Here is a 60,948-nt window from a genome sequence, read left to right on the forward strand (position 1 = left end):
GCAATTTTCAGAACGATCCCGAACCTTTCTACTGTCATATCCTGTGGGGTTCGAAACAAGTACTTTTCAAATCATTCGACGTGAAGTTGGCTCGGAGATGCTACTTAAACACGTGTTATTGGTACGCTCGTAACGACGGGGCGTATTTTAAACGACAAAAAGTGAAAGATTGGAGAAATGCAAGTGTTGCATGATATCATGTTGGAGCATTGTCCAATTTGATCTCAAAATTTGGATACTTATTTGAACGAATAATTGTATTTTATACACAGATGTATATTTTTAATATATTGTACATACGTCATGTCTACCTTCGTACTCAACAATAATGTATCACTTATCTGTTAGATGCGAATGGATGAGTGATATCTCATTGGTAAACACGGTGGATGAACAACATATCAAACTATATTAAATTTGAAGATCAAAAGCATCTAAAATTCACAAGTTGGTGGAAATTTTTTGGCACATCACAAACCAGAGGGACAGGAAAATGTGACTAATCCAAAAATTTATCTGCCGTTTACAAATTGATCGAAGAAATTATCTTGAGACATAATCTTTTGGGTCGCTTGGGATATAAACTTTTCAGTGCAAAAATATATTTAACATGTTACATGTTTTCAGTGTTAACAAATTTACGAAAATCTCAGAGTAAAAATCATAAAATGAATACGTAAATTTAGAAAATAATAATAAAACATAAAATTTTATGTGAGGCCGTCTCACGGATCAATTTCACCATATGATTCTTCGACCCAATATGACTCGTGAAAAAAGTATTTTTTTTTAATACAAGAATTATTGATTTTCACGGTAAGTATGAATTGGTTGAAATTATCTCTCAGATATAGATATGTGAGACGGTCTCATGAGTTTCATCTACTCTTTTTTCACAAAAACTGTTGAAGCCGACCTGATTCATAAAAATATTCTTTTTTTATCCTAATAGTATTGTTTTTAGATTTAAGTGTGAATCAAGTTAACTTGTTTCACGAAAATAAATATATAAAACTGTCTCACAAGACACATATTTAATATATATTTTTTAATACAAAAATATTAGATTAATAATTATATTAGAATGAAAAAGTAGAGTTTGAATATGTGTTGTAAATGAAACAAAGTTAAAATAATACATGAAATTTCATATATTTTATTGATAAAAAATTCCAAATAATTACTTTTATTTTGCAATTTATTTTGAGAAAGGAGAAAAATAAATTTATGTTGTGTAGCTGGGCAAGCCATCAAATATATATATATTGGTAAAAATTTATGTGAGATGGTCTCACTCGTATTTGTGAGACAGATCTCTTATTTGGGTCATCCATGAAAAGTATTACTTTTTATGTTAAGAGTATTATTTTTTATTGTGAATATGGGTAGGGTTTACCCGTCTCATAGATTAAGATCCGTGTGACGGTCTCACAGATTAAGATTCATGAGACGGTCTCACATGAGTTTCCCTCATATATATTTATACTATATATTAAGTCATGATAATCTGTGAGATGGTCTCACAGATTAAGATCCGTGAGACGGTCTCACATGAGTCTCACTCATATATATTTATACTATATATTAAGTCATGATTTTTCAATTGCACGACCAAATTACATTAAAATAATGTTACCATTATACACCCACCAATTAACTATTACTTAAAAAATATAGCAAAAACTTGTGTGAAACGGCCTCACGGTTCGTATTTTGTGAGACATATTTTTTATTTGGGTCATCCATGAAAAAATATTATTTTTTATTGTGAATATCGATATGGTTGACACGTCTCGATAAAGATTCGTGAGACCGTCTCACAAAAGACTACTCATAAAACATAAAGCAAAGAGTGAGGCAACATCCCAAGATCCAGATTGCTTCAAATTTTACCACCTAATAGAGAATATTGGTATATACGAATAGAAAATAATTTAATTTTAAATTTTTTAATGTATTTTCATTATTTGTTACTGTTAAGATTGGAACTTGGACTTAACTCAACCCCACAATTAACACACCCCTCTCACGCCCAGGAATGAACATCTGGAGCGTGGAGTTTCAAGAGGGGAGGATTGTCCAAGCCAATATATACAACTCCCAGATTATTTATCCTATCGATGTGGGACAATTAACACATACAAAATAAATGTAAAGCATCATATATAGACAAGTATTTTCTGCCTGGAATAGTGTTATTTGACGAGGGTTGTAGGCTGATTGTGTGTAGCTCCATGTTTTGCCCCGCTTTGCGATTGACCCGACCCGAGTATGCTTCCCCCGCCAAGTTCATACATTTCGAGAGCTGAGTTCCCAAGCATTCCTCAGTGGGCGCCTCTTCTTATCATGTGAATTTTTCTTTTCTTTTTTTCCCCTCGTAAAAATTCAATCTTTGGTTGTGGAATTATGAGAAAAGATAGAGTTTTTCTGTATAAATTGTATAGAAGTAGATGCTTTAGCGCTTGCCCTTTACCGTTGGAGTCCCAAGGTGTAACCGTCTCTCTGCCAGCACCCCAGATTACACACAACGATTTGTGCTTTTCAGTAGTAGAGCAGCTTATTAGCCGGGGCTTATTTGCCTCCGCGCAGAAGGTGGTCCGAAGGCTCATTTCCCAGTGTTCTCATGCCACAGAAGCAATCTCGGTGGTTGATTTCGCCGTCGGAAGAGGTTTGGATCTTGATTTGGTTAGTTATGGCTGCCTTGTGAGGAAACTTGTCGTTTTTGGTGAGGCCCTGATGGCTGAGGCATTGTACAGGGACTTCGTAGTGTGTAAAGGTCTTGAACCGGGCCGGGAACTACTGAATTCCATGATTATTTGTTTTTGTAAGCTTGGGAAGTCAGACGAAGCGAAATCTTGCTTTGATAGGCTGATTGAAATGGGATTTGTACCTGGGGTTGGTGAATCTAATGCTATAATTAAAAACTTATGCTTTAGAGAGAGAATTTTGGAGAGTTACGATTGTTTCGTCAAAATCAACGAGGCTTGTGAACTTGTGCTAGATTTTACATGTTATAATAGGCTGGTGAATGGGTTGTGTTCTAGAGGATTCTTGGACGAGGGGCTTCGTGTTTTCAATGTGTTGATAGATCAAGGGGTGCCTCCTACTGTCAATATGTGCAGGTCGTTGGTTATTGGTTTCAGTAAGTGGGGTCATGCTGAGGAGGCCGAGATTCTGAGTACAAAAATTGAGTCCTGCGGTTTTGTTATGGATAAATTAACATACACTTGCTTGATTAATGCCTACTGCAAAGGAAGGAAAATGAAGATGGCTATGAGATTGTTTATGAGGATGCTCAAGATGGGATGTGAGCCAGATTCTTATACTTATAATACACTGATTCATGGGTTCGTGAATTTGGGCATGTTTTCCAAAGGCTGGCTGTTGCATAATAAGATGGTGGATTCTGGGTTAAAGCCCGATTTGGTGACTTACCAAATCATGCTCAACAAATACTGCATAGATCAGAAAGTCGATAGTGCATTAGTGCTCTTTAATGAGATGCTCCAGAGCAATATGCCTCCCAATGTTCATTGCTACACAGTCTTAATTGCTGCACTTTGCAAGGAACAAAGGTTGGAGGAAATATACAGCTTGTATCACAAGATGCTGGACAATGGGGTTGTTCCGGACCCTGTGCTTTTTTTCACGCTTGTGAAGAACCTTCCAGAAGGAGATGAGATGTACTTGGCCCTGATGGTTTTGCATGCTATAGCCAAGAAATCTTGCAATGTTGATAGTTTGGTTATTTCACCTTCTGTGAAACCAACGTCAACAGATGATGCAATGGTTGAAATTGAGTATTTGTTAGATCAGATTGCCAGAAGCAACTCATTCTTTGCGAATATGGCATTTAGTATATACATTATAGCCTTGTGTATGGGAGGAAGACTTGATACTGCTCTAAACTGTATGGAAAAGATGGTTAATCTTGGTTTCTCGCCTTCTCTTACTGCTTTTAATTCCTTGATTAAGTTACTTTTCCAGGAAGGACTAACCCAGGATGCCCAGTCCCTTCTTGAATTTATGCAAGATTTAGGAGTCGTCGCAAACCAAACCACCTTCTCAATTATAGTTGACGAGTATTGTAAGCATGCGGACTCCTCATCAGCCATTGATGTCTTAGATCAGATTGAAGAAAGGGGAATCAAGCCAAGTGTCACCATATATAACTCAATAATCGGTTGTTTAGGAAGACAAAAGATGATTCATGAGGCAGAGAAATTTTTCTACAGAATGCTCGAATTTGGAATAGATCCCGATGAAAAATATTTGTTACTATGATTAATGCGTACTCAAAGAATGGGTGCGCAAAGCTAGCCGACAGACTATTCAAGCAGATGATGGAGTATGAGTTTAGACCAAGTTCCCATGCTTATACAGCACTTATAGCTGGGCTAGTTAAGAAAAATATGATCATTAAAGGTTACATATATCTTGATAGAATGCTGGAAGAAGGCTTGATGCCAAACGCTGTTCTTTATACCTCCCTGATAAAGCAGTTCTTGAGGAAGAGAGAATTTGAATTTGCATTTAGATTGGTTGATTTGATGGAGAAGACTGAGATTGAGCTTGATCTGGTCACCTATATCACATTGGTCAGTGGCGTCTCTAGAAATTTTCGATATTATGAGGGAAAATGGTTTCTTTCAGATAATAAATCAAAGAAGGCTAAAGAAATGTTGTTCCATTTACTAGATCGAAAAGCAATTTTTCCAAGGGCGAAGGGTTTTAAAATGTCGGTTAGTTCTAAAAAAGAAATGGAATTTTTTGCCCTAAGACTGATCCGAAAAATTAGAGAATGTCCACTCATACAAGACTTGTACCTGTATAACAGCAGAATATCAGGTTTGTGTAGGGAACAGAGAATGCAAGAGGCATATGAGCATCTTGATCTGATGCAGAGGGAAGGAGTGCATCCTAATATGGTGACTTTCACTATCCTCATTGACGGGCATATGAAATTCGGGGAAGTTGATCTTGCTGTTGATTTGTTTAATAAAATGAACTCAAATGGTTTTTCTCAGCATGGACTGGATGGAGTTCTGATTAACACTTTAGTAAAAGGCCTTTGTAAGGGTGGTAGGATCATCGATGCATTGTCGCTTACACATAATATGCAGAAAAGAGGCTTTTTTCCATCTAAAAGGTCTTATGAAACGCTTCTAAGTTCTTTTTGTGCTCAGCGCTCAAGCAGTAATGCATTGAAGATATATGAAGATATGTTGGCCCATGAATATTTCCCTTGCCGTTACAATTTTGAGTGGTTGACTAACATCTTGTGTGAGGATAACGAGTTGAAGGATGTTCATGCATGCCTTATACCAAAGAGAAAAGATATTCGAAACAATACATGTCAGATGATCGCTAGAGGAATGAAGACCAAAGTGTGAGAATGCATTCGTTAATTCTCATGGCTTAGCTTATTGAATACATGGAGGTCACCATGCATCGAACAATACATTCATGATAACATTATCTTCCATCGTTCCCTTGGTAAATAAGATCTCGAGCATATGTCTTCACTCATTCACCATGATTCCTAGTTAATTAAAATATAATTTCTAACAATGCCTAATTGTTCCATTGTTGATTTCTCAACAGTAAAAAGTTAAAAATTAAATTCATTCGTTTATTCTGGAATATTTGTTTGTGCCTTACTTGGAAATGTTTCCTTTCATGCTTTTGAGTGAACTACAAGTCTATGTTTGGGATTCATATTTGTCATTTTGATTTCAGCTAAGTTATGCACATTCAGTTGCATCAGTTGACTAGTATTCTCTAGTTTGTATTTTCCAATGTTCATGCAGTCTAATATCAATTTTCGTTGCTTCTGAAATATAAATTTACAACATAAGATTTTACTGGGGATTTTTTTTGCGATATAATCATTGATTGATTAGTGATGTCGAAAAAAATGAGATGATCTTCTGATCATGTGTTATTAATGTTTTTTTAGTGGAATTCACTTCAAGAAGCTGAATCATGTCTCACATGTCCAGTATTTTTCATAACTGTTTAGGGGTCTGATTGTTGCATTTTCACTCACAACCATGCTGTGTGTACTAGCCTTTTGTTTGTTTGTTTGTTTTTTTTTGTGGAACCCTAATCCTGACTCTTGAGTTTTGTTTGTGTTTTTATTGGTTGAACTAATTCAACAACATGCAATTGACTCTGAGTTTTGTTGAATGTCATGTAATCTTGATTTTGCAGAATGCATCTGGAAAAGATTGGGGCGTACCAGGTGGAATTTGTATCAATGTTGATCCTGGTAAAACTCATAGGCAACTTTTGGATATTTGTGGCAGTTCATTAACTTGTCAGGATCTTAAATAATTACTATTCTCATTATTTAATTGTAAATTCTATTTTATGAATTTAGGACTGTAACTTGCTCTAACAAAAATGAAGGGATGTGGGGTAATTCAACATTTTTATCCAGCTTCTCCTTCACGAAGAGTTTATCTACTTTGAGTTTTTTCATCGTATTTTATTGAACTGGGTTATGAGATATATGACTTGCTGTGTTTCTGTTACGACATAGTGGAATTGGTAGTTTTGAAGAATAACCGAATCCTGGAAGGGGAATCTTAGTCACAATGCTTCACAAACTCCAAGTGATATTCCTCTGTATAAAGCTTTTTGCACTCCAAGCGTGAAATGACATTTTGTGTTTTTCCTTCTGCATGTAACCAAATTACCACCCGAAAAGGTAAAGCATCCTGGAGTTGCTCGGCTGCCATCCATCGATCTAGCGCAATCCGCATCAATATATATCTCCATACTTGGTTCAGTGTATTTTAGAGAATAAAATTCGGTTATCTGGAATAGATTTTAAATAGCTCAAAAGCGAAATACTACATTAATATTTTGCTCTTCATTATGCAGTAATTGGTTTTCAAGACTGCAGGCATATATAAGATCTGGTCTTTTGTGTGCCAAACACATTGATCTCCCAACAAGTATTTGATATTTCCTATGTCAACCTAAACATGCGTTTCAAGCTGTAAGTTTCTAAAGGTTGATGGATTAGATTCCTAAAATTGTAGAAATTTACTCGGCAAAGATTTAGATGAAAGCCGAATCAAAATAGCATTTCCATGTTGAATGTCTCGTAAAAGATAATGTATTATCTCTAAAAGGTCGAGCTAGAAGATATTCACTTTAGCTCTCCAACTTCTACATCGAAGGCCAGAGTACAAGTCCCGTTTTACCTGCTGATTATGAGAACAACAAATATAAGAAAAACAAGTGAACTGTGGTTTATATTGAGCTGTTTGTTTATGTTCAGTTAGTATCGAGTTAATTTTAAAATGTGTTTCACTGTGGTGTCTATATTTTTATCTTGCAGATAGCTACTTCGCTGTTCTTTAAAGCAATTCTACATATAAATTAATCAGCTCTGAACAATCTAATATCTATCCATCCTCAAAATATACAACTTCTTGTATTTGGGGTGGAAGCCAATGACTTTTCCGCTCTTGATGCAGTGAAATGAATGAGGAAACTTAGCAGATTTGCTGCCCCATCCTTTGTTCGTAATTTCTTGTTTGAGGTAATAATCTCCAGTCGAGAGATAATGCTTCTTACTGATAATGTCAACCTATTCGGTATTTTCTTAACCAGCTGAATTTTCCAACGGCACCTTGATGTATTTTGTTGTATTATCTTCTTGCAGGATCAATGACATGCAATAATTTGACTCCTGTTTTCTTCCGTTCCTAATGCCAGCTGTTAATCCGGCCAACGGTTCATAAATTTTCTTTTTCTTTAGTCTTTCGTTCCTCCCATCAAACATGACACGCCTAGTTTTTGTTTGTTTCATGTCTAAATAAATATGGCCTATTACACTTGATTACGTGCTAATCATTTCGTCTTTCCTTCAGTACTTGTTTTATAGTGGTCAGTGTATCATCATTTCATCCAAGAAAATTATATTTTTGAATAGTGGAATCCATGTCTTGTTCTGGAGTTTGCTATACATTGTGCGCTAAAATAATCCATGATTCTATGTCCATTGTATCAACTTGCAAATTAGCATTTTTAGTTGATTATGCTAATTCAATAAGTTAATATTCATGTAAATTTATATTAAAACTCTTTTCGTTGGATATTATTATGCAATATTAACTGTGTGAGACACTTGCTAAGCAAAGGTGCTGTTTGTTCAGCTCATCTTGTATGACTGTAGTCTGAACCTTTTAATTTCAGGAAAAAAAAGGCAGTAAAGTCTGAAAACTCAGACTAATGCAATGCACATCTCGTCTTATGTTCTATTTGTTAGCAGATATTGGGACTAATATTATTTATAGAATAGCTTATACACGACGCTGCCGGCTTTTGGCTGATTTCTTCTTATGACTCCTCTGAATTTGTAGAAGAATGATTTTAATCTGATAGCTGTACTTTTCAGGAGGTCCTGGTAGTGGGAAAGTCACTCGATGTACAAAGATCGTTGACACCTTTGGGTTTATCCACTTAGTGCTCATGGTCTCTTGAGAAGGAAATTTCTTCTAATAGTGAAATTGGGTAAGGCTACCAGTGTTTTTTTTTTTTTGGACAGGAATCTTTCCTCCTACAACTGTGGCAATTACTATACTGACATCGTATTGCAGTTTTAGATTCTTAACAAAAACCAGGGAATGAATAATAGTACAATTCGAAACGACATTCGAACTACCATCGAAAGCCATTGAAGCAAGCTACAATGACATATTTCTCATCGATGGTTTTCCTATAACTGAAGGGATCAATATTATAAGGTATGAACATGTTGTGAGTTTCGTGTCTTTTATTGACAGATCTTGCTTCTCTACTCTGAATTTGTTAATAGGTTGTTCTATCCTATCACTTTTAATTGTTACAGCTATTATGTGTTCCTCATTGAAAATATTATCTGCCTGATAAGTCTTTTGATGGATAAGCATTTACTACTGCATTTTGGAACAGTGCTCTCGATCTTTTCCATTATATATTCCAGATTGGTGCTGAAGCAGATTTTGTGCTTTACTTTTGTGGCCCTGAAGAGGAAATGGTGAAACGAGTTTGTGTATTTTTCCCAATCAAGTGGCAGTTGCTTCTCTTGTGGTCCAAAACGGAAACAAAGTGCGAGTTTCTTTGGATCAATTGGACTTCACATGTATTGATAAATGTCCGTTTTTAGGATATAGTTTGGTACATGGAATAAGAGAGGGATTGATAAATAATCATCTCTTATCTCATGTTTGGTACATTTTTAGAAAGCTCATGATATTGTCATGAGCCCGTGATAAATAATTTTATATAGGGATAAAGTATCTCTTTTATGAGATGTGATAATTTTAATCTAATGATAAAAACACCACAAATGACTTAATTGTCGTCAATATATAAAAATCATAAACCCTATTGTTCTCTCATTTTACTTGTAGGTAGATTAAAATTAAATAAATATTTTTATTTATTTTTATATATTATATAATATGATAAATATATAAATGAACTCGAGATAATTATATAAGTATGAATCTCAATAAAATTATTAGTATCACTCGATTAACCTTAAAAATTTATATTTGACTTGGCTCACAAAATTAAGGGCTCAATTATCATATTATATAATATATAAAATTAGGTAAAAATAAATAAAACATGCAAGTACTGTCGACGCATGAACAGATAAGAAATATGAACTCAAGCAACAACTTTGAAATTATAAAATTTATTATGATAAGGTTAATTTTGTCATTACATCTAATATATAAATTTAATCATTCTTATTAAAATCATACCAAACATTAAATACAATATCCTACATCTTATTTATCCTTAACTTATCATTATATTATATATCACATGTTTATCCTATCATGTATATCAAACTATGCCTAGATGTACTCTTTAGAGCAATATCGTAAGGATAACATCTCATTAATCAGAAAAGGCCGAAGGTCTTTTTGGCACCAAGTCTTCTGGTGACCATTATTCTGAGAAAGGAAAATGGTACCGAGTATTAAATTGGTGATTAATAACTTGTGCACACTGATTATAGAAGCCATTTGTTCTATAGACATTTATGTATTTACCTGTTATTGCAATCCACAAATTTTTTTATTTTTTTTTGCACTGCTTATAATGAAATGAACAAGATTTCCTTATTTACAGTACATGTCCCTACACCATTTGATTTTATAAATTATTAAATGTCAATTCACTGTTAAAATTTTTTGACCTTTATTCACATTTCTGTAACAATAATAATTAATACAAGATATACGGTTAACAGATTATAAAAATGATATATAATAAAGAATACATAAACATGTCTAATAAATTTTATCTACAAAATTGAAATTGAGTTGCAATCAAATAAATAACTTCAGAATATTTTAGAATCATTACCATAATCTGAAACGGTCAATAAGATTTTTGTAGATTTTCAATTAATAGTATAATAAGTAATACCTGATAGAAAACAGATTATAAAATGACAGGTAATAAATAATAAACAAAAATGTCTGTAGTAAATTTTATCTTTAATATCCTTTCCAAAAAAAAATGATCTTTAATGTAATATTGAAATTGAATTACAGCTCAAATAAATAGCTTTAGAATCATTACAATATAATATGAAAATGTTGCTAAGACTTTTTAAGGCCATTTTATATTTCTTCAGTATGCATGCAATTATTACATTAATTCTTCATATTTTACGAGTCAAAATTCCTTTAACATAAATGTATATCTATAATTGATGGTCAACTATATATATATATATATATATATATATATATATATATATATATATATATATATATATATATATATATATATGCATCAACATAAGATCTTTTACAAGCAATGGATTCTACTATGACCAAAATACTCCTTACGCTCTTCCTAATATCGAACATTTTTCTAGGATTTCCATTACAAACAAAAGGTTGTTTTTTGTCCCCAAGATTTTATGTGTATGTGTTCAGTAACCTTCCTCTAGGTACTCCACTCTTGCGAGTGCATTGCGGTTCGAAGAACGATGACCTTGGAAATCATACACTTGCTAGTAATGAAAATTTTACTTGGAATTTTTGTGAAGGGTTTTTTAAAAATACATTATATTTCTGTCATCTCTGGTGGGGTGATAAGCAGAAACAATTCGATTCATTTAAATCGAATTGGCATTTCTTCCGCCACGATACGTTCTCTTGGTTTGCCCGAACAGATGGAATTTACTCCAACAGTGAAAGCTCCGATGATGTGATAAAGAGATATGATTGGGATAATTGATTTTGCAGATTTTGAAGTGGTCGATAGGTGAAAAAATATCGTTAGAAATAAGTTATCTTTCCAATAATTTCTTTAATTTCATTATTTAAGATATGATTGCTAAGATACTCGCGATATTGTAGTCTTGTAATGAATCATTGGAAACATTTGAAATATATATAATTTTGATATGTTGTATATCCAATGTACGTATTTATGTGAGTATCGATGAGATGATACTCACTTATTTGATGTAATGAAATATATCAAAGTTGTACATATATTAGGTGAATGTGACATCATCGATGTTCACATAAATATATACAGTAGGTGTGCAGCATATCAAAAATTTCTCTATATATAAACAAAGTTTTTGAAATATTTAGGAAGTTCCCGCAAAAAATTATTTATCAGTATTAATGTGTTCACTTACTGCATTAAATATTTGAAAACAATTATGAAATAAATATGTAATTAAATGTGAAGTATTTTCAATATTTTTTTTAAAAAAATCAAATTTGAATTTCATGACCCTTGAAAATATAATTTATACTAGTTACTATGCACACGCGATGCGTGTGTACAATCTTTTTTATCATTATCGATGGACTAAAGTGAAATTGGATAAACTATGGAGGGACTAAATTGATATTTGAATTGTTGAAATAAAAATAAATAAAAATAAAAGTGTGTGTTGAAATTTAAAAAAAATAAAAAAAGGACTAAAGTGAAATTTGACAAATTATGGAGGGATTAAATTGATATTTGAATTATTGAAATAAAAATAAATAAAAATAAAAATGTGTGTTGAAATTTTAAAAAAAAAACAAACAAAAGTGTAATATTAGTAACATATAAGGGTAAAATTGGAAGAAAAACTTGGTGTCCTCTCTAGGTAGTTATTATAATGTGCTCATTCTTAATATAATAGTATAGATGTCTACATTGATTATATCATTTTATTTGGTTTTGATTATAATTTTGAGTTTTGTATTACTTTTATACATTTAATTATCACTATCATCTATCATATTAAATAAAATATAAATTATTTTACATAATATTATATTTTTCTAACGTTTTAAAATAGCTTTATCGTGATTTTTGATACATTGACAGTCATTATTATTATTATTATTATTATTATTATTATTATTATTATTATTATGTATCTTAATTAAAATTTCAATTTTAATATTTTTTAATATATTCTGAGAAATAAATAAAATTTTTAATCAATATACATTCATATGATAAATGGAAAAAAAATTTGAATTTTTGAAAATTATTTATTTATTGTTTAAAATTTGATTATAAAATAATAAATAATTAAATCAACTTTGCAAAAATATAGAACATTCACAAAAACTCATATGAGACCATTTTACGGGTTAATTTTGTGAAACGAATCTCCGACACGACCCGACCTATAAAAAATATTATTTTTTATATTGAATTTTTTCACTGCATATATAAACCGAGTCCACCCGAATTAACCTGTGAGATAATTTCATGAGAGTTTTTATAAAAACTGTATATATAAAGTAACAATAACTATAGAAGCAGCAATGGAGCAAGACTTTTTTCTTCGAGGACCAAAAATATTTTTTTTCCAAAGTAATTATATATTAAACTTTGAAATAATAGTAATAGCAATATCTAATATATTTTGACATTAGTTGGGGTAAAAAATGTCTTTCTTTGGAGAGTAATCAATATAGTGTTTGAGTTGTTACACTTTTTAAAAGTCATCACACGGGTGTGTCACTTCCAGTTGCCGAACTCACCCTAACCGGAAAATTTTCCACCTGCATTAGAGTTCGACCAAGTACAATGAGGGTGGGTTACGGCGTTGAAATTTGATGTGGACTGAGTTGAAAAAATTATACTACTCAGAAAAATCATACAAAAATGTTACTCAATTTATCGTAACATATTAAACGTCATTCTCTATCTCTATCGTTTAGATATCAATCAAATTACTAATCGTTCAATAATCTCATTCTCTACAAACCAAAAAATCCCCAAAATATGTGTAGCATGCATAATCCCACCCGACCTATTAGATTGTATAGACTTATGTTAGTAATCTATGCATTATCCAAAAAAAGTCAAAACATTATTGATCATTACATTGACATAATCCTGACATTTTATTTCCTTCGCATTAATTACATAACATTTTTTAATTTACAAAATTGTTACAATTTCACAATATGAAAGACTTTTGTGGTCAAACAAGTATCGGTCAAATATAAATTATGCATATTACTTATATAAGTAAGATATAATATGGTCAAATATGAATTACAAGATATAAGTAAGATACAATGTATTTTTGTGAATTCCACATATATTTTTGTAATATTTACCTTTCCAAAATTTGAATGTAACAATTCTTAAATAACAATTTCTCTCTATAAAAAAAAAAAAAGGACCTCGGATATGAACATTAAATATCTCAAACCATGATGAAATTTGTGTTTCTCTTCCTCTTTTTAGTTACAAACTCTTCTCTAGCATTTCCTCTAGAGAAAAAACGATGTTTTTGGACTCCTAGATACACCGTCGAACTCCTTAACAAACTACCTCTCGGTTCTCCACCATTGTACGCTCGATGCCAATCCAAAAACGACGATCTAGGGAATCAGTCGATCGCCATAAACCAAGTTTTGAGATGGAGTTTCTGCGAGAATTTTTATCCAAATACTAAATTCTTCTGTCATCTGTGGTGGGGACCGAAATATCTCATGTTCGATATATTCAACTTACCGATTAAAGCCCTTTGCGGGGACCGTGTATGCCATTGGGAAGCACAGAGCGAGGCTGTGTATTTCGAAGGACAAAGAGCACGCCTTTGGAGTACTTATGCTTAGTGTATCATATTTATTTTGACAAAAATGAATAACAATTATTATAATCTTAGACGATTTAAATTTTAATTTTAATTTTAGCTTCCTTTTCTTGTTCTTTCAAATTGGTATAATTTAGTTTTGATTAATAATAATTTAGTTTTGATTAATAATAATTAAGTACGAAAAATTTGAAGTATTGATGTCTGTTTTCTTGTTTTTAACATAGAATTAAACTGTTTAGCAAAAATTATTTCTGAAAATGAATAATTTGAAGCCCTTGATATTTTTCTAATTAAATAAGAAAAATCACTATGAGAATTTACAAGTTTTCTTTGATGGTCACTCTAATTTAATATACACAAGGTATAATTGAATTATGTAAACTATGAGTAGGTCTCTTGTGAGACGGTTACGGTCTCACGAATTTCTATCTATGAGACGGGTCAACCTTACCAATATTTAAAATAAAAAATAATATTATTAGCATAAAAAGTAATATTTTTTCATGGATGACTCAAATAAGATATTCGACCCACGAAATTAATCTGTGAGACTGTCTCACAAGAGTTTTTGTGAGAGGCAAAAACTTGTGTGAGACGGTCTCACGGATCATATTTGTGAGACGGATCTCTTATTTGGGTCATCCATGAAAAAGTATTATTTTTTATGCTAAGTGTATTACTTTTTATTGTGAATATGGGTAGGGTTGACCCGTCTCACAGATTATGATCCGTGAGACGGTCTCACATGAGACCCACTCTTTGTGAGAAGGCAAAAACTTGTGTGAGACGGTCTCACGGGTTGTATTTGTGAGACGGATCTCTTATTTGGTTCATCCATGAAAAAGTATTACTTTTTAAGCTCAGAGTATTACTTTTTATTATGAATATGGGTAGGGTTGACCCGTCTCACAGATTAAGATCCGTGAGACGGTCTCACATGAGACTCACTCTTGTGAGAAACTATAATACAACCTCAATATTGAGAACAAACACCTCCAACCTTAACACATGTTTATCTAAATTTGGACACTTCAAAAATAGTCAAGATGCATATAATTTATTTAATTTGATTTTGTAGTGTAATATTCAAATTTAATATTTCTCTAATTTGAAATAATATGTATTGTATTCCGCATTGAATATTTAGTAATTTAGAATATTTTGCAAAACTTTTATAGTATATTATTGAAATTCAAAAATATACTAAAGAATGTTTTGCAAAATTGCAAATTTTATATACCTGTGTGGTATGACACCATAATAATCGTTAAATTAATATTTTGATTTTTATAGCAAATTATTGAAATATATACTATTACTCGCCCAAATAGCTTGTGTTTGCCACCTCTGGGTCAATCCGGTCTCGGTACGGCAGAGTAGAAAACCGATCGATCACTTGAAATTCGTAAGATGCATCCAAAACAACGGTGGTTTAGACTGTGTCGTCTAGCTGTGCATATGTCCCAAAACTAGGACAGATCTCGAGTTCAACATCCACTGATTTTCTCCCCCATTGTCAAATATTGTATATGCTCTTTGAGATTTAAATAAAAGGGATAAAAACAATTTTAATTCCAAAACAATTTTGATTCCTAATGTTTATGGTATCACGGAAAATGTCCAAATTTCGAGAATAATGAGTATTGTTATTTTCTATTAAGTTTTAAATTGCGTATGGCGTCAAATGCTGTAGTCAAAATGCATGTTAAGGAATTTTGTTTTTTTAGGGAGGGGGAGACCAATTGGTGGGTCGTGATGGAATTGAAAATGTATACTTTCTTAGATTTTTTTTAAATACAAAATTGGCTTTCGTATTCGCCACTTTAAGAGATATTGTTAGATGATAAACGATAGATAAATATATTATTTTCTTAACTTAATTATGAAATTGAAAAAGAAATAAATTTTATGCTTTCCTTCAAAGTAATATTAGTTATGTATCTTTAAAATACTTGACTCATCTCTTCTAAGAGTAGGACTTTTATGAGACGGTATTTTGTTAGACGACTCACGAATCTTTATCTATGAAACGGGTTAACCCTACCGATATTCACAATAAAAAATAATACCTTTAACATAAAAAATAATATTTTTCATGAATGACCCAAATAAAAATTTCGCCTCACAAAATACTACTTGTGAAATCATTTCACACAAGTTTTTGAACTTCTACTTGTCCTAAAGTTGATAGGATTAGTGGAAACTTGTTTAATATGAATTTGTGTGGGTGAAAAAACTTGATAAAATCTAAATAATCGAAGAAATCGTTGATTAGTTAATTTCATCAATTTTATTATATCAATAATTAATTTATCCAGATATTATTCAGATAGCAAATCTATGAAACAAAGATACATTTGCATCATCTTCTTACGCCAGAAATTATGCACGTCTAAAATGAGAAGAAGCTTAGGAAGCCCTTTATGTAAGTTTTTCGATGGAAACAACAGTTGAAAACCTATTCGAATCGTTCCATTTTCATTTATGATGAGATTGATCGATAGAAATGTTCTGCTTGGTTTTTTGCATTTCGATTCTATCGAACCAAAACCGACCAAATGCAGACCCTTGATTTCTAAAAATGCTAATCTTCGACTCCGCTCTATTCTAGTCCAACAAACTTAAGAAGGGAGATGACCGGTTACTGCACAGCAATCTAGAAATTATAACATCAGGAGTAGAAGAAGATTTATAATGCCATAGTCGAAGGGATACCAACGAATACTCAATAGGAGGCAAAATTCATGATGATACTTACCTTTCATATTGCAATCCAACCTGAAGTTTAAATTCAACAAAGGGTAATGCAGAAAAGAATATTGCATGCATCTAGAAATTTAGAACATTGTATACAGCCACGGGATTAGAATTATATTCTGCAAATCCCATAAAGTATCGATGCAATTTGGTTCTCATGTCAAACTAACCTACCTAGTCAACTTCACAAGCACATTAACATCTTTAACCTAACATTTTATGAGGATGTGTTTTTGTAATGCACAGTAAAGGATTGTCATCAGATCTCACAGGATTTCAGTAGCTTGGATGAAAAAACGACTACTATGGATTTTGCACGTGCAGGGAGACAGATTTTTGATAAGCATTGTTAGGTTAGCCAGAGGCCATGCAATATTCTTAGCTAAAAGTTGGAAAGAGAAATAAGACTTTACTAAGGTCTGCGCATTTTGACATTTAATGGAATCTCCTTGTAGGATTGAACCTTTCTGGCTGCTACGCGTGATGGCCTGCATTGATTTGATCTTTCTAATTCTTGAGAGTCATATTGAAGGTCAGAAATGCATTCTTTATCTTCATGTTTTAATGATTCGTTCACAAAAATTGGGCCATCCTCTAGATCCTGATTATCAGGCGATCCAAGTTTCAAAAAATTGGTATTATCTTCATCATTCAAATTCTCAATTGGTTTTGATTCTGCCTTTTTGAATCTGGTAGATTGCCTCCTCACAATGGTCCTGGCTCAACAAACCGACACAAAAGGGACCAAAAGTTAAGGACAGGGAAATAATCAAACAAAATTTTCTATATAGCATATACAAACCACATTTGACTGCAATTTAATGAAATAAAGAACCTTTTATTTTCAGCCTTCCCATCACATTGTACTTCCTCAGAAGACGCGGAGCCTATGCATGACCAAAAGGAAAAACAATTTGTATAAAACCATGATTTCTTCAATATATAATGTGGTATTTCCAGGGTAGTTACTCACTGTTTGATTGCAATCTCCTTTTGGTACTATGAGGTTGTTCATGTTCTTCACCTTCTTTTGAGAACACCTCTTCCTCTCGAAACTTTCTCAATTTCGCTTGAAGGCACTAAAAAACAGAAAAGTTACTGCATGAATCATAAAAAATTAAGATGTAGGTGACGGCGATACATAGAAATACCAGATGTATGCGCAGGCTTGCATAAAAAAAAACAATGTATAGCTACATCAAATATGCACGTATCAATAAGTATCAAAGGTGGAAAATACAAATAAATAATTCAAATTGCATTTTGCATACCTCGGGGTCATCATTTTGGCATCTATTTGTTCTTTTTTCTTCCTGAGTAACAGCAGACTAACTGGTTAAAGATGATATACCACGACAATTTTGCAAGTAGCAGGCTGCTATGACTTTAGACACACCGACCTCGATTTTCAGTTTTAGAGCTTTAAACAAACCATTTTTGCATCCAAGCTCATGCTGTAATGCTTTCAACTGAAACAACAGAGATATCACATGAAGTTTTAGTTCCATACAGATAACATATGGAGTCAAATCATAGACATTGAGAGGCAATATTCATTCAAGATATTGCACCTACACGATCTTTCCCTGAATTTAACTCCTGAAAAATTGAATAGAAGTAATATACGTCAACACAATTTGGAATCAAATTTTCAGAAAATCAATAAATATAAATTCACATGATAAAATAAAAAAAAATAAAAAAAAAATAACAGACCGCGAGAAATTGTGAGTTTGAAAAAGCTAGCTGATGATTCTGTTCCTGCAGTTTAAGCACATTCACTCTCAACATCTTCAAATCAATTCCACTCTTTTCAATGATTTCGCTGGCACATAACAATATAAAGGAATCCCATAAGTATAATACGATTAGAAGCTAATTCACAGAAAAGATAAGTTTCTAACAAAAAAAATGACAATCGTAAGCAGGTCCAAGAAGAAATACTTTCTCTGCACGAGCATCTTCTTTAAAGCCATGTTTTCCTGAATCATAGAAATAAATGTAAATTATCGACAGACATAAACTCCACCAATCTTGAAATAATTTAAATCATAAATAGCACAATTAAACCTTCTGGAGCTGCTCAATATGTTTGTTAGTAGTTGTTTGCACAGGCTGCGACTTCTCAGCTTGAACTTTCGGCCGAGGCTTTCGAGGCAAGTTGCTAACGTCTGCCAGCTGCCTCTGTGCCATGCTTCCAGGACATGGCTTTGTTGCGTTCACAATTTTATCTGGACATTAACCCATCTTTTTAGAATTGATAAATCTACCCAAAAAATCAATTCAGGACACGATCTCTAATGAACAAGTCCCAATGGCAAGAAATAACTTAAATAAAAGAAGGGACACTGTTGAACTGTGTAAAGTTATCAAATATCGTATAGTTCTAGCTATCAAATTCCTCGAAACAATTAACCCCTAACCCCACATTCTGTCGAAATCGTAATCCCTACACCCCCAATCTGTATCAAGCGATTAATCTGCTTCGCAAAAATCTGTCGCCAGTGAACCCTCAAGAACAAAAAAGCATTTTTAAGCTACAGATACACTTCACACGAATGCCCGTGACAAATAAACCCGAACAACTGAAGGGCCACAAGATGAACAATAAAAAAAATCTTCCAAATTCACAGCGATAATGTAATCCAATAGCCCTAGCAGACTATTAACATCGAAACTAGATTCAAACATTAACCTCCGATGTTCCCAGCTTTCTCTGTCTCGAGGATGAGAAAACTGTCCGAACTCGACATCTCCTCGAGTTCCCAATCTCTCGACTGATGCTGCGATCTTCTAAATTTCTCTCTTCGTGGCCGATTTTATAGCCATTCCACTGCAAGTGTGTGTATCAGTGCGTGTTTCGAGTGTCGCCTCAAATGAGGAGAGGAGTTTCGAAAATTGGACTCGTGGAGGCAACAAATATGGTTCTGTCTGCTTATTTTCAAAAAACATCTTCTCAAGATTATCCGTTTATAATGGATGATTAAATTTTTGGACAAAACCGAAAAAATTGAAAATGAAATTAAATCAAAATATAATTTTTTATTCGGATGTAAAAGGTAAATTCGAATTTTATATAATTTAGTTTCGAATTTTATTTGTCAAACTTAATCGATCGAAAAACCAAAAATTTAATCAAATTAATATTTTTATTTATTTTATTTATTTGAATTATATATTTTAAGAGATGATATTTAGTAAATTAAGAATATTTTTATTTATTTTAGTTGATTGTTATTTATTTAATTTATTTAGATTTTATATTGTAAATTTTTACCAAAAAATTACAATAAAAAATAATATATTATATTTTAATTACTAATATAAATATTTATCAAAATCGAATAAATTGTACAGAAATTATCAAACCGTTGTTAGAAAATCGAAGGAAAACAGTTTAGATATCGGATTTTTTCAAAACCGGAAACCAAAAAAACGAATTAAAAAATCAAAAACTGAATCGACCCATGAATATCTCTATTTTTTTAATCATATTTTAGATTTTTATCATCTAATTTGTCGAAATCGGGTTTTATTTTCTAATATTTTTATGAATTATGATGAGGTGATAATTGTTGTTTTATTAGTGGAAAATTAGTTGTTTTAAATTTCTTTTTAGGCCAACGTGGTTGTGAAGGTTAATTATGGACAACTACATCGGTACTTTCATGCAAACGATAAATTTATGTTTTTTTTAATGTGCCATGTTAGTTGTTTTTTTCTAGGATTATGTGAGAAATATATTTATGTTAAGCAAGATAAAATCACATCAAAATAATTAAAAAAAATGAAATAATGAACTGACTTTCAATTTGATGATATTTCCGATTTAAATTCATAGTTCGAACAGAGCTCGCGACGAGGCTTATTTGATGTTATGTAACACCACTTCAGTCTAACACATGTTTGCGGTTTTTTTGTTGTTGACAAGATCATTTGTACATTGGTTCATAAAACATTTTGCATGTTTAGTGTTTATTCATATTTGACTCGTGACAAGAGACTATGAAAGACGAGATGATAAGATAAAAGATAAATATAATATAACTATTTTTTAAACTCAAATTATTATAAAAACTTTTGAATCAAACACGAAATGAAACAAAAATGTTGATTTCTCGCCTAATATTCGATTTTAAACATTTAACGAACGATTTGTCCATTTTATGACATAGAAATAAAGAACAAAAAAAAATTTAATGGAGATGATGCCATTAATGGTCCACAAAAGTTCAAAAGGAACCGCAGATGGAGCCTTTCTTTTGCCAACTAATTTCTTAATAATCATCAGCATGAACCCAAAATCTAACCCAAAAGTTCCTCCAAAAAAATATTGAATAATCAATGCCCAAAGTTTTAAAAAATCAAACTTTGCTGGATTGGCACTTCTTTTTAAAATATTTCTTCATGATCTCACCTTTTTTTGGTAGTTTTTTAAACAGTGATTTACACTTGTTTAGTCAGCAAGTTGGGAATGTGAAGCAAGTTGGGAATGTGAACAGAGCTTGAGAGAGCTGCAGCCAGCAGACTGAGACTCTCTCTCTCTCTTCATCGCTTCCTCTCAAATTTTTTGTTTCTTTCATGGTGAAATTAATCAAGAAACCATTATTAAAGTAATCCCAGATGAATACAATTACGCATCTGCAATCTTTGTAGGATTTGTAGTGATTACTCTGCGTAAGCTTCACATTTCCCGGATTCCGATTTCAAGAAAACGGGACTTGTTTCAGAAACCGAGTGCAAACAAAAGAAAATCTTTAGCTCTGCCTCCGGCATAGTGATTTGTCTGATTTTAAAGATGCTTTTCCGAAATCCCATTATCTTGTTTTGTCTCTTAGCCTACATTTGTTCCTCAACCGCTGCTGGATTCTTGAATCTGACCGTCGCTCATCAACACCCCAACCCTGATGCTGTTGTTCAAGAAACGCAGAGGTACATATAAGATAATTGAAAAATGAATACGTATACTTTTTGTACATTTTTCAGTTGCATTTTTTCTTATCAAGCTTTGAATCTTGTGGGCTTTACTTGTTGGAGCAGTTTCATTGTTGTCTAGGTAGAATGTTTGAGGATTTACTAGGTTTTACTCTCTTAGAGATTTAGGAAGCTGGGTTTTGTTCTTTTGTTGTAATTTTAAACAGTCTGGATCTTTGTTGAGCTCCTGCACTGTGTTTTGGGCACATCTATTTACAGGACGACTTAATTATTTCTCGGGTTATTTTGTTGTTCTGCTACATTTTTCTTTTTACCATGTTTATGGATTATATTATGTGATAGCTAAATGGATTTTAATTTATTTTTACATTTCAAGATCTGTGAACCATTTCTAGTATTGCCATGTTTTACTATTTCTCCCCTGTTATGTTGTGGTGTTTTCTGCCTGCATATTACCCCCTTTAACATCGTAATCATTGCATGTTGATCTAGCAATCGCTTTTTTTTTTTAAACTGGCAATTGCTGTTTTTAATATTTCTTCAGTCTGTTTTCTAATTTTACTGCTTCGTTCATTTACTTTTACTGCTTTGTTCATTTACTTTTGGAATTATTTTGTACTCTCGGTTGTTTGCTACATTTTCTGAAATAATGTGATACTCATATAGGAAAGTAAATGAATCTATATCAAGAAGGAGTATACTGCTTTCAACACCAATAATCCATGATCAGTCTCAATGTCTGACGGGGAACCCCATCGATGACTGCTGGAAGTGCGACTCAAACTGGTCAAACAATCGTCAGCGTCTAGCCGACTGTGGTATCGGATTTGGACAGTCGGCAATGGGTGGCAAAGGCGGCCGCTTTTATGTTGTTACGGATTCCTCAGATCATGATACAGTGAACCCTACCCCTGGCACATTACGTCACGCCGTAATTCAAGATGAACCCTTGTGGATAGTCTTCCAATCAAACATGGTTATCAAGCTTAAACACGAGTTGATGTTCAATAGCTATAAAACGATAGATGGGCGTGGTGCCAATGTGCAAATCACGGGCAATGGATGCATTACATTGCAGTATGTTAGTAATGTGATCATCCACAATGTGCATGTTTACAATTGTATGCCATCAGGGAATACTAATATTCGGTCGAGTCCTACTCACATTGGGTGGAGGGGAAAATCAGACGGCGATGGGATCTCGATCTTTGGGTCCAGAAATATCTGGATTGATCACTGTGCTTTGTCACATTGTACAGATGGATTGGTGGATGCCATTATGGGGTCAACTGGTATTACCATTTCTAATAACTATTTTTCTCACCATGATGAGGTTATGTTGTTAGGACACGATGATAAGTTCTTGCCAGACTCCGGGATGCAGGTCTGATTTTCGATTTTACATTTGAGTCGTCATGAAACATAGATTCATGGCTTCTTTGAGTTTTGAGTGATTATATTCATGATACTAATGTTAATTGTCTTGTTTCGGATTAAATAGGTGACAATAGCTTTTAATCACTTTGGAGAGGGGCTTGTGCAGAGGATGCCTAGGTGTAGGAGAGGCTACATACATGTGGTGAACAACGATTTTACGCAATGGGAAATGTATGCAATAGGTGGAAGTGGTAATCCCACGATTAATAGTCAGGGCAATCGTTATACTGCACCGACAGATCCTAGTGCTAAAGAGGTATTTGTTAAATAATTTATACGACTGGCTGAATATTTACCATGTGTACCTTGATCAAATACAAGGCGGCGTGTGCTCGATGCGGTACAGTATTAATCACCAAATATTTGAACTGTCACCCATATGTTTAGTCGGGGCGGTTAAAAGAGATACATCACTTGCATTGACCTATGTGATTACTAAAGTTGTATTGATGTAGAAATAATGTCTTTTCATAAAGAAACTTTTCCAAGTTGAATGTTTATTAATTTGCTGACGTTTGACCGTTTGAATTAAACAACTTAACATGATAGGCATGGTTTTCCTTGTGCTTTGATTTCTGGCTCAAGAAGGAAGTGATATTTCATTTTTCTTTTTCCGAATTATGTTACTAATGTTGTGTTGAAGTGGTAAATAATGGTTGTTTATGACAATCTGAATTCTTGGGACATGATTTTGTTCCTTTCTTGTTCTACCATATGATCAATGAAATCTTGATTTCATTAGCAATATTTCTACATGAACAATTATTTTGTTCGTCGGATTGTACATGAATTTGTCCTTTTTGTTTTATCATAAACTAGTAAACTCTTTGGATGTTGCATCATATTTATGATCTCTCAAGTATAATACATTATTTCCTTTAAAAATGTTTGTAATCTTGATAATGAATGTGGAACTACATGTGAATAGGTTACAAAACGCGTGGACACGAACGAGGGAGACTGGTCCGACTGGAACTGGAGGACAGACGGGGACATAATGGTAAATGGTGCATTCTTTGTGCCATCGGGCGGAGGGCTGAGCTTGCAATATGCCAAGGCCTCTAGCGTTGAGCCCAAATCCGTGTCCCTCATCGATAGACTCACCATGAATGCTGGTGTTCTTGGTGGCCCCAGGTATGCAGCCTGTATTATAACTTCTCGCCGTTGATACATGTTTTGTTTAACGATTATCATCAGTATCCCTTAATATTGACTAGATATGACGATAAAACATAAGAACACAAGGATCGATTTTCAGCGAGGGTGGCCTAGAAATTTAAAATAAATTGATGAAACTTGCTGGTTTAGGTGTATTCCACATGGAACATGAAGAATTTTTTTGTTTAAAAGAACAATCTGACGACACTACGGATAACAACATGCAATATTCTATAGCTGGTGACCTTTTCTACCCTCGACATCTTTGCTAGATAATTGCTACGAGTCCTAAAACTGAAAACAATCGCTATTTTATACCTCGTGAATCAAGGGTTTTATGGTCTTCTCACTCCATTGCTGGAGATTTTCCTGAGATCAAACCACTGGCTAGGATATTATTTGGTCCATTTGGATCTTTTGCAGTTTTCCTTTTTCACTTTTTGTGTCAAGTACCCCTCTGTCTTCCACTTAATTGAAAACGGCTCCTAAAGGTTTTACTTTTCCCACCTTCATAGAATGACAAGTGTGGCATACATAGTAATTGATTTGATTCTGAACTTGGGACTTGGCTATAGAATTTAACCACCGCACGCTTTTAGCCCTCTATACCAGGCTTACCACTACCTTTGCTACCCATTTCACCCGTAAAAGCAATGCGCCTCCGAGGCGCGAAGAAAAGTGCCTTGACGTATAGCGTGCTTATACAAGGTCCTCGAGCGTAAAGCGTGTTTCGTAAGCGCCGTAAAGGATCAAGGTGTGCTAAGCATTGTGTGTTACAAGGGAAATCCAATAATGTACTGATCATCATGTTTACTGCCGCTCAATGTTTTTCTTCCTCTTTTGTAAAATCCATGTTTATTTTGTTATAAATATCATTAATGTATATATAATTAAAATAAAATAAACAGATAAATATGGAAAGAAGCTCCTTGCCTGCCAGTGAGTGTGACATTTTGTGGATACTTTTATTCTCCGATGTATGCTTTCCAGCCCATAGGTGTGGGCCCATTTGCTTTGAAAATTGTGTGGGGGGGCCCGTTAAAGAGACCTATATAGTTTGGGCCCACTGGGCAACTTGCTACATGCATGTTCCTTGTGGCCCTCAGATATTTGACCGTTGGATCAGATGTGTGTAGGATATATAATTGGGAATTTTTTGTATTAGCAACTGGAGAGTCTCTCTCCTTGTATGATATGACGAAATTTTAGCCGTCGGATCCTTGGAATATGACGTGAATTTCCATTAAAATATGAGGGGTGTTCATTCAATACGAACATGCATGTGGCTTCCATCCTTATTTTTGTCTTTCTTTCACTCTCATGTTCATATATTTTTGTGTAAAATTAAAGAACATTATCTATATTGCATGACCCATCGCGCGCGCGCGTGTGTGTATATATATATATAGATATATTAAAATGGAATGGAAAAAATCTTGTGAAAATAGTGATTCCAATGGCTTTGTGCTTGTTATGAATTAGGGACAATGCTGTGAGCATATCATATGGCGGAGGGGCCACGACCGGAGGAGGCGGCACGGGTGGTGGTGATTACTTCGGAATGAATTTTGCGGGCGGCTCCGTCGCGACACTAACATCTCCGACCGGTGCATTGTTTCTGTCTCTTCAATTTATTCTGATTTTGTATGTAACCAACACCAACCATGGTGGCCTACTGTCTTTACTTCTATAGCTACTGGACAAATTTGACTCAAACTGCAATTAAATATATTAACGACCGGGAATTTTTTTCTATTCCCAATCAATGAAATGCCTATCATATTTGTGAATATATATATATATATATCTACTACTATTATAAATATATGAGTTTGAATTGTGAATTTACTTGGTTACCCTTTCCCAACTATTACTTAATTAATGTCTTATTTATTTATTTATTTAGGTGACTTTTCAATTTTCTTAATTACCTAATTTGTTTAATTAATACATTAACTTAATTTTTTAAACTTCAAGTTACATGAACATATAAATTTTTGGTTAGCGGTTCAGACTTAATTTTTTAAACTTTAAGTTAAATAAATTTTTGGTTAGCGATTCGGACTTAATTTTTTAAATTCAAATTAAAAAAGCATATATGTTTTATAGCTAAAAATAGTTCAAACTTTATTTTTTAAACTTCAATTTAAATGAACATATAAATATATGGTTAGCATTTTTTTAACCGACAATATATTTTTTATTTTTTTAATATATTTTCTATTTTTTTAAAACCTCAAGTTATATGTTTTATAACTAAAAATAGTTCAAACTATATTTTTAAAAATACAATTTTGAGATATATTTTTTATGTTTTATACCCAAAAATGGTTCAGACTTAATTTTTTAAACTTCAAGCTATTTGAACATATAAATTTTTGGTTAGCGGTTCAGACTTAATTTTTTAAACTTCAAATTAACTAAACATATATGTTTTATAACCAAAAATAGTTCAGACTTTATTTTTTAAACTTCAAGTTAGATGAACATATAAATTTGTCGTTAGTATTTTTTAAACCTACAATATATTTCTATTTTTTTAACAAAAAATGACTCATATTAATATGTTTAACTTAAAGTTAATTAAAATATATAAATATGTCATTTTATACCATCCATATTTATCTATAATACGCATCCATATATTTTTGGTTATCTAATTTTTGATTTACATATGGTTTCAATCTATAAATGTAGTTTAAATAAATTTGTAGATGTTTTGTATTTGAATAATTGATATATTTTACTATGCATTATTTCACATTAAAAAGTGGACTATTATTAATATTTTTTAAACCTACAATATATTTTCTACGTTTTATAACCAAAAATGTTAAGGACTTAATTTTTTAAACTTCAAGTTACATGAACATATATAAATTTTTTGTTAGCGGTTCACACTTAATTTTTCAAACTTCAAATTAAATAAACATATATGTTTTATAACCAAAAATAATTTAAAATGTATTTATTAAACTTCAAGCTAAATAAACATATAAATTTGTGGTTAGTATTTTTTAAACTATAATATATTTTCTATTTTTTAACAAAAAATGATTCATACTTAATTAACTTTTTTAGCTTAAAGTTAAATGAATATATAAATATGTCATTATCTCAATTATATTTATCTATAACACTCATCCATACATTTTTGGTGATCTAATATTTGATTTGCATATGGTTTCAATATATAAATTTAGCTTAAATAAATATTTGTAGATGTTTGTGCTTTCTTGTATTTGAAATAATTGTGAGGTCATCACGATGTGGATAATTTTAGTTCTTTATTTTTTGTAATAATAATAATAATGATTGTAATTTCACCGATTTATTAAAATGAACATACTCATATAATATTGCTCTAACATTTATTGATTTGATTGATTTATATATGATTAATGTATGTTCTTAATATTTTTAAATCTAAGTTAAATGAACATATAAATTTTTAGTTAGAGGTTCAGACTTAATTTTTAAACTTCAAGTTAAATAAAGTTAATTTATTTAATTTATATATTGATACATAATTTGCATAATTATTTTCCCCATTATTAGTTAATAATTGATATATTTTTAATATAATTTAGTTTATTTATTTATTTAATTGATACATAACTATGCATTATTTCAAATAAAAAGTTGAATACTATTAATATTTCTTACATATTTTTTTATTATGCATTCTTTCACATGAAAAAGTGGACTACTATTAATATTTTTTAAACATACAATATATTTTCTATGTTTCATAACAAAAAAATAGTTCGAACTTAATTTTTTAAACTTCAAGCCAAATAAACATATACGTTTTATAAGCAAAAATGGTTCGAACTGTATTTTTTAAACTTCAAGTTAAATGAACATATATATTTTTGGTTAGTGGTTCAGAGAATAAAATATAAATCAAACAAAGAGAAGAATTTTGTTTTCTATTATATATTTTATTTATTCAGCAATGAGCCTTTTATAGGCAAATACAAATATGGAAAGAACCATAAAAATAGCAACAATATTTGACCTCTAAACCATGAAATTACAAATATGCTAAGATAATTATTTTCTGTAATACTTTGTTAACAATAAACAATGACTAACAGACTTTATTTGACAAGACATATAACTAAGTACTTCGACAAACCTTTGATAATTCAATAATCTCTCTCTTAAACCGATAAGGTCAACATCGGCTTAATAAGAACATCATCCCTCCAATTTGTTTTTTAATATGCTAATACCAAGTAGCTCACTTAGTTTATGAAATGCAGGCAGTTTCAGGGACTTGGTAAACATGTCAGCTACTTGGTTTTCACTTCTGCAATAGATGAGTTTAATTGTTTCATTCTTTGTGTGGTCATGCACCTTCTTCGAAAGGTACTGGATCACAATATGAAAATAGAGCAAAATGAACAAATTATTCTTCAATTTGGTTATTACCAGTTACTTCATAATTTGTCATCCATGTTGCTTTTCTTCTAAATCGTTGAGATCTTTGTTCATTTTCTGTTTCATTGACTGAAATATGTTGATTGATTATTGATTGTTGCTTGTACTCTACAGATTATGCATTCTCCAAAGGATGCTGCATTTCTTCTCCATTTTCTCCATCAAAATCAGCTTGAATTGGTTATCTAACAGTATTTTCATCAACGAAAAACTACTGAACGTCATGAATATTTTTGGCATTGGGATAACTGCATCTGTCGATTATCGTGTTAGTATCTATTTGGTTCAACTTTGAACACGATTCTTTTTCTGTGCATATATTTTACCTTGTTGACTTGTAACTCAACTGAGTTGAGATAAAACGTTGTATTTTGTTAGCTCAAACCAATCATATCGAAAGTTTTAATAAGGTATTCATTCACCCCCTCTAAACATCTAGCTGGTCCTAACAACATATGAGATTGAGTACATGCTGATAGTCATAGACTAAAAAACGAATGCTAGAGAAATCCACCATTCATTGTTGCAGTTATTAAATAACAAAAAGACACTTGGTTATTGTATGTTGTTGAATTAGTTGAGTATAATTTGACATAGTATATTGATAAAATAATGGATTCTTTCAAAAGCATTGCTTAAGAATTGATATGTGCATTAACCGATATTCGAACAGTCGTTTATTAATTATTTTAATTTAAATTGTGTTTGTTTCATCATTTTATTTTAATTTCAATTTAGTTTATTAATTTATTCAAGTTTTTGTTCAAGTTAATTAAAGAATTATTTTTAATGTATATTTGTAATATATCAAGTTTTGTCGGACGATATCTGTACTTGTTATTAAAACTTTACATGTACACATAAATAACAAACAAAATTATATAACGAAAAATAAATTATTTAAAATAAACATGTGAAAACATGTAAATTTCATATATGTAATTAATATGAATTTATAAATATACTTTTCATTTTTATTTATTATATCAACTAATTTTATCTTAAATAAAATCGTTTTCACGAGCAACGCACGTGCACTTTTCTAGTATATATATATATATATTACTTTCAAAACGCTAATTTATTTCAAGTTTTTATTAAATTAATCAAATAATTTGATTAAAGTAACTCTTTATTTTATTGTTTAAATATTATTTAATAATGTCTATTGGTATGTGTTTAACAACGTAACTATAAATTTTAACAGTTATAATAGTCTTTTAGTTACGTGATTTTGACTAAAAAAATAAATAGTAATAAGACAATAATTAATTTATCAAAAGATATATGAAAAATGTCATACATCAATTAATATCAAACTAATCAACAATGACAAAAACTTATGTAAGATAGTCTCACGAGTCGTATTTTGTGAGACGAGTCTGTTATTTGGGTCATCCATGAAAAAATATTATTTTTTATGCTAAGAGTATTACTTTTTATTTTGAATATAGTTAGAGTTGACCCGTCTCACAGATAAAGATTCGTGAGACCGTCTCACAAAAAATCCACTCATCAACAATTTGCTTTTATTTGAACATTCACATATGAATTGTTTTGCTTTTTTTCCCAATAAATTATAATTTAATATTGTTCAGATATATATACAATTATTTCTAAATTTTAAAATTGCGCACTGTATTTTAAAATTAACATATTATCATTTAGCTTGGGGATGAAATATGAGATAAGGATAACATGATTATTTTTTATTTTGTATTCTAATTATTATAAAAAATTATATAAAAAAGTCGAATCTTATATTCGTCGACGGCCATATTTGTTCTCCTTTTGTTTCAAGCTTTTCAGACACCACGTGAAGTATGGAATAATTACACAGACACCCCTAAAGTTTAAATAAGTGCATTCTAAGTCCAACTTGACAAGAATAACCATACATTATGCTCTACTACATCCGGGAGAAAGCACACATGAATTACCATCCTTGTACAGATTGTCTAAACAAGACATTTACAAACAAACACGATCAAGAATCGCCTCGCCGCTCAAGATTTTATAAAAAAAATCCATGAAATTCAATAAAAGAATTAATAAGGGAATGGAAAAATGAATATATACAAAGCTCTTGATCGATAAATGTCGTCGTAACATGTTTCCGTGACAAGGAAAGCAATGAAGAGTCTTCAGTCATTGATTACAGAACTGGTATCAATAGTCGGGTAAAAAATGGAAAGATGGAAAAACATAACTATTAATGAATGAAAATGTGAAGAACAATTCGATGGAATTCGTACCTCCCATTACTGGATGATTCTCATTTCCGCTCACTCGGTTTTTTCGGTGTCATTTGATACCCATTTGAGCGATGATAAAACAGCCAAACAAGATAGTAGAAATTCTTCATATATTTTCTTGAACCATTTGGTTCTAATCTATATAGATTTGCCAACCCCAGAAGTTCTGTCACTGTAGGATTCAAAATCCACATACAGATAAGTAGAAAAAGACAATGTTTTGTCAACCATTAGCTTGATCAGCAACTTCTTCTAGTCTCTTCCAAGTTAGCAAGCGTTGCTCTTCCAGTCCTCCGGCCATGGCTTCCTTTTCCTCGTGCCGTCTCTGACACTCTTCAAACAGCTTGGTGTCCATTTCCAGGAACATTCTACGAACATTGTAGCTCAAGCCATTTATTGCCTGGTTCCAGTGGCTATGTATATTATGTTCTAATGCATCAAATATGATTGGTAAAATAAAATGTCGATTATCTGCAATCAAGCCTACTATATGCTCATTGTTCCACCAAAAAAGAGCACGTTCTGCTACCTGTGGACGAACAACTAAAATTTGAGTAGCAATAGATAATAATGATGGCGGAAATGCATTTGTAAGAGCGAGTTCATGGCCAAACAAGTGCAGTATAGATAGCAACTTTGCAACGTTCACGAACACAAAAACTTATATTTGACAAACATAAAAAGATACACCGACACTATAACTAAATGTAGTTTGTTATACGCGCAGAGATGAGCGAAATAAAATATGCACTAATGTACTCGGAGATATCACTTGATTGAATGTGTTTTGCTGAAGTAGAAGTTTTAAACATAGACAAGTTGTAAGAGTGATTATTATTATTATTCCAAAGTTGCAGGTGTTTGCACAAATGGTTGTATAAATGGAAATAAGTGGAAAACAAATCAGTATGAGAGTTTCACTCACCATGCTTTTTCCCATATATTTTGAGAAATCAAAAACCAAAATCTGCCACAAAAGCGGTGCACAAACTGCAATTATGCAATTCTTTTGCACCAAGAGTGCCAAAGCATTAATCTCCAGTGTTCAGTGGGAAATCTATGAAGGCAAGAGGACTTCCAAAGTTCAGAACGGCAACTTAGAACCATAAAGTTTATAAGACTTCTATCCATCCCTTTTTCAGTCCTTATTTCAACCTAAGTATGTTTGAAGTTATCTTTCCTAATTCATCAATCATTTCGGGCTTCATATCAGCCTAAAAATATACAAATAAAGATGCTCCGGAAGACTTTTGGAGCACTCTGAGCAGCCCACTCATGGATATGACAAAGAAGTTAAATGAAAAGAAAACAAAGAAACAATCGAAATCCAGTCGAATCCATCAATGTAAGATAGACAGTCCACTGGCAGATTTTATTAATAAAAGTCAAATGCTCTTATGCAAATCAAAGAAATAAAAGTGATCATAGGTTTTAAATGCAAAGATTGACTTCCAAAACATTTATGAAGTCGTAGAGAAGGAAAATTTTCCCAATCCATCGCATAGACCATTTTCTTTCTATCAAATACTGGGGTAATGGACAGATATGATGCAGGGACTTCAATACATCATGATACAGATATAGATACCAAAAAGTCTAAAACAATTAAATTGCCTTACAAGAGAATTCAAATATTTTATATATCTTAAAATATAAATATACACGTTCACATGTATATCTAGTTTTTGCCATACATGTGTATGAGTGTACATGTTTGTGTCAACCATTATAAGCCCAACTTATAATCCAATAATAAGAAATTTCTGAAAATTGAAGTACAAAATATGCCAGTGATGTCATATATTCCAGATCATATAGGCAAACAACATATAAAATCGAAACAATATAGCTGTCTTAATTTGTTAAGTTTATCACCGTTATGTTCTTCATCAACTATTTAAGCAAAGATTCCAAATATGTATCAGCCAGATTTAATCTCGTTTTGGCCTAAATCAACTGAAAGGCGCGTCCAAACTTGTTTTGCTTTCCTAAACTAGGAAAAGTTCACTCATAAAGTCTAAAAAAATATGAAGTTTCATGTTGCTTGTTGGCAAGAACACTTCTCCAATACAAATTAGCTAATACACACATAACTAAAAAATACAAGGAAAGGAATACACTAAATTCTTAACAGATACAGTAAATTTAGCTTCTCTACGTCGATCAGAACTCATTCTTTTTGTCTAAAATATATCATATAGCCAGTACTTGTACTCTATCAAGTCTATTGTATCCAATATCCGCAGATAATAGCATGAGTCAAATTTTCTGAAATCTGAAGTGAATTGTTTTTCATAGAACTAATGTATACAGAAAGGGCGCTACTCCTGTAAGACAAGCATAGTGGAGTTCTTTGTGCTTAATGAAACACAAATACACTAACATAGTGAAATGTAACAAAGAACAATTTCTCATACCTGGAAATGTGAATTACAGAGACTACGACCAATTTGCCTAAACAGAGGAACCATACAACGTTGGAACTCCGCAGGTTGTGTGACCTCCAATATCTCTTCTAGTTCTCCAAGGAAGAGAACCTCCTTTCCACAATTTGTGATTGGCCAATACTTCAGCACCCCCTTAATGACAGTATCGGCCAACCTGTAGTCTTTCTCGACAAATTGTGTTAAACAATAGGACAAATGCTGATGGTATGTTGAAACACATTTTGGCTTGTGCAAAGGAATAAGTGCACGTACAAGAAACAACTTATGTTCTTCTTTCATTGGCAACGCAAAACCATTTATTATACTTCCAAAGATCTCCAATAGCTCTCCAGTCCCACTGAACCTCTCTGTCTCAAATACAAACCTGTAAAAGATGTTGTTTATTGCATTCCTTATAAAGGGTCTATGAACCATGAATTTCCCATATATCCGGTGAAGAATAGTCTTCAAATACTCTCTCTCCCTCAGGTCCTCAGAGTCAAACAAATCAAGTAATTTCAAGACAAATGAGTGATCAAGATACCTCTTGGCAACTTTAGTGTCCATATCAGATGACACAATGTATCGCAAAAGTAACTCATAAACAAGTTGCAAGTGAGGCCAGGTAGGATCCATGAACATCTCATCCTCCTCCGGATCTCCACCCTCTGATCCAGTATTCTCATGTGATGCGGGTGGCAAGCTCCGGAAAATATTCAAAGATATCATCTTGACCAACTCCTCCTGCATTATCTCATTCATTTTACACGAGCCCGATTGCACTAAGTCAACAAGCTCTGAAAGGGTTTGCCTCTTGATCTCCTTCTCACGTGCAGATTTCATCGTATCCGAAAAATCAAAGAAAACACAACAGACTTGAGCTTTACGGATGAATATCACATGACGCTCAGCTAGTGGGACATCCTTCAGCAAGGGCAAGACCTCAACTACCCCAGTGTTCTGCGGAACAGTGGCAAGACCCGCAGGCTGCGCTGTGGCAACTGCCGTTCGGGATGCGTGATTAACAATCACATTGGGAGGCGTTGCAGATGGTATTGGAGCCTCGATTGCTTCCGATGATTTCGAGGGCTTTCTTTGCCCTCTTTTCATAATTTTGTTAAACATTATTAAACACTCTCACCCAGATCACAAATCAGAAACAACAGAACCCGATAACCACGGTCAGGAACACTAACACCTTACTCCCCAATCATTTTCTTTTACTCCATTTCCCTTTCATTGTTCCACAAAATTCCAATACAAACAGTATATAAACAAATCTGCACCCTGAAACAAGAACAGAAAACAAAAAAAGAGAAAATACAACTAAATTCAAATCACAAAATCAAACATAACCATCACCCAATAAAGAAAATAGACATTCATTGTACAACAGAGATTGACATGAAATCAGAAAACAGGTGATACCTTGTAAATGGGATGCCAAGAAATCAAGAAAACAGACTGAAAATTATTGCCAAGAAAATAACTAAGCCATGTAAAATGTGGTACTATACCATGAAACAATGGTCGTTCAGATCAGAGAGAAACAGATTGAGAGTGAGAGTAGGGAAAGAATTTTGCGTGTTTCGATTTGGGAAAGGAAAGATCCGAAAAGGGAGGGAAGAACAATACCAGAACAATCGACAAAAATCAAAATATTATTATATGAAACTTTAAAGACAAGATTTTTTGGAACTATTTTCTGAAACCAACAATGAAATAAAAATAATAATTCCAAACGTACGTTACACTACAATCGATACTCTTGTACTGTTCTTCGAGCTGTGAAATATTTCAGAAAAAAATTTACGACAATTTTTTAAACAATCAGCAGTTTCAAATATATATATATATATATATATATATATATATATATATATATATATATATACTGCACACTGACAACACTATACTATATTATAAAATATGAGTAGTTTTGAATAATTTCAGTTTGAGGCATCTATCCCCCATGATTTAAAATTCTGAAGAAAATTATAAAATAAAATAAAATAAATTTTGGAAAAAAATAAATCATCCTACTTAAATAATTATTCGAAATAATGACAAAAATTCTTCTCTAGCAATTCTTAAACTCAATATAATCTCGAGAGTTTTTATAAGATAATAATGTTGCTCATAAAATGAAATCAATAGCTATTGTGATTCTATCCTACTTTATGATAGTAAATTGGTTACGAAATTATATTTTTGATAATAAAATTGCCAAACTACATATTTTAAATCTATTTGATGGTTTATTTTTAGTTTCAATTAAATTATTATATATATATATATATATATATATATATATATATATATATATATATATATATTCGTAAAACGGATCGATCCGACCAATACATAATATTAAAAGTAATAACTTTGACATAAAAGATTAATTTTTCATGAGTTTAGTTTGATTAAATATTTGTCTCACTAAATTAATTCATGAGCATATTAACTCGTGAGGATATCTCACAATAATTTATATATATATATATATATATATATATATATATATATATATATATATATATATATATATATATATATATATATAGGAAAAGTGCTACTTGTTACTCCAATATCTTGGTAGTTCTGTAATGATTTTGTAGTTTTGTCGAGGGGCCCCTAAAATTTGGTACAAACATAACTTATTGTTCGATAGGATTGAGAATTGAGAAATAAGATATTAGAAATTCAAAGCATTGACACAACTTCGTGTGGATTAACACATAAAATATTTGATTTAAAAATTAAGGTTAACTTTTGGTAAAACGACAATCCTTTGATTATATACATATCAACTCACTTGTTTTCGCTATTAACATATGAATAAATCAAATTGCATATCACCGGAAAAAACACGATATCCCCAAACTAAATAATAGATATAGTGTTTGATTTTTCTTTTGATGGAAGATACATTAAGTGAGGTGTATTCAATTCAGAGTTTTGATGATTTTTAATGATTTTCTCAAATGATAGACTTTTATAGATTTGATAGATTTTATTGATTTTTACATAATCTTACAGATTTATAAATAAATTTATGTGGATTCAAGTAGATTTTTTTGCAAGATTTTTATAGACTTTTGTGAAATTTTTTTTAATAGAATTTTATAAATTTTGTACTTAATTATAACATATTTTTTTTTATTAATTTCTTCGAACCAATAATTAATGGATATACATAACAAATTCAGTTTGAAATAGTTTTACAATATTTATATTAATAAATAAATTTACTTATTTAAAAGTTAAATCATTTAATCCTATATATATATATATATATATATATATATATATATATATATATATATATATATATATATATATATATATATATATATATGAGTTTGTATGCATGTTTGTAAATTTTTAAAATACATCAATTAATTAATTTGTAACACTGTTTTTGAAATGATGATGTACATATGAAAAGAATATTATTTAGTATTGTGTGGATATAATAATTTTATATAAAAATATCATAAATTACATATTAATTGAAAATGCTAAAAAGATTTTAAAAATCATGGTTGTTGCGAGTTTAATCAATTATTAAGAATTAAACGATATTTTTTTTATCATCTTTTATTATTATTGAGTATTATATTAATTTGTATAAGTCATAAATTCAAAATCACAAAATTAATTCTACAATTCAAAATTTCTATGATATTAAAATAAAAAATTATTAAATGAATCAGCCAAAAAATGAAAAATTTGAAAAGGATGAAGAAAATATATATATATTAATACACTACGAAAATTTGATAGAGTGATCGAGATAGATGAGAGGAGAGAAGACAAGAGGAGATGTGATGTGAAGTGGTAAAGAGAGAAATAAATAGCTTGTATATGAGTTAGAAATTTTAAAAATCCATTCAAATCTTTGAATTGAACCAAATACAATTTTTGACAATTTTTAGTTGTACCTTAGGCTTTCATGTTTATATGTTAATAAATTCCATGAAATTATTAAAATTCTATTGAAAACTTGAATACTTCTAGATTTTTATAGAGTTTTTAAAAGTCAATGTTGAATACAACATGACTTCTTAAAACTCTATGAAAATCTATTTTGAATACCACTAGACTTCTATAGAGTATGTAAAAGTCTTAATTGAAGACATCCAGACTTTTAAAATCTACAAAAGTCATTAAAAGTCAATAAATCTTCTACATTAAATACACCCCTAAGACTTATACCAATTTTGTTAGTATTTTCAAGATAGTTTCTATACCCAATTAATTGATTTACATGCTAATTTGAGTTAACCAGCAAGAATCTTACGTAACACGATATCCCAATTTGGCAAAAATGTACGTTTCTCTAAAAATTTATGCAATTACTCACACCTCACTTTTACATTTTTTTTCCTCCTCATTTTTTTGACCACTTTTGCTTATTTCTTTATTAGCTGCACTCAAGGGTTTTCGTTTGCTCAAAGAGTTATGTTAAACATAGAAATAAAGCGCCAAAAACAAAATCAAAGATTTTCCTCATCAAAATTGATCAATACTACCTTTGTTTCATTGTACTTCGAGTTTGAGTAGATCTCTTGTGAGACGGTCTCACGAATGTTTAGTGCGTTTAATTTTTAATAATTTGTGCAAACGAGACTTGTTTGAATAAAATATAGCGCATGATTTAAATAACCAATTGGAACTAAGTATTGTGTCTCGTTCCGAAGATGATCTCATAGGCTTAAATAAAGTAAATTTGTAATTTTATTCATGTAGTTGGCTTTTTTTTTTTTTTTTGCTTTTCTGTCTTGGTCCTTTTTTTGTTTGAAGTTATTAAATCTATCAAATATTGTTTATTTGACACTGATATTTTTCTATGCGGCTCGTGTCTAAATCTACCTAAGAAAAAATAATAGGAAATTATAAGTTTTTCCTCTCATTGTAAAAATATTGGGTGTCGTTTTGCTTTAATTTTTTATATAGATTTTAATGTGTATAATATATGATTTATTTTCGTCGGTGAACCACATAAGAGATCAAAAATGTTAAATAAGAAATATTCGATGATGTTAGTGACTTCCACCAGAAAAAAAGATCAAAACTAAAAAAATTCAAACTACTAGATGAAAATAAAACTTAAATAAATTACATAACCAAAATACTAAACAAGTCAATTTACAAAATTTCCCCTTAAATCACAAGTATTCATTTTTTTTTTTTGTAAAGTAGGATATGGTGTCTGATTGATGGAATATTATTTTTTAAAAAATAAATATATTGGTTATTTTACATTTTTGAAATATAATCTTGCCCAATTGAAACTTCAAACATTAATTCTTAGTAACCAAATGCAGTTTGCTAAAATAATATAAATAGAAGCTACAAGGTTCATAACAAATAAAAGTTTACACTTTAAATTTCAAATTACGAAAGTCATATTACATATAAAATATAAATTTACTTCTTTTTTTTTACATTTAACGGACATACATGTAAATATATTGAAAATCGCCCGAACATATTTTATTATTTATTTATACTAGTTTAAATATATCAACAAATTCACAAAATAATGAGATGGACTTTTGTGATTGTCTCACATATATTTATTCGTAGATGAGTCATTCATATATATATTTACAATAAAAATTAATATTTTTTATGGATGATCTATATAAGCAAAATCAAAATTTTTTAGTCTTTCAAGGAACTTAAAAAGCTTCCCATAAAAGAAAATAAATTACTATCCGAAGTTTTGTAAAAACAAGAATCATAGTTTGAATCCACAAAATCTGATAATCAGATTCAGTCCTATCGAATAATAACAGTATATATCTTATCTCCCGAAGTAAAGTTGTTCAATGATTCAGTCCTCCAAAAACTCGAAACTCATTCGATTCATCATTATATAATCAATCACATATCCATAAATTCAAACCACTTCAATCACAACTACCGCACACGGTAAACACAGCAAGAGAATGGTGGCTCCACGCAACTCTACACCGCAAGCAGGATGCGGCGGGCCACTATGCCGATTCACGGTCCAGTTCCTCATCGGCCGATGGTTCATGATGTTCGCCTCGTTCTTGATCATGGCGGGAGCCGGTGCAACCTATCTTTTTGGTGTTTACTCGAAAGTAATCAAATCCACCCTCGGCTACGATCAAACGACGCTTAATTACTTGGGGACATTCAAGGATGTTGGAGCTAACGTAGGAGTTTTGTCAGGGCTTATTGCGGAGGTTACACCGACATGGTTTGTTCTGTTGATTGGATCTGTCATGAATTTTGCAGGCTATTTTCTGATATGGCTGGCTGTGTGCCAGAAGATGCGGAAACCCTCGGTTTGGATGATGTGTGCCTTCATCTGCATCGGGGCGAATTCGCAGAATTTCGCGAATACAGGTTCGCTTGTTACTTGTGTTAAGAACTTCCCGGAGAGTAGAGGGATGATGTTAGGGTTGATGAAGGGTTTTGTTGGGCTGAGTGGTGCAGTTTTTACTCAACTTTATTTGGCAATTTATGGGAATGATGCAAAATCTTTGATTCTTTTGATTGGGTGGCTACCAGCTTTGATCTCTTTGATGTTTATATTTAATATTAGAGCCATGAAAATTTCTAGGCATCCAAACGAAGTTAAGGTTTTGTACGAGTATCTGTATATTTCTGTTTTCTTGGCTTTGGTTCTCATGGGATTAACGATTGCACAAAAGTATGTCACGTTCTCACATGGTGCATCTATTGCTAGTGCAAGTTTTGTGAGTTTCTTGCTTTTTCTTCCTTGCATTATTGCTGTCAGAGAAGAGTTGGCTACTTGGAGATTAAGGAAAAGAGAAGCAAAACAAACCCCTACAATTATTATTGAGCAGCCTCCATTGCAAACTGAGGCAAAGGTTGTATCAGAGATAGAGGAAGTTCATGAAAACTCGAAAAATACCGGGGGCGTAACCGAAGAAATCAATGACCCACCTTGTTGTTCGAATATATGCCAAAAGCCGAAGAGAGGCGAAGACTACACTATACTACAAGCCCTTTTGAGTGTCGATATGCTGATTCTTTTTGTGGCTACTTTCTGTGGGCTAGGTTGCAGTTTAACCGCAGTTGATAATCTAGGCCAAATCGGCGAATCTTTAGGGTATCCGACACACATTATAAGCACATTTGTTTCTCTAGTGAGTATATGGAACTACTTTGGAAGGGTTTTCTCCGGATTCGTCTCCGAAAACATTCTGTTGAAATATAAGACTCCAAGAGTACTTATGATGACAGTCTCCCTCGTTCTGCCGAGCATCGGCGATCTCTTCATCGCGTTTCCCTTCCCTGGTTCGGTCTACATTGCTTCGTTATTGATTGGATTCTCATACGGTATGCAGTTAACCCTACTGTTCATCATCATATCCGAGCTTTTTGGATTGAAGTACTACTCAACTTTGTTCAACTGCGGGCAGTTGGCTAGCCCTATTGGATCATATGTACTCAATGTGCTGATTGTGGGCAAACTCTATGATCAAGAGGCGATGAAGCAGCTGGCAAGTAAAGGGATGACACGATCGATGGTGCACGAGTTAACGTGCCTCGGGCCTCAATGTTACCGGAAGTCGTTCGTGATTCTAGCTTGCGTCAATCTGTTTGGCGCGTTCGTGTCGCTTATCTTGGTCATGAGAACTTGGAGATACTACAAGACTGACATTTACAAGAGGTTTAGAGAGGAGATGGAAGCCAATGAAAGGGAACTGCAAATGGCTAGCAATGTTGCACAACATTGAAGCACAGGAAGATGATATTCAGTCCACTCATAGTATTATTATATATAGATTTTGTGAGTATTTTTTAGGCATTCAAGTAGACTTTGCATTCTATCCTTTGGTCTTCTTTTCAAGTAAGGATTTAATTTTTTTTCCTGGGTTTCTATTTTTCAAGTTATATTGCATCCTATCTTATTATTTTCTGATGCTACATCAGTACTCCGACGAAATAGATTATTGTTTAAAATTTCGAGGGCAGAGCCACTTTATGCCCCCAAATTTTTTTTAGTTAAGATTCTATATATATCATTTTTTTTATTTTATTTGCCTCGCAAACTAGTCATCAGGGCTGATCGATATTAATAAGGTTGTAAACTTTTGAATTGGTTCTACAAAACTCAAAAATATCTGCCGAGTGCCGACTTCAATTTTTTTCACTTAATATCTAGAAAATGAATTTCTTAATAAATGTTTGCTAGTATATATTAAATCAAATTCCTAAAAAGTTCAGTATAGGATCCCAACTAGAACTCAAACGAATCGAATTAGCTCGATAATTTTTCTAGCTGATTATGAAATTGGAATAGGATTCAAACCAGGCTTGAGTTAGATTTTTTGAGCGAACCCAAATTATCTTATTCGATAGTTTGCAAGATTTAGAGCCCGTTTGGTATCAAAAGTTTTTGATTAAAAAAGTGCTTTTTTAAGTTGACTTTTAAAAATGTTTTTTTAAGTAAAAGTTGTGTTAATATTGTGTTTGGATGAATAGATAAAAAGGCACTTTTTAATTAATAAATGTGTTTGGATACATCTCATTAAGTGCTTTTTTAACTCATTAATTTAGGTTATTGAAAAGCTAGTGGAAAAAACTCTAAAATAGGATTTTTAAAAAAGCTCTATTTTCAACTTAATAAGTGCTTTTTTAAGCACTAGAAGCCCACCCAAACAAGTTAAAAATTAAAAAAGCACTTTTTTTTTTAAAAAAGCACTTTTTTAATTGTAGCTTCTTATACCAAACGGGCTCTTAGTATATTCATTATAATTTACATATTCCTAAATCTTAATTATCCTTTTAAAGCATTCCGGACTACGCCTCTCTTGGAATTTTGCAACTTATATCTCCCTTTCCCTTCATGATATCCCAACTTCCTATCTCTTTAAAATAACTTGTTCCATGCTTGTTCCTCCATATATACTCTTTTTTGTACACACTGGCACGATTTTCATCCAAGTTCAAGCTCAAAATAACCATATATTCGAGTTTAAATATACTTAATTGGATCGATCAAAGCTTGAACTCGAGCCTCAATTTTTTTGAAATATTCGACTCGATTTTGATTGTTTGCATATCTATTCCTAACACCATTCCCATACCTAACGGACCATCCATGATTTAGTATCCTCTTTATAATTATTTTTTTTTTTTTGGTGTTTTTAAAATTTGTTATAATTGAGTTACATTTACAGGTCGACCTAACGAGCAAAGCTGTCACCTACTGAAGTCCAACTTATACCAGTATAGTCGATGACCAATTCACCTTATATCAAAAAGTCCTGACACCGTATCTAGAATTTGAGATTCAATTATAATATATTTCTCTTGACTCGTGTATATATATAATATTTAAAACGGAGAAATAGTTTTTTTTAAAAAAAATTATATATAATTATTTTTCGAAATCCAAATATAACATCAAGTACGTTTGTATTATCGAGCTCGATGTGAAAACGATCAGTATCATGTATGAAATATCATTTTAGTTATCGTGGGATCCAATTTTGATAATATGTATAGTCGAAACAGAATATTATTGCAATAAATTAGTTTTTTTTTAGATTTTAAATTTTTTTTTCAATCCTGATAAAATATTACATACGTGTGTAATAGCTGGTTCTATGTGAACAACCATCGGTATCATGTCTGAAATGCAATTTTAGTTATTGCAGGATCTAATTTTGATTGGCTAAATAACTAAAAATCAACTTAAGCAAATTTGGCACGTCATATAAATTACTTTAAATAACCTTTTTTTAAAAAAATTATATTTATTTCACCTGTTTTGAATGGTAAACAATTCAATTTTTTTTTTGTCAATCTTAGTCTATTTTTATCATGTAGCTCAAAAAAATTTTATATCACCAAAAATTCCTAACATGTCGTCGGATATCACTGATGTGTTTGTCATTGCTCCGATGAAAAATCACTAAAATTAAAAAAATAGTATGCTAATACTGTGAAATGGTTGTTGATAACATGTCCAAAACGAAAACTAATTTAAATTTCATTTTTATAAAAATAAATCATTTAATTTTCTACTCTTATTATCAATGATTCAATCTTTACTTCGTCCCATCGGCCAACAAAATATCCCAAAGAATTGTTCGTAAATAATAATAATTAAATAAATAAAAACCTCCAATAATTTGGCTCACATCACAAAGTCTCTTGTCGGACAAATTAAATCTGATAGTTGTCCATCGACATTGCCGTAGTATTAAAATAGCGAGGCATTTGGAGTGTCGGTACACGGCAATTGGAAAGGAATCAAAGGATCCCATATATTTAAATAATTCTGATTATAGTTTTTTTTTTCAAAAAAAATATAATTTTTTTTAAAAAAAACATTAAATGTTGCACATCGTGATCATTCATTAATCTTCATCAAGGCTTTCACATCAAAGAGTTCTTAGTTGGCATATTGATTAATTTTTATTTTTCAGAAAATAAAAATTAACTTATAATTCCTAATTTATAACTTTTATTGAGTGGTGGAATTATTCAAGAATTGAAATTTTACTTTTCAAACCAAATTAAAGAGGTTTTTGGTTGTTATTTTATACACAAAATGATTGGTCTTTTAAAAATTGTTATTAGCATTTAACCAAACTTTGCATAATCGACCTTTACCTCAAATAACGAGCCATGCTCACAAAAGTGTGCACGGATATATATATATATATATATACAAGAAAATTTAAAAGAAGTGTCACATATCTTATACAACGATACCTATCTTAATAATATGTAGTTTTCATTTTCATTTTTCTACATCATACATAAAACCAGTTGATCCAGATTCATTTAGAAGTCCGAGCATGGCCGTTTCCGGCGGCCACAACCGCCATTTCCTCCTCCTCCGCCGCCGCGGCCCTCTCCCCCTCCTCCCGGAACTTCTTATAAATATCACTCTGATAAAATTTTCTCGTCCTAAACACCAAGATAAGTGAAATCATGGCCCCGAAAACAGTAGCCACGGTTATTATAACAAAAGCCAGCTTGAAACACTCCACCCCAACACAATCAAGGTCCTCACCCTTCATCCGGAACCGGCCCGAGGCTCTCAGCTGCTTCTCAGCCTCCTTATCATACAAATGGCCTGCAACCCTCACGTTCAACAGATACGAACCGATCGGGCTCGCAACGGAACCGAAATTGTACAGAGTGGAGTAGTATTTGAGCCCGAAAAGCTCCGATATTATGGCAAAAAGCAGCGGCCATTGAGCGCCGAAACAGAAACCTATGATCACTGATGCAAAGTAGAGGCCATTTGGGACAGCGAATGCTATCAATAAATGGCCGATGCATGAGATCAAGAGTATAAAAGTGAGTATCAAGGGCCTTGGGAACTTGAACTTTTTCAAGAAATGTTCCGATCCGAAACCTGCGACAACTCTTCCAAGATAATTCCATATACTCACAAGTGAAACGAATGTGCTTATACTCTTATCCGGATACCCTAGTGAAGCCCCGATCTGTCCCAAGTTATCTATCGCGGTTAAAGTTCCTCCAACTCCGCAGATTGTAGCCAAGAACAAAATCAGCATGTCCAGGCTGAAAAGGGCCTGTAAAATAGTGTAATCTTCGCCTCTTTCCGGTGGGCCGAATATGCTTTTAGGATTCCAACAAGAGATCTTTTCTTGGTTTTCAGCCGGTAGCTGCGGTGGTGGGGATGGTGGTGGGGCGGTTGTCGCCACCGCCGCCGCCGGTTCTGTGGTGATCTTTAGCTACGGAAAGGTTGTCCAAACGTTGTTTCTTTCCTCCTCCAAAGATTAATCTCTTCTTTCACAACGATAGTCATCGGCAAGAATAGCAAACCAACAACCACGGCTGCACTTGCTGCAAACTCCCCTCGTCTAAAGTTGAATTGTTTTTGTAGTATGATAGCCACCATTATAAATCCAGCCAGCCCAAGTGATACGTACAAGAAATTGTAGAAAACCTTCAGCTCATGAGCCGTGCCGAACCACCTTCAGTATCCTTATCGTTCGAAGAAACACGAATCGATATCGCGGCGGGGAGCCACCCGATCAGGAGAATGAGAGATCTAGTGTCGTTCTAATATATTGCATGAAATATCTGAGTTATGATCGCGCCGCTCAACCCCACGAATCCCTTCAGAAGCCCGAGAACCGCACCACGGCTCTCCGGGAAGTTCTTCACGCACGGTGACCAGCGCCCCGGTGTTAGCGAACGACTGAGAGTTCGCCCCGATGCATATGTAGAGACACATTTGCCAAACTTTGGGATTGGATATCTTATTGGTGACGGCGAGCCACATCATGAAATAGCCGAAGAAGTTAAGCACCGCCCCCAAGGACAGCACGACCCACGGCGGCGTGACCTCGTTGATCAGGCCGGAGAGGACCCCGACGTTGGCACCGAGGTCCTTGAAGAAACTGAGGAGGTTGAGGGTTGTTTGGTCGTATCCTAGAGAACGCTTGAGTTCCTTGGAGTACAGACCAAACATGTACGTGGCGCCGGCCGCCGACATGATGAGCGTGGTGGCAAAGACCATGAACCACCGTCCTTTGATGACTAATAAGGTGAAGGACCGCATGCTCGGCCTCTCGCCGCCACCTCCGCCGTTGGCCGCTGCGAACACCATGTTAACTTTCTTTGGCTTGTGTCCTTTGTGAGAAAAAAAAAACTCCTAAAGATACGTGTTTTATATATGTTGTCACAATATCAGTTTTTTGGAAGGTTTGGTTTAAAATGTACGAGTTTCAAGATTGTATGAACTTATGGATTTATAGAATGTGGGGTATATATACAGGGTTTCAGTTCCAATTTGTTGGGATTTTAACAGAAAAAATATATATTTATAAAATATTTATATAATTTTTTAAATATAATTTCGAGGGTATAATTTTATTAACAATTCTTGGGGTTGGTCCTCTGATTACATCATGAAGCTAGAAAAGTGACGGGGAATGGATAGTAAGAAGACTTTGCAGTTGACTACAGTGCAAGCGTGGCTCAAAAAAGGGGAATTGAAAGTGAAAGAATAGGAGAAAGACAAATCCAGCTTGGAATAAATTTCACGGTCATTATGAGAGAAACTCCCTGGCAAATACGTTATCAGTTGGATTCAATCAATTTAGTCCTCTAAGTTTTATAGCTTTCTGTTTTCGTTATCTAATTTGTCGAAGTTAGGTTTTAGTTGTGTAACTGTGTTTTTTTTTCCCGGATTTTTAGTCCTATTTTGCAGTGTGTGCTAGTTTGGTGTCGGATACTTCTGACAGTTTTTCCCATGTTGGATATGATATTTAAATTTTTACAATTATATGTGTGTGTATATTTCATTTTAACATGGAATTCGCAATCAATATCTTTTGGGTATGCACATGATAAATCTCGGGTATTTTACAATTCTACTTTTTTCCATATGTATATGCATGATTTTTTAATTGAATTTCGAATATGATGCGGGATTCGAGTGTTTTAAATCTATGTTGTGTTTCTTCCTTCTTCCTTCCTATACATCAATCAAAATAGCTTCATTTGTCAATCATACATCTGAATGGAGATAACTTTCAAATTTGAATTTTATTTTTGAATGCAATTTCGCTGAAAAATATTATTTTTATTAATTTTTAAATCTATTTTGAAGCAGAAAATTTTAATCGATCTAGCTCTAAAATTGGATATATATATATATATATATATATATATATATATATATGATAAATCTCGGATATTTTACAATTCTACTTTTATCCATTTGTATATGTATGATTTGTATATTGAATTTCGAATATGATGCCGGATTCGAGCGTGTTAAATCTATCTTGTGTTTCTTCCTTCTTCCTTCCGATACATCAATCAAAATAACTTCATTTGTCAATCATACATCTGAATGGAGATATTGTTTTTCCTATATATAATATATAATATATATTAAAAAATCTTGATTGTATGAAAATTCAACTAGAATATCTCATAATATATATATATATATATATATATATATTATATATATATTAAAAAATCTTGATTGTATGAAAATTCAACTAGAATATCTCATGATATAGGAAAGGGATTTGTTCCCATTTGTTTAGTTGTGATTGGTGGTGCACTCTATTATAGTATGTTCTATACAATTTATTAATGCCAGCGCAAAGGTTGACTCTTATATGTCATGCAGACTTGAAATGTGAACTACTTGTCATCAACGTTGAATATTCATTTTTTTTTAAAATTATAAATAAATCAAAGGGGCCAACTAGGGCAATGTTACCTTTTATTCTTTGTATTTTTTTATTAATTTATTTATGTATTTATTAATCAACTTGTCTTACTCTTTGTACCTGTCATTTTATAAAAATATCTATGCATGGTAAAGTTGGAAAAATATATAATAATCAAAGTGTTATGTTTCGATTATCGTTCTGGCAGATAATTTTGCTCTATAATCCGTGAAGAACATGTGACATTGGTTTTGATAACAATTGTAGTATCGAATATTTGTATTTTTAGTAAAAGATATATTGATTATCGGATCAATTTTATGTCGTTTTATTAAAAGTTATAGTTGACGATAATTATATTATTCAAACATCTTAAACTATGTAATTGTCGAACTACCCTGGTTTGATTGTCATCCTAACAATGATATTTATTGTTTTCCACGATAAATTATGAGAACGGCATGACAAACGCAACATTGAAATTCATGGGAAGTTAACAAAAAGTGAATAAAATGTCAATTATCCATTTTGTCTTAGCTGAAATGAAGTTAACCCGTGATATTAAATTATATAAATTGTATTTTTTATCCCATAAATTAACTTTCTAGGTTTCTTCCCAATCTCGTCATCAAATTATTTTTTTATGTTTTTTAAATCACAAATTATTTGTTTCAAATATTGCATTCTTTATTTATTTATACGGATTTATCCAACGAATGTGCGTACGATTCTCGAATATACCACGTCTCCATAAATTTACATTTTTTATTATAAAATAAAATAAAAAATTTGTATTTAATGAAGTTTTGTAAAGTACTCTACATATTTTATAATTTATTATTATTATATAAATTTCTTTAATTAATGATATATATCTCAATTGAATGATCTCTACAGCACATAATATCTCTAACATGTGATTTTTATTTTCATTATTTTTTTCAAAATAAGAATTAAATATACTCCATCATGAATAAAATATAGTATTTTTTTATTAATAATTTGAAAATATCAGATTCTAAAATCAATAATCTGTTATTGATGGTGTCAACAACTAATTACACAAGGCTAACTAGGAAGACGATTCGCTGCCACCAGGTGGCATTATCTAATTTAATTAAAAAAGAAATATTAAATTAAACTACGCATTTAATCATATATTATATTAAAAATAAGAAGACAAGACAATTAATATATTTACGAAAATATAAATGTGTCCATAATTAGATATTGTATGTATTAACCCTCATGTGTAGAAACTCTTATAAATCGCCGCACAGTCGCGATCGACGTTCATGAGCCGATGGGTTCGAGTCGGAACCAATGGGTCAACAGGTCGGAAGGTTTATAGAAACAGTTCGTGTTCGGGTTTTGATTTCGGTTTGAACTATTGATTTTTAAATTTAAATTTTTGTTAGTTTAAAGTCATTTTATTTAATTTTAATATACTTTCAAAATTTCCAAATCTAGATAAAAAAATTTAAAACTCAAAACTGAAGTTTAAAATTGATGGAAACTTAAATTTTTAAAGTTACTTCTACGTAGCTAGTTCTTCTTAAAGAAAGTTACTACTAAGGGCACCCGCATTCGTTATTGTTATAACACTCACCACCTCATCAAAAATCGTAGGGACAACATGCCACATACACATTACATTAACATATCTATTCTCCCACATTCATTTTAACATTCACACTCATTATTTGTAGGTCCCGCTGTTAAACCAATACATTAAATAACATTAAATAAGGAAACATTGTAAGGCCCGCGGTTAGCGACGGTTTGTCAAAATCCGTCGTAAATAGTGACGGGTTTTCTAAAACCGTCGCTAAGTGTCCAATTTTTTTTTAAAAAAAAGCGGATGTTTGAACGCCCCCTTTTCTCTCTATAACGTCCACTCACAATGGAGAAAGGGTGTTAAATGGATGTAATAATACCCATTTAACACCCATTGTGGTTGTTCTAAGTACTAATTAAAATTTAATTCTAATGGATTTTAACTTTTTTTAAGGAAAAGTTCCAAAAATATCATTAAGTTGACCTATTTTAAGTTTTCATGTAGTCAAAATCGGATCTCGGTCCCGTAAGTTGGTTTTTTTTTTTTCATATTTTATCGGAGCGTTACGTGACGTCATATACATCAGCATTTTCAGATGTCACATTGGCATTTTTTGGTGTATATGTGAGCATTAAAAGCCAAATAACTTAAATTACAATACCAAAACTCAATTTTGATAATTAAATTAAGAGTAAAACACAAAAATAGACGAACTTTGTTATGAAGTTTTGACAACTTAAAAGGAGTAAATTTGTCCACGTCTCATCTTTCAGATATGGAGGAATCAAAGCCTACTGTATTTTATTTGTCTCTTCTATCAAACTAATTACGTGTCCTTTTAGGGTTTCAAGCGTGGAAGATATGAAGCATGCATGGACTTAATTTAAGGATTAATTGGGATTCATTCTCTAAATCTAAATATAAGTTGTGATTCTGTCTACGTATCAGAAAAACTTAGTTTTAATTTTATGATATGATATGTTTTTCATTTCAATTTACTGAACTTAAAAATCAAAAAATTATATCACATATACCAAATTCAAGTTGATTAATATTCAATTTATAAAGTCACTCAGTATCTGAAATACATACGGTTGTATCTCATTTTCAACAATATGATATCTTATTGTCTCGAAAAAATATCGATACTTCATACTTAAAAACTATAATTATATACCTAATTTGATTTAAACGATACTTAAAATTTGTACGTTTGTTCTATAATCGCAATCACTTGTATCTATTTTATTGTTTTAGTTTTATTTTCTTCCATATATGACTTAAATAATATACTAAATTAAAATTTATTAGTACTTGAAAATCATAAATTTATATCACAATTTCAATGATATGTACTTATTTGAACTCAAAAAATATCATGAAGCTGAAACAATAAAAATATGTGAGACCAGAGAGTTCAAACTAAGTTTTCTGACATACAGACTGAATCTTAATTTATATTTAATGTAAGAAATTTAATCTCAAGTTCCCCTTAATTGAAAATGTTCAATTAATAATTATATAGTTATCTCAATTATTGTATGCACTTCGGAACCATAGTCATTTAAAAACCCTTGGACCTAATTCAAAGGTTGATATAATAATTTAGTCGATACGATGTAATGTCGTGTTAATATGGATCATAAAATTGATATTTTTTTAAAAAAAAAAAATAAGTAAAAACAAAATTACTACATTTATAAACAAAAGTATTCTTAATCACCCTATTAAAATTATTATATATATATATATATATATATATATATATATATATATATATATATGTGTGTGTGTGTGTGTGTGTGTGTGTGTGTGTGTGTGTGTGTGTGTGTGTGAAGTGTTGGAAGTCAAATTAAGCTTATAAAATTAGCTGAAACGTCTCCGTGCATACATGTGGAGAAGTTGATTATAAATTTATAATAATGACTTTGGATGAGCCTAAGTCATCGAAAAGCTAAAGGTAAGATTCGGATTCCTTGAATTAAGCATAGGAAAAGAAATATTTTTATATCAAGTGTTTTAGAAATATTTAGGTGTGAGTTGAATAGAAAAAAAAAATAGGGAAAATTGTTTGTTCCGTCTTAATTATGAATTTTTCGTTTATTTTTGTAATTTTGATATATTGTTTTCTAATTTTAGTCTTTTTTTACATGTAAGTTACTACGTAGAACTGTACATAATAGTATGTCATTTCAGAGCAATAGCAGTGTTATGTAGGAAAATATAGAAATCGAAAAAAAACAGAGTAAAACTTCAATTCAAAAACATAAATGACTAAAATCATAAAGATATAAATACGAATGACCAAAATCGTAATTTTTCCAAAAAAAATAAGTGATTATACATTGAATTGTCTTTCTAGTTTAGGTTTGTCCTTGGTTGAGTCCCTCATTTTTCATGTGTGATAATCTAGTCACCCAAATATGTTAAGTTGTCTCGGTCACGTCCCCGACATCGTTAACTTCCCTATCAAAACCTAAAATGTACAAGACAAAAATTTCAGTTTTTCTATCATGTCACGTATTTTCACGTCTCAATAACTTCCTGTTTAATTTAAAAAAGAAAATTCAAGTGTAGAATATTCTAATTAAACATGTCCAAATGGAGTGGGTAACTCCACAAATTATTCCTAATGACCAGCCTTATCTGATTGAATCTAAGCTCAATTATCAAATTATAAATTCACACGTAAATAATTAATACTTAACCATTATAATGTTCACTTTGTCATTTATGACGACCAAGTCATGTATAAAAACAATCGGGTCCAAATCCACACAAGCATGATTTTTCTTATAAGGCAAAAATTTGTGTGAGACGGTCTCAAGAGTCGTATTTTGTGAGACGGATCTCTTATTTGGGTCATCCATGAAAAATTATTACTTTTTATTGTGAATATCGGTAGAGTTGACCCGTCTCACAAATAAAGATTCGTGAAACCGTCTCAAAAAAGATCTACTCTTCTTATAATCCCCCTCATCCATAACTCTATGTCCCTGTTGTGGTCTAACCCTTGATCTACCATCACAAGGAATCTAGGGATATCTCCTATATTTAAGTTCAAGAAGTGGTTCCAGTAGATATAACACTTTGTCCTAAAAGATCAAGAAGTGGCTTGCACTCATGTAGTATTCTCTGTATAATATTTATTTCTCGTTGTTCTGACTGGTGACCGACTCTGATATCATTTTGTTACTCTCCGGACCCGAGAAACCATGTTGAGCAATGAGATCATGGAGCAACGAATCCAGTAGGATATATTGTTTGGACATGCTTGGATTAAAAACAAATCTAAACCAAAACAAATTAAACCAGATCATATTTTTCAATAATTATTATTTACAAAGAATTTATTTATTAAGCAACATATATAATCAGAAATTAAATCGAACCAGACTAAAATGTTTCCTTTCCGAATCCGTTTTCAAGCAATTCAAACCGATTCAAAGTTGATGTTGTTTCAGTTAAGTCTCGAACCAATTAAACCGGTTCCATATCCCTCCGGTCTAATGATTAATTTTCCTAGTAATAATTTAAGTAAACCTCGTGGATAACGGTACTGGTCCAAGTGGAGCAAAATGCTGGTTTTTGTCAATGACCAAAAATATAAGGCGTTTGATGGATCTCTCATTTTCAGAAGAGTGTTCGCTTTTGAAAATTAATAAAGACGTGAAAACGAAGGGTATCGAATTGATTCAAAGATGGTTTTGCTGAAATTCGGGGGAGTGGCTGAATTTCGGCCTTCGTTCGTATCTATCTTTTACACACAGACCCACGTGTATATCTGAACTCTGGTCTCATTCACACCAAGCCTCACATTTGCATAGTTCACGACTTTCCACACCTCTGCATAGACAAAATAATATATAAAAAAATGACTTTTATATATATATATATATATATATAACGTATTCTTGGCACGAGTGATCACTGTTGTTGAAATGATTTGTTTAGACTATATTTTATATATATTATTTTGTTGTTTTTCATGTATTGTTGGATTGCATTTTACTTAACATTATTTCATGTAAATTATATTTGTTGTAATTTTTTTTGATTCGTGTATTGGGGCCAACTTTTTTTTTTTTAAATGTTGTGCTTGTTTGTGATGTCATGATTGGTCGTTCATGGAGATTTAACGTGTCTGATGAAACGTCAGCGAACGACGTTGAGTAGGTTGAGAGCTGTGAGTTTTAGTTCCTAGATGTTATGTATTATATATACTATTGCAAGGTTGACACACTTACTACTAGGGAGATACCATGTTTAGTATTATGATATTTTATTATATTTAGATTGACGGATTGTGTGATTGAGTCTTGTTGGCTATGTATGTATTTAGTACTGATCAATTCGACTCTGTTTGTACATGTGTGTGTTGCGCTTTATATGGTTAAATGTTAGTCGATCTATCATGATTTGCATAGATACACGATAATTTGTGGGTACGGTATTTATGTGTTCGCTAATATTTTGTGAAGTAATAGATCCCGAAATTTGTGCAATATTTGGTTTGCTAGGACTCCCACTCGGAACCACAACATAAAATGTACAATTTTTAGCCAAGCGGTCTTGTCGAATACTTAAGATTCTGCCATGAGAAGTAGATACGTTGTTAGGTGAATATATTTTTTTTATTAAAATATTTGAAGCTATATAATTATCATCAAATATAATTTTTGATAAAATCGAGCACTTAGTCCTAATTATAAATGAAATGGGAAATACGGCTCCGTGGGCCTAACTTCTAGAAAAGCAGTGTGGAAAGTACATTGTGGACGTTGTTTTTGGCAACTAGACCATATAATAATTTTTAAAATAATAAACTGGTAAACGTTTCTCAAAGAAATAATAAATCGAGATTCGGTCAAAAAGTTTTGATTATGACTTTCCGTTTAAACTTGTGGAATTTAGATGTGATTATACAAGGAAAAAAAAAACCTAAACGACCCACGCTATTTAATTTTGAAACTACTAAATAAAATAAACAGTTCGCTTCCATGTGCCAAATTACAAAATGAAAATATGTTTTAATACTTATTATAATAATTTTTAGGCAAAAACTTGTGTGAGACGGTCTCACGGGTCGTATATGTGAGACGGATCTCTTATTTGGGTCGCTCATGCAAAAGTATTACTTTTTATGCTAAAAGTATTACTTTTTATTATGAATATGGTTAGGGTTGACCCGTCTCACAAATTATGATCCGTGAGACGGTCTCACATGAGACCTACTCTAATTTTTATATATAATATTTAAAAAGAATAAGATTTATATAAAGATTTTAGAGCAATATATTACCTCTAATCAATATTTGAAACTTTTTTGTGTACACTAGTATTTTTGCTTGATAAATTTACTTTAAATTGATATTTATGTTATTTTTAAAATATTTTTTTTTCCTAATTTAGTTGTCATGGCGTTTTTTTATCCTTATTATAAATAGAAATAAATATGGAAAATATTTTGGATTTTCGAAAATATTACAAATTCGGAGTACAATTAAAAAACGTTGTACTTTTAAAAATCAGACACATTTATCCTATTTAGATAGGATTTACACATGATTTTAGGACAGAATTTTAAAATATCATTAATTTTATGTAAAGAATTATTAAAAAAATTGGGATTTCACAAGGGGGTATTATTCCATGCTATTTTTCCTCGTAACTAATGAAATTATTTTTGTATCCTATATATATATATATATATATATATATACACACACACACACACATTTTCTTTCTTTACAATTCAAATATTATTTTTTTGTTCTTCAGCTTAATGTAAATATGATTTTGGGAAGACTTTTGAAAAATGCAGGAGTTACCATTAGTTGGTATTGATTTGATTTAATTGTGGACTGCATTTTTTGGACGGCCGGAAAAGAAAATGAAGCACAAACTCCAAGTTCGAGTTTTGAGGTAGGACTTGCACCCACCAATCCCAAACTGTGCCTAATTTGTGTTTCAACTTGCCCCCACGGCTACAAATTTGGCAGAGTTAGCAAAATAGTGGTGCTCTCTACGTAACTTTTCTTTTGGCCAATTCAACACAGGCCAGAAATGGTACCAACTACAAGAAAAGGACAATTCTACAAGAGATTGCAACAAACAAAATCGCATTAAGATTGTGGGTTGGTTGTCGATTAAAGAAAAAGCAAGCAAGGAAATAGACCAAGTATCAACCAGTTCGTTCATACCAAAAGAACAATGCTTGAGAAAACAAAGGCTTAAATCCGAATTCATCTACTGACAATACTTGTTAAAGATCTAGACAAACTGCAGAAATGCACGGCCTTTTAGTAGCGCTCCATTGAAGGGGGTCGACCTCCCCTCCTGGGGCGGTCATAGGGAGCAGGCCTCTCTCTGTAGCCTCTTCCATCATATCGTGCAGGCCCTCCTGCACCACCACCATATCGGTCACTGCCACCGGCCCTAGGGCCTCCATCTCTGTCATAAGTTCTGTCTCTGCTGTAGCCATTTTGTGGGTAGCGTTCAGCGGCACCAGCATACCTGTCGACTGGAAACCGATCTACAACTGGGGGATACCTGAGTATATGGATTAACGCGACAATTAATGAACTGTGAATAAATTGCCTGCAATCGGCAGTTACAAACTAAGATGTTAACTTGCAGTCTAACATTACCTAAAAAGCAAATTGAAAATTTTCAGACAAATCAATTATATTACTCTAGAATACTTCCGAGTGTGAGAATACCTGTCGCTGGGGATTCGATCACGATTCCCATATCTATCATCCCTGCTGTCGTAACGATCTCTATCACCATAACGACCTCTGTCAATCCTATCATCCACATACCTATCACGATCACCAGCATAGCGATCTCCACGGCCATCTGGAGCACCATACCTAGAGCGTGCAGGTGAGAATGGACGACCGCCTCGACCCCCACCCACTGATGGGCAATCTCGGGCCCAATGTCCTGGGCGGCCACACTTGAAACAAGTGTCCTGACCTGCTGACCTATCGCCACCATAACCACCACCACCACCCCTACCACCTGATGAGTAAGATCCATATCCATGAGCTGATTCTTCACCTCCCATTTTCGGTTGGGCCTTGTTGACCGAGATGACCCGATCTCCAAATTCCCTCCCGTGCATATCCTTGATAGCATCCTCCATCGCCCGTCGGTCAGCAAAGGTCAAGAAACCAAATCCACGAGGGCGACCTGAATCTCTTTCCAGCATAACCTACATCAAGAGCTTGGTTTAGAGGTACCAAAAGAAAGAAGACAGTCCATTAGAATATATGTGCAGTGTTTGTAAAAAAATTGAATACTCTGTCAGATCATCATACTCCATACCTGCTTTACACAACAAACTTGCTTGTTAAGCTCTTGGTTGTTCTTTTCTTTCTCTTATATTGTTTGAACATTAAAGAAAAATGAGAAGCTAAAAGATTGTCAACTGAAAAACCCTACACAGGTTGCTGGGGATTCACCATGCAGCAGCAGGAGAGAACACCAAGTAATAAATCTATATGTCAAAGAAACCCCACAAATTTCACCTTTTAAGTTCTTGCCACAATTCAAATTCGAACAAATCAAAGCATCGGCCAGTGCATCAGTTGAGACAACGGCATCAGAATTTTTGCTGCAATTTTATACTGGCTCGGTTCTTAATATGATAGTAGACCATAATGACCAGTTTCAACAGTAAAAGGACAGGATTTTGAATATATACTCAGTAACTCGGAAATTGTTTTTACCACACTCAACCGGCGGAATTGAGTGTTCATATACAATCAACCAACAATCAGCCATACTCTCGGTCAACAAAGAGACTTCTAATTGCTGCTAAACTTCATGAACCATAAGACTTGGTCAAAATTTCATCATCCACAAGAAACCTAAAAGTCACTGGAATGTGTTCTTGGCTGCTTTAAGAAACCTTAAAAGTTGTTTGCAACAAGGTCGGAAACCAGAGCAGAGTCTTTCAGCAGTTTATCTTTGTCAAAAACAAATAGGTAACGAAGCAGCACAACAATAAATCAATAATATGCTTTGCGGAGAGCACTCACCCTCGGTACCAAGAAATTCAATGCCATCCAACAAATGAAGAATGCAACCCAATGGACATACTACTGGATGAACCACACACTACTTTGGTCTCTTGTTATAGAGGTTTAGGACACAAGATGCTGGAAAGAGCTTGAATCAAATCATACATCACATCTGACACCGCTTTTGTAAGATCGACCTCCCTCTGCCAAAACTACACATGTGACCCTCAACAGATATTGATATAACAAAATCTTGGGCTACAAGCTGTACGACGGGTCATATTTCCCACTTTGATACGTCGGTTAAAAACTAGTCCCACAGGTCACAGAAAATGTTCTGATTTACAGGAAGGTAATCAATCAAAGAATAAAAATGGAAAAACACTTTTCTGTAACTGTTTAAAGGATATAGAAACCTCACTGAACAATAAATTGTCTACACAGGAAGTCGAACACAAAATCTGACATCTGACATCCGAACATCGTGGGTATTCAAGTATAGAATGATGAAAAATTTTAAAATTTAGCGCCGTTAACTTGCTACCTGTGTTGTGCAACTCTTGAAGCTAAACTTGCTCTACGAAGGTGAACCCTGATGTAACAGCCTCGAAATGGCTGCTCCGGGCAGGTTGGGTAGCAAATGACTATTAACTTGTCATGATGAAAGTTGGATAGTCTTGGAACAGACACATGATCGGCTTCCAAAATATTAAACCTCAAACATGAGTAAAAGAAAAAATCTTATAAAACACACAATGACTTCGATTGGATGCAACACAAACAGACCGGATTGTTGCAACTTTCATCCAGAAAATTTGGGATGTAACAACTTTCATCCAGAAAATTTGGCTTTACAGCCCAAATTATCAGAAATAATTGTTATATGTTCAACATACAGGCAATGAATCGGCACCATGATTCATGGCATGTCAAGTAGAGAGCACCCACCGCAACAGCCACACGACATTCAAAGTTATTGTGCAAAACAGAGCATTCAACACTAGGAAGGCAACACTGGCGAATGAACTGTCCACTAATTGGTCACCTGCTACAGAGGTTTAGTACACGGCAATTCTTGAAGGAACTTGAGCCTAAACAGATACCAAATCTGAGAACATTCTCTTCCACATCTTGTGATGCCTGAGCGCTGAACCCATAATATTACCCCAACTGTCTTGACTTAACTGAGAGCCTAAGTGTACTGACATCTGTATGTCAACGCAGATATAAATTATTCCTGATAAGGTTTTCATTACCAAAGATTCTCGGATTCCTAACCAGCAGCTTAAGATGTGCAATTACACATTGAAACGTGAATTCGGCGAACTTCAATTGTAAAAAGAACAAGGCAAATAACTCTTTTGCTACCATCAAATAATAAAAATAACTTCTTCAATCATTAAAATGTTCATCACAACAACTTGAACCTGAAATCTGGCATCTGAACATTGTGGCAAATGACACACACAACAAATATAAGTTGAAGCAGGTTAAGCTTTCATCTTATGATCCATAGAAAACAGATACTTGTCGCGCTGGCAGTTTAATTTATGTTATGGTGGCAAACCATGAAGGTCTAGCAAGGAAACTTCAAGAAGGTGGTGCACAAGGAGAATCAACGTCTCTTGATTAAACATTTCAACACTCTGATAACAACAGAGGCGTTTGAACAGGGCTCGATTTGTTCAACTTCAAGCTTAGGAAAACTATTTTGTCTCAAATTATGACTAAGATTCAATATAATGCAATCAAAGTACCAGACTGTATTATCATAACTCTCATCCTGAAAATCTGAATTGCCAAGTTGTTGAAGTCCAAACGATTTATATTAGAACAAGGAAAACTTCTACTAATTTGCTATCTTATGGGACTCGCTGAAGTATCATAAAAGTATTATCATAACCGAATTCCATCAAACAAAATCAACCTCTTGGCTCTGAGAAAAAAGGTTCCAAACTTTAATTTCTCAGATAAGTCCACTGTTTATTCCACTTTGAAAGATGCGAGAAATAGTAGTGATGCTTTTTTGAAAGATGCTAACATATTCATCTGACAATGCGGCGGCAGTCATGATCAACAATAAAACAGACTCAGCCTGTCCCAAGTAAATCCGCCGAATGCCATCCCATATTATTGATTCTACAAAACTAGTCGATTACAATGTCAATACAACAAAAAAATATACACCAGTAATGCTGGACATTTTAATGGAATCATAAGTCCTTCCATATCAAATTTGAAGAATGTTGGGAAGACTTGAGCAGCGTTCAAGAAACATTCACATATTAAAATAGCAATTGGAAAAGTAAACGGAAAAATAACATAAATAAAAGAATAAAGGGAAGATGAATATCGCAAAATAACTATGATGCATCCTATGATGAAGATCTTAACAAAATTATTATATATTTTGCCTCAATAACAAAGTCTCCTAGGCTAAACATTCATTAATATTTATCCAAGAGTTCCTATATCAGCCAACACTCTTTACCATCCATTAGAAAATGAACGCTCTCTAATATGTTAAGAGTTAAGACTATAAAAATGCTACCAACATACTTCATATTCAGCGCAGACACAGGAAAAAAGGTCCCACTGATTTTACCCAAAAACATAAAAAAAATCAACAGCTCAAACTCAAGTGCACAACCCTACAATCCAATAGTAGGGTTCCAGACTCTTAAGTATTAACAACTTTCCCAACAACAAAACACAGGCAAAAATGCTTTAACACAAAGAAAATAGACAAAATATCGAATTATCTACCGAATAAAGGAAGAAACAACACATAATGCACAGTCATAGAACGAAATTAAATTCGAACCTGGCTGTCGATAATTTTTCCGAAACGACCAAAAGCACTTTCTAGCTGACGTTCGGTGACATCCCACGACAAACCTCCGACAAATATACGGTAGTCTTGCTCTTTGTCTGCCATTTTTCCTGCATAAAAAAACCCTTGAATTCAAACCGAAGGAAAGAAAACGAAAACCCTTAATCTAAGTAAAGTGAAAAGGAAGAAAGCAGTACAGATTTAGGCGTAGAGAAGTTGGAATCTTGGCCGTCTAGGGTTTCGAGAGAGTTTGAAAGAGCGATTGCTGATGGAAACAGCAGAAGAGATTCGGTATTTGTACGCAAAACCCTAATCGACTTTTCTTTTCTTTTTTTACTTATTATTATCTTAATAAATAAATATTTTCTAGATTTTAAATTTTTTTAAAATTATTTTAAATTACCTAAAATAAGTCATTTACAGTAAATGATAATATATATAAAATAGAAGTTTACCAAAATTCATATTAATAATGAATTCGAAAATATATATTATTTCGAGTAGGTCTTTTGTATGACGGTCTTACGAATTTTTATTTATGAGACAGGTCAACCCTATCGATGATCCAAATAAGAGAACTGTCTCACAAAAAACGACATGTGAGACCGTCTCACACAAATTTTTGTAATGTATTATAGGAGCCCTCGATTAAATTTAAATTGCTTTTAAAGCGAGTCAATATCAAAAAGCGAAGAAATATATTTTACAAAGCTACGGAATTAATTAGAAACTAAATTTATTATGGGCTCTCTAATTTGGGCTTTTTGGAGGTAATAGTTAGACTTTTTCTTTGGTCTTTGCTTCGGAAAATGGGCTTTTG

At 32.4% G+C, this 60,948-nt stretch overlaps 6 protein-coding genes, 1 long non-coding RNA gene and 1 pseudogene across 8 annotated transcripts; 4 read left to right on the forward strand and 4 right to left on the reverse strand.

The window, feature by feature from the left end:
- The first annotated feature begins 2,193 nt into the window (after window positions 1-2,193).
- LOC140823901 (pentatricopeptide repeat-containing protein At5g62370) lies at window positions 2,194-8,188 on the forward strand. Its single transcript, XM_073185479.1, is given in 6 exon segments — window positions 2,194-4,264; window positions 4,267-5,496; window positions 6,214-6,271; window positions 6,713-7,006; window positions 7,491-7,555; window positions 7,679-8,188. Coding segments are annotated over 2 exon segments (2,985 nt in total). The 5' UTR covers window positions 2,194-2,406; the 3' UTR covers window positions 5,394-5,496; window positions 6,214-6,271; window positions 6,713-7,006; window positions 7,491-7,555; window positions 7,679-8,188.
- A 347-nt stretch (window positions 8,189-8,535) lies between these two features.
- On the forward strand, window positions 8,536-10,142 carry LOC140823908 (uncharacterized). Its single transcript, XR_012116318.1, has 3 exons — window positions 8,536-8,762; window positions 8,981-9,151; window positions 10,049-10,142. It is a non-coding gene; the product is annotated as an uncharacterized lncRNA (long non-coding RNA).
- A 6,700-nt stretch (window positions 10,143-16,842) lies between these two features.
- Window positions 16,843-19,788, reverse strand: LOC140823918 (uncharacterized). Its single transcript, XM_073185507.1, has 10 exons — window positions 19,554-19,788; window positions 18,929-19,089; window positions 18,803-18,840; window positions 18,575-18,683; window positions 18,434-18,457; window positions 18,259-18,327; window positions 18,130-18,171; window positions 17,832-17,937; window positions 17,694-17,745; window positions 16,843-17,574 (listed from the first exon to the last, which is right to left on the reverse strand). Exons 1-10 carry the CDS (start codon window positions 19,609-19,611, stop codon window positions 17,271-17,273), a joined length of 963 nt encoding a protein of 320 aa, XP_073041608.1. The 5' UTR covers window positions 19,612-19,788; the 3' UTR covers window positions 16,843-17,270.
- Window positions 19,789-21,188: 1,400 nt separating this feature from the next.
- On the forward strand, window positions 21,189-26,178 carry LOC140823913 (probable pectate lyase 12). Its single transcript, XM_073185497.1, has 5 exons — window positions 21,189-21,790; window positions 22,460-23,177; window positions 23,295-23,486; window positions 24,159-24,364; window positions 25,871-26,178. Exons 1-5 carry the CDS (start codon window positions 21,657-21,659, stop codon window positions 26,079-26,081), a joined length of 1,461 nt encoding a protein of 486 aa, XP_073041598.1. The 5' UTR covers window positions 21,189-21,656; the 3' UTR covers window positions 26,082-26,178.
- A 4,659-nt stretch (window positions 26,179-30,837) lies between these two features.
- On the reverse strand, window positions 30,838-35,215 carry LOC140823931 (serine/threonine protein phosphatase 2A 57 kDa regulatory subunit B' beta isoform-like). Its single transcript, XM_073185530.1, has 3 exons — window positions 34,944-35,215; window positions 33,507-34,802; window positions 30,838-31,618 (listed from the first exon to the last, which is right to left on the reverse strand). Exons 2-3 carry the CDS (start codon window positions 34,638-34,640, stop codon window positions 31,313-31,315), a joined length of 1,440 nt encoding a protein of 479 aa, XP_073041631.1. The 5' UTR covers window positions 34,641-34,802; window positions 34,944-35,215; the 3' UTR covers window positions 30,838-31,312.
- A 4,164-nt stretch (window positions 35,216-39,379) lies between these two features.
- Window positions 39,380-41,391, forward strand: LOC140823925 (protein NUCLEAR FUSION DEFECTIVE 4-like). The gene has a single exon (XM_073185517.1). The coding sequence runs from the start codon at window positions 39,473-39,475 to the stop codon at window positions 41,258-41,260; it is 1,788 nt and encodes a 595-aa protein (XP_073041618.1). The 5' UTR covers window positions 39,380-39,472; the 3' UTR covers window positions 41,261-41,391.
- A 2,822-nt stretch (window positions 41,392-44,213) lies between these two features.
- Window positions 44,214-46,269, reverse strand: LOC140823938 (protein NUCLEAR FUSION DEFECTIVE 4-like; annotated as a pseudogene).
- Window positions 46,270-55,368: 9,099 nt separating this feature from the next.
- On the reverse strand, window positions 55,369-60,461 carry LOC140823947 (glycine-rich RNA-binding protein RZ1C-like). Of its 2 annotated transcripts, XM_073185553.1 has the most exons (4): window positions 60,326-60,461; window positions 60,120-60,238; window positions 55,988-56,484; window positions 55,369-55,817 (listed from the first exon to the last, which is right to left on the reverse strand). In XM_073185553.1, the coding sequence occupies exons 2-4, from the start codon at window positions 60,231-60,233 to the stop codon at window positions 55,568-55,570; spliced, it is 861 nt and encodes a 286-aa protein (XP_073041654.1). In that variant the 5' UTR covers window positions 60,234-60,238; window positions 60,326-60,461; the 3' UTR covers window positions 55,369-55,567. The 2 variants fall into 2 exon arrangements, with proteins under 2 accessions (XP_073041654.1, XP_073041661.1); XM_073185560.1 differs by lacking the exons at window positions 60,120-60,238; window positions 60,326-60,461 and adding an exon at window positions 56,598-56,823.
- Window positions 60,462-60,948: the final 487 nt, after the last annotated feature.

Source organism: Primulina eburnea, chromosome 1, assembly GCF_022965805.1.
Source record: "Primulina eburnea isolate SZY01 chromosome 1, ASM2296580v1, whole genome shotgun sequence".
Lineage (NCBI taxonomy): Eukaryota > Viridiplantae > Streptophyta > Magnoliopsida > Lamiales > Gesneriaceae > Primulina > Primulina eburnea.

Coding starts and splice junctions, on each gene's coding strand:
- LOC140823918 (XM_073185507.1), bottom strand. CDS start 19,611: ATGTCGAGTTCGGACAGTTTTCTCATCCTCGAGACAGAGAAAGCTGGG. Junction 18,841..18,928: donor ATATTGAGCAGCTCCAGAAG/GTTTAATTGTGC, acceptor TCTATGATTCAG/GAAAACATGGCTTTAAAGAA. Junction 18,684..18,802: donor AAGATGCTCGTGCAGAGAAA/GTATTTCTTCTT, acceptor GTTATGTGCCAG/CGAAATCATTGAAAAGAGTG.
- LOC140823925 (XM_073185517.1), top strand. CDS start 39,473: ATGGTGGCTCCACGCAACTCTACACCGCAAGCAGGATGCGGCGGGCCA.
- LOC140823913 (XM_073185497.1), top strand. CDS start 21,657: ATGCTTTTCCGAAATCCCATTATCTTGTTTTGTCTCTTAGCCTACATT. Junction 21,791..22,459: donor GTTGTTCAAGAAACGCAGAG/GTACATATAAGA, acceptor ATACTCATATAG/GAAAGTAAATGAATCTATAT. Junction 23,487..24,158: donor CAGATCCTAGTGCTAAAGAG/GTATTTGTTAAA, acceptor ACATGTGAATAG/GTTACAAAACGCGTGGACAC.
- LOC140823947 (XM_073185553.1), bottom strand. CDS start 60,233: ATGGCAGACAAAGAGCAAGACTACCGTATATTTGTCGGAGGTTTGTCG. Junction 56,485..60,119: donor GAAAAATTATCGACAGCCAG/GTTCGAATTTAA, acceptor CTCTTGATGTAG/GTTATGCTGGAAAGAGATTC. Junction 55,818..55,987: donor GATCGAATCCCCAGCGACAG/GTATTCTCACAC, acceptor CCATATACTCAG/GTATCCCCCAGTTGTAGATC.
- LOC140823931 (XM_073185530.1), bottom strand. CDS start 34,640: ATGTTTAACAAAATTATGAAAAGAGGGCAAAGAAAGCCCTCGAAATCA. Junction 31,619..33,506: donor TCTGTAATTCACATTTCCAG/GTATGAGAAATT, acceptor GTTCGTCCACAG/GTAGCAGAACGTGCTCTTTT.